Source organism: Grampus griseus (assembly GCF_964374135.1).
Source record: "Grampus griseus genome assembly, chromosome: 19".
NCBI classification, from domain to species: domain Eukaryota; kingdom Metazoa; phylum Chordata; class Mammalia; order Artiodactyla; family Delphinidae; genus Grampus; species Grampus griseus.
Genome location: NC_139013.1, coordinates 1,283,335 through 1,355,423, shown reverse-complemented (window position 1 = coordinate 1,355,423; position 72,089 = coordinate 1,283,335). Strand labels below are relative to the sequence as shown.

The following is a 72,089-nucleotide window of genomic DNA, read 5'->3' as shown; positions in this document are numbered from 1 at the left end:
TTCTCCAACCATTAGTTATATTGAGCATCTTTTCATGTATCTGTTTGCCTTTTGCATGTCTTCTATGGAAAAAGCCTATTCAAATCTAACAGATAACACTGTTCAAAATAACACTAGCAACAGTGTACTCCATTGTGCGTTTTTATACACACACACAGTATGTATTTTTCTGTAAAAGTGAAATGAATGACAACAATGATACAATGGAGGAAAGTAATGAGGATTTTTTAAAATTAGAAGGTACTCAAATTACCTGTCAAGCCATACAGTGTTATTCGAAAGTGGACTTCGATTAGCTGTAAAAACATATTGTAAATGCCAGGGCAACTACATAAAAAAAAAAATAAGAAGTACAACTGATATGCTAACAAAGCAGAGAGAATGAAATCATACAAAATACTCGATTAGAATCATAAAAAGAAGAGTGGAAGATTAAAACAGGAACAAAGACAATGAATAGGAAATGGTAACAAATACATTAGATACTTATTCCACTATATCAATAAATTAAACATCAATAGTCTCAGTGCACCAGTTCAAAGAAAGATTACCAGAGTAGATCTAAAAACATGACTCAATTATATTTTGTCTCCAAGAAACCCACTTTAAACCCATAGATGCTTACAGATTATATGTGAATGGATAAAGAAAGATAAGACACAGCTGAGGAAAGAATCTCTGACCTTGATGTTCTCTTAGGAGAAACTTCCAACTTTGGGAAAAAATAAAAAAGAGAAAGGACTAAAAAAAAAAAAAAAATTAAACACAATATCCAAGAACTGTGGGACAACTACAAAAGGTTTAACATATACATATGGAGAGACCTCCCTTGTGGTTCAGTGGATAAGATTCTGTGCTCTCAAAACAGGGGCCTCAGTTAGAGCTCTATTCAGGGAACTAGATCCCACATACCCCAACTAAAGATCCCGCACCTAGCAACTAAGACCCAGCACAGCTACATAAATAAAAATTTTTTAAAAATACACACACACACACACACACACACACACACACACACGGAAACATCACAATGAGAAAGAGACAAAAGAACAGAAGAAATATTTGAAGAAATAATGGTAGAGAATTTGTACCAAATTAATGTCAGACACTAACCCACAGATCCAGGAAGCTCAGAAAACAACAAGCAGGTTTAATGCAAAAAAAAAACAAAAAAACAAAAACCAATAAACTAAACAAAAAAACCCCTACACCTTGGCATATCACATTCAAATGCAGAAAAAAATCCTGAAAGAGCCAGAGGAATAAACCCCTTAACCACAGAAGAGCAACAAAAAGAATTACATTTGAATTCTCCTCAGAACTCACCCAGACAATAAGGGAATTGAGTGAAACATTTGAAATGCAGGGGTGGAGTGAAGATGATACACACACATTACCAACCTAGAATTCAGTATCCAGCAAAATTACCCTTCAAAACTTATGTTCAAATAAAGACTTCCTGTGACACAAAAAAAGTGGGAATTTATAAAAAGAAGTTTTACACAGAGATGAAAAAAGATATAGATCTGAAATTTGGGTTTCATAGAGAATGGGAGAACATCAGAGAATTTAAAGAATTTCATTTTCATACAATTGACATGGAACACTGTATTTGTTTAAGCTGTATAAGGAGATTTGACATGTGTATACATTGTGCAATGATTACTACAATTAGTGAACATAGTTACAATTTTTCTGATGAGAATTTTTAAGATCTACTCTCTTATCGAACTTCAAATATACAACACAGTATTGCTAACTAGAGCCACTATGCTGTGCTTAAATCACCAGGACTTATTCATCTTATTATAAATAGAAGTCTCTCACTTCTGACACACTACACCCATTTTATCCACCCCCTCTTCTTCCCCCACTGTGGCAACCACTAATCTGTTGTCTGTATCTGAGTTTGGCTTTTTGTTTGTTTGTTTTAAAGATTCCACATTTAAGTGTAATCATGTAGTACAGTTGAACCTTGAACAAAATGGGTTAGAACTGTGAGGGTCCACTCACATTTTTCAATAAATACACACAGCAGTAAATGATCTGTAGCTGGATGAATCTGAAAACGCAAAACTTCAGAATCAGAGGCCTGACTATGGGACTTTAGAATCCGCAGATTTCAGTATATTCAGCGGCTCCTGGAACAAACCCTCAGCAGAAACGGAGGGACAACAGTATTTGTCTTTCCCTGTCTGACTTATTTCATTTAGCATAATTTGCTGAAGCTCCATCCATGCTGTTGCAAACGGCAGGATTTCCTTCTTTTTTATGGTTGAAAATATTGAATAGTATTCCATACAAACCACATTTTGGGTAGCCATTCATCCGCCAATGGACACTTAGCTTGTTTCCATGTCCTGGATATTATAAATAATGTTGCAGTAAACACAGAGTCCAGATATCTTTCTGACATAATGATTTTACTCCCTTTGGAGAAGTACACAGAGGTGGAATTGCTAGATCATAATGTAGTTCCTTCTTTAATTTTTTAAAGATTCTCCATACTCTTTTCCATAGTGGTTGCAACAATGTACATTCCCAAGAACAGTGCAAAAGGGGTCACTATTCTTCACATATTCACCAACACTTATTTCTTCTCTTTCTGATAACAGACATTAAAACAGGTGTGAGGTGGTATCTTATTGTGGTTTTCACGTGCACTTCCCTGAAAATTAGTGATAGTCAGCATCTTTTCAAGTATCTTCACAATTTGCATGTCGTCTTTACAAAAATGTCTACACAGATCTAACAGATACCAGTTTGTTCAAAACAACAATAGCAACAGTGCACTCCATTATAAATTTTTATACAACACAGGTAGGTTTATGTACTACTAAAACAAATAATAGGGGTTTCCCTGGTGGCACAGTTGTTGAGAGTCCACCTGCCGATGCAGGGGACACGGGTTCGTGCCCCGGTCCAGGAGGATCCCACATGCCGCGGAGCGGCTGGGCCCGTGAGCCATGGCCGCTGAGCCTGCACATCCGGAGTCTGTGCTCCACAACGGGAGAGGCCACAACAGTGAGAGACCCGTGTACCACCAAAAAAAAAAAAAAAAAAAAGTGGTAGTAACTATATTAATCTCAGAGCAGATTTAAAGGAAGCAAAGTTATCAGAGATAAAGACGTCAATTCACCAGAATCCACAACAATCCTTAACATATCTGTACCTAAAACCAGAATGTCAAAATATGGTGCAAAGCAGAACTACAAGTAGAAAGAGATGAATCTGTTATAATAGTTGGAGACTTCATTTATCATCCCTCTACCAGAAATGAACAGATCCAGCAAACTGAAAATTCATAAGGATTTGTTGAACTCAGGAACACCATCATCAATGCACTGGATAAAATGACACCTACAGACTACTAGGCTACTCCATCCAACAACAGCAGAAGAGACAGTCTTCTCAAGCTGACATAGAACATTCACCAGATAGACCACATCTGGGGCCAAAAGACACACCTTAACAAATTTAACTTAAGAACAGAAATCATTGAGACTTCCCTGGTGGTCCTGTGGTTTAGAATCTGCCTTCCAGTGCAAAGGACGTGGGTTCGATCCATGGTCGGGGTACTAAGATCCCACATGCCGCAAGGTAACTGGGCCCATGAGCTGCAACTACTGAGCCGACACCCTCAACTAGAGAGCTTGAGGGCCGCAAACTACAGAGCCCGTGTGTTCTGGAGCTCACGCACCACAACTAGAGAGAGAAAACTCGCACACCACAACTGGAGAGAATTACGTGTGCAGCAACTAAGACCCAATGCAGTCAAAAATAAAAATAAATAAATAAGTATTGTAAAAAAGAACAGAAATCATACATCTGCTCTCAGACCACAACAGAATTACACTAGAAACCAGTAACAGAAAGATAGTTGGAAAAATTCCAAAATGCTGAGAAATTAAAGAATACACTTACAAATAATACATGGATCAAAGAAGAAATCTCAAGATAAATTTTTAAGTATTTTGAAAGAAACAAACATACCACTTTTCAAAATACGTGGATGAAATGAAAGCAGTGTTTATAGGAAAATTTATAGCATTGAATGCTTATATTAACAAAAAAGAAAAATTTTAAATCAATCACCTGTGCTTCCACCTTACAAAACTAGGAGAAAATTAAATCCAGAGGAAGAAAGAAAGAAATAATTAAAACCAACAGAGAGAAATCAACAAAGCCAAGAAAAGCTGGTTCTTTAAAATGACCAATAAAATCAAAAACATTCTATTATTGTTACTGAAGGAAATGAGGAGAGAGAACACAAATTATTAACATCAAAATGAAAGAAGAAACATCACTACAGATATCATGGACATTAAGAGGACAACAATAAAATATATGACAACAAACAAAACCATAAATTTGATAATTAGATGAAATGGATCAATTGCCTGAAAGATGCAGTCTACCAAAACCCACACAGGAAAAAATAGAAAATCTGAATAGGTCTAAATGTATTTAAGAAATTGAATCAATAAATAATAACCTTCCAAAACAGAATGCAACTGGCTCAGATTGGTTCACTGGTCAATTCTGATGAACATTTAAGGAAGATATTATACAATTCCCTACAATCTCTTTTAGAAGACAGAAACAGAGGGAATACTTCCTAAATCATTCTAAGAGCCCAGTATTATTCTCTTAATACCAAACCAAAGACATTACAAGAAAACTGTAAACCAATACCTCTCATGAACACAGATGCAACAATCCTCACAAAATATTAGGAAATTTATGGAAAAACTATACAGAAAGAATCATACACCATGACCAAGTGGGACTGATGCAAGGTATACAAGCGGGGCTTCACATTTGAAAATTAATATCATCCACGTCCTCGACAGGTTAAAAAACAGCACATGATCTCATCAATAGATAGAGAAAAAGGATCTGACAATATCCCATACCCATTCATGATAAAAATCTCCAACATTTAGTTAACTAAAAAGAGGAAAACTTCAACTTGTTAATCCAAATAAAATCCTATAACTATCATCATACTTACTAGCGAACACCAACAGGCTTTCTTACTAAGATGAAAAACAAGGCAAAAATGTTCCCTCTTACCACTCCTTTTTGCCTTTATTTTGGAAGTCATAACTAATGCAATGAGATGACAAGGTTATAGAGAAGATATACTGCTTGGGAAGGAAGGAATAAAACTGTCTTCATTCTCAGATGATATGATCAGCTATGTAAAAATCCTGAAAAATAGACCAAACAAACAAAATCATGGAACCAAAAAGCAATTATACCAAGGTTTCAGGACACAAGGTTAATATACAAAAGTCAATCACTTTCCTATAAACCAGAAATGAACAAGTGAGTTTGAAATTAAAAACACATTATCATGTACAATAGCACTAAAAAAGAAAAAGAGAGAGAGAGAGACAGAGAGAGAAAGGAAAGAAATATTTAGTTATAACTCTACCAAGACATGTACAAGATCTATGTGAGGGAAACTATAAAACTCTGATGAACAAATTCAAAGGACTAAATAAATGGAAAAATATTTGACATTCTAAAATAGGAAGACTCACTATTCTCAAGATGTCAGTTCTTATGAAACTCATCTATAGATTCAATGCAATCAAAATCAAAATCCCAGTGAGTTATTTTGTGGATATAAATACACAAATCCTAAAGTTCATATAGAGAGGCAAAAGTCCGAATATAGCCAACAGGATACTGCAGAAGAACAAAGCTTGCAGACTGACACTGCTCAACTTCCAGACTTCGTATGTACAGTACTCAAGCCTGTTTGCTATTGTTGAAGGCATAGAAAAACTGATCAATGAACAGTATTGAGAATCCAGAAATATACCCATAGAAATATACTCAAATATTTGAAATATACTCATCTGTTAAATATACTTTAACAGATGAACAAAGGAAATACAATGGAGAAAAAGGAAGTCTTTTTAATAAACAGTACTGGAACAACTGAACATCATATATTCAAAAAAAGAAAAAATCTAAACACAAACCTTACACCCTTCACAAAAAAATTATCTCAAAATGGATCATAGATGTAAATATTAAATACAAAAAAACTAAAACTCAGCAAGTAAACAAAAACTCAAATACAGAATGAGCCAAACACCTTAATAGACAAGCCTCATTAAAAGAAAATGTATGTATGACAATTCAGCGTATACAAAGAGGCAAAGAAATGCAAATTAAACTCAAGAGATACCATTACATACCTATAAGAATGGCCCAAGTTGGGCTTCCCTGGTGACGCAGGGGTTAAGAATCTGCCTGCCAATGCAGGGGAAACGGGTTTGAGCCCCAGTCTGGGAAGATCCCACATGCCTCAGAGCAACTAAGCCCGTGAGCCACAACTACTGGGCCCACGTGTCACAACTACTGAGGCCCATCCGCCTAGAGCCTTTGCACCATAACAAGAGAAGCCACCACAATGAGAAGCCCATGCACTGCAACAAAGAGTAGCCCCCACTCACCACAACTAGAGAAATCCTGCGTGCAGCAACAAAGACCCAATGCAGCCAAAAATAAAATAAATGAAATAAATTTATTAAAAAAAAAAAGAATGGCCCAAATCCAAACACTGACACAAATGCTGCCCAGGGTGTGGAGGAACAGGAATTTCATTCATTGCCCATTGAAATGCTTAATGGTACAGCCCACTTTGAAAGAGAGTTTGGCAGTTTTCTACAAAACTAAACTCTTACACATCATATAGAAATTCTACTCCTTCGTATTATAAAAAAGGAGTTGAAAACTTACATCTACACAAAAACCTTCACACAGATATTCACAGTAGCTGTATTCATAACTGCCAAAACTTAGAAGTAGTCAAGAATTCCTTCAGCAGACAAATGGACAATCAAGATATATCAAGATACCAGGAACATTATTTAGAGCTGAAATGAAATGAGCTATCAAGTCATGAAAAGACATGCAAGGGAGTTCCTTCATGATCCAGAGGTTAGCACTCGGCACTTTCACTGCCATGGCCCGGGTTCTGGAACTAAAATCCTGTAAGGCACGTGGCGGGGGTTAAAAAGAAAAGAAAAACAGAAAACTTAAATGCATGTTACTAAGTGAAGGAAACCAAGATGAAAAGGCTGCATAATGTATGACTCTAATTATATGACACTCTAGAAAAGGGAAAACATATAGAGACAGTTAAAAAAAAAATCAGTGCTTACCAAGGAGTACAGGGGAAGAAAGGATGAACAGGTGGAGCACAAAGGATTGAAACACTGAAAACCATTGAAACCACTCTATAATGGGGAATGAGAATCATTAAACATTTATCAAAGCCCATAGAATGTACAATACCAGAGTCAACTCTAATGTAAACTTCAAATTTTGAGTGATAATAATGTGTCAGTATAGACGCATCAATTTTAACACTTGCTTGGGGGATTCCTGAGTCAATACAATACCTACTAAATTCCCAATGACATATTCAAAAAATAGAAAAACTCTTCCAAAAATTCAAATGGACTCTCAAGGGATTCCATATAGCCAAAGCAATTATGAAAAAGAACAAAGTTGAAGGACTCACACCACCTGATTTCAAACGTTACTACAAAGCTACAGTAAGCAAAATACTATGCTACTGGCATAAATACATATATACACAGCAATGGAATAGAACAGAGAGTAGCCTAAAAGTAAACCCTCATATTTATGATCAAATAACTTTTGACCAAAGGACCATTAGTATTCAATAAGGGCAGCCTTTTCAATAAATGGTGCTGGGAAAACTGGATACCCACATACACAAGAATGAAGTTGGGAACTCACCTAATATCACATAGAAAAATTCACTCAAAATATATCAGAAGTCTTGGGACTTCTCTGGTGGTGCAGTGGTTAACACTCCGCACTCCCAATGCAGGGGGCCTGGGTTCAATCCCTGGTCGAGGAACTAGATCCCACATGCGTGCCACAACTAAAAATTTGTGAGCTGCAACTAAGGAGCCCTCAAGCCACAAGTAAGGAGCCCAGCTGCCATAAATAAGACCCAGTGCAACCAAATGAATAAATGATAAATTTTAAATATATATATATCAAATATAAGAGCTAAAACTGTAAAATTCATAGAAAAAGCAAAGGGGAAAAGCTTCAAAATGTTCGATTCAGTTATGATTTCCTGACTATGACAACAAAGGCACAAGCGACAAAAGAAAAAATACAAAAACTGCACCTAATAAAAATGAACAATTTTTGTTGGATACCTTTAAGTTACACAACATTATGTATCAATTATACCTCAATAAAGCTGGGGGGGGGGAACGGAAAAAGAGACAAACTTTTGTACATCAAAGGACACTATGAACACAGTAAAAGAGCAACCACAGAATGAGAGAAAATAGTTCAAAATCAGGTATACAACAAGGGATTAATATCCAGAATATATGGATAATGCCTTGAACTCAACAACAGCCAAAGAACCAACTTGATTAAAAAATGGAAAAAGGGGGCTTCCCTGGTGGAGCAGTGGTTGAGAGTCCGCCTGCCGATGCAGGGGACACGGGTTCGTGCCCCGGTCCGGGAAGATCCCACATGCAGCGGAGCGGCTGGGCCCGTAAGCCATGGCCGCTGAGCCTGCGCGTCCGGAGCCTGTGCTCCGCAACGGGAGAGAGGCCCGCGTACCACAAAAAAAAAAAAAAAAAAAAAAAAGGAAAAAGGACCTGAATTATTCTAAAGATATACCAATAAACACACCAATAAGCACACCACTATGGAAATGCAATCGAAATGAAAAAGATATACAAGTTCACATCCATTAGGATGGCTATTATGAAAAAAACAAAATAACATATGCTGGTGTGAATACAGAGAAATTGGAAACTTGGAAAAATGTTCATGGTCTGTTTCAGAAGTGACCGAGTCAGTGACAGTTGTACAGTCAGGCACAAATAAATGTCCGGTTCAGGAATGAAGTAAAACTTCGGTACCATGGATTTTGACATTCGCCTGGTCAGAGAGGGCAAGCAAGGAGAGAGCTACCAGGCTGACTGCAACACTACTGACCCTGAAGCATCACCTGCAAGACTTTGGGGCTACAGGTGTCCAGGCACTAAGGAGTAGGGAGGCACTAACCTAGCTGTAGTAACCACAGCACATAACCAAGGAATTTAACAAGGTGTGCCCAGGGTCCAGATGTGAGAAACAGAGCTGTCCTTAGGTAAAAAAACAAAAGCAGAGCCTAGGTCAGAGGAAGGAGGTGGGTGTGAGAGCCTTGCCCAGCACGCTGACAAGTGCAAAGTTCTCCAGCATGACATCAAGGTACAGGTGTATCTGAACCTCGTTAAAAAGACATCATTCCTCCCAGGAGAAGTACACGGCCACATCCTCAAAGGTCACACTGCCCTGGTAAACAGGGACAAATAAAACCATGAACAGTCTCACTCCTGAAAACCCACAATCCATCTTCCCACACATTTCCCCTACTGTCCGACCAGATGGAGACTCTTGGGACCTTGAGAGGAAAACCTCCCTCCTCTAATCTGAAGCTCCCATTGCCTCCAAAATATACAGGCAGACATTTAAAGCAGAAAACCTGCTCTTCTGTGTTATTTCCACTAGAAAAAAAAAGGAGACCTGCACTTACCTAAACCAACTCAGCCTCATCTTGACGCACTTCCACAACTGGTATCGAATCCAGGAGTAACCTTACACAACTCCTTCCATTTAAGGTGGGGAATGGGACCCCCTCCATAGAAACTGGCCTCCCCTCAGGACCCTGAACATGGGGTTCTCCTGGGTTCCCAAACCAAAGGGCTGGGAAAATGACTAGCGAAGAACCCCAAGACCCTTCTCAAATACAGAGAATGTGTGCGTGGGGTCACAACATGTGAGGGGCTGCGACAACCTCTATTTAACGAAGGTGCTTCTCTGGCCCTTGGAATCTGTGGGGAAAGGCAAGCGATGGAGGAAAAGTGACCAGGGCTGTGCTCCAGGGGCACAGGCCTTCCCTGGCCCCCTGGCGGTACCAGAACGAGATAACCTCAGGCTGACTAGCAAACCTCTCCTCTGTGCCTCAGTCCACAGTGATACCGCTTACCAGTTGGGACCCTGGAAAAGCCACAACTTCCCTCTGCCTCACTGTCCTCATCACCCCCCTACATTATGTTCTTCCATTGAGCAGGCTTTGGAGTATTTTTAAAACCCTAACTCAAATCATGTCCTTCCTATGCTCAAAAATTTCCATAGGGACTTCTCTCGTGGTGCAGCGGTTGAGAACCCGCCTGCCAATGCAGGGGATACCCTTCAATCCCTGGTCCGGGAAGATCCCACATGTCGCGGAGCAACGAAACCCGTGCGCCACAACCACTGAGCCTGTGCTCTAGAGCCCACGAGCCACAACTACTGAAGCCCACGTGCCTAGAGCCCGTGGCTCCTCAACAAGAGAAGCCACCGCAATGAGAAGCCCACGCACCGCAAGGAAGAGTAGCCCCGGCTCGCCGCAACTAGAGAAGGCCTCCGCGCAGCAACGAAGACCCAACGCAGCAATCAATCAATCAATGAATAAATAAATAAATGAATGAGTAAACGAATGAATTCATTCATTCATTTATAAAAAAGCAACTCTCCACCGCTCCATGGGCCCAAAGAGAAAGATACAACTCTCACCTACCACTCCAGGTGCAGCCTGGTCTCAAACTTTTTTCCTCCCAGAAACAGGATGGACTCCAAGTTCCAAATGCTCCTCCTTTAGTTGCGTCTACAAGGCTCACCCAGACCACATTACACTGGTGGTCAGAAATAGGGACACGACACCTGAAGGCCTCACTGTCTTGAACCAGACGTAAACAGGCGTCTCTCACGCCGGCCGTTCGTATTTGGGTGGAGAAACGGGCAGGGGAGAACCCGGAGCACGCAGCGTTTACCTTAGCCGGGTCCCTCAGCACGGCCGCCGCCACCGAGTCCCCAAGAGGAGGGGCCCACAGCCCAGTGACCAGGTCGGACTCGGCGTGGATACTGCACGCAGACCGCGGTCTCCCCGGCCCCGAGACCCGCCCCTGTACAGTGCGCACAAGACCTCCTTCTATGCCTTCTTGCCCCATCAACTGACCCCCAACACCACACACCTCGACTTTCTGACGAGCTCCTCAGACTCCACAGCAATCAAAATGTCCTCCAGGAAGACGGCCCTCTCCCGGAAATGCACCCTTTCTGGATTTTCATTGGATCAACGTTGCTGCCTTAAAACAAGTTATCCTGGATAATGTAGTGCAAAGGCCTCAAGGAAGCACGGGGCCCCACACCTGAATCACTTTGAAAACAGCCAAGCAGCCCCCGAGGAGCGCTGGGAAACGACTTCTAGGGCGGGGGTGGGGTGCGGGGTGGAGGGAGGGGGCTCCATTCTTCTTATGAGGGCGGGGGGTGGGGGGTAGGGGGCTCCATTCTTCTTAAGGGGGTGGGGAAACTTTCCGGTGAGTGTTGAGCATTTAAGGCTCTATAATGCTACTGATTGCTGAAGTGTTTGGGTGTTATCTCAGACTCCACGAAACCAACACAAGTTGACATCCACTGGTAACAGGAAGCAAATAAACATTATCCTATTGCTCTTGAAACGCATGCGGTCTGAAGCGTTAGTCATCTTGTAAACTTTGGCAAGGGACAAGAGAAAAGTAAGACAGGACCCTGACCAGGAATATGGAAAAGGAGATATTGGGCAGCCCTGAAGCATCTGGACAAGAGGAAGAGCGCTGGTTCTGGTCACGTCAGAAATGGCTCTCCTGTCTGCATAGTCAATGACTGTGCACAGCTCAGCAAGAGATGGATCAGGCCACCCACCATGGCTGTCCTCTTGCTCTGTACATCCCCTGGTCCAGCAGTCTGATTCACCTGCACCCTACTCACATGGCTGACCTTCCATCTTAAACATAAAGCCTAATCAGCAAACACCTGGGTACCTGCCCAGGCCTCAGCTAGTGATTAATCTTTAGATCAGAGGCTCTCCACTTTGATAGTGTTATCAGAGGGGATGTGAGGAGCATGCTCCTCTGCTGCTTTCCGTGATAACCAATGAGCCAGCACGATGTCAATTCCCGCTAAAGCTGGTAACCTCCTTTTCCAGAAGCTAAAACTGCTGAAACATCCTGCTCACTGCCTGCCTACCAAGATGGGGTGTCTCTCCAGGACCTTGCTTTGGATGACTTAGATCCAATATCCATTAAAACACTGGTGTCTCTCACTCATTTAGCAATACATCTTGCACCTGACAGCACTTTAGGACGATCACTTGTCTACTGAAAAACGGCCCCCTTCCTCCAGGGCCTGCATTATTGTCTCTTGTCTGTATACACCAGAGTCTGGCTCTGAGTAACCAAAGGCCCCTCATTTCCTGCAGGGTCCCTCCTTCAAGGCACAGAAACTGTATGCAGATACCCAGGGGTCCATCTCTGCTGGTCAGGCCGCATTTCTACCTCCTCAGCCTCAGGAAAAAGATCAGTTCCTGTGGCTGACTGAGTGGGGATTGTTGGTGGTGGGGGGCGGGTGTCTTGAGACCAGTGTCAAGGATGCTTCCTGTCCTGGGAGACTGTCTTAAGGCTGTCCAGGTGGGAGTGTGGAAGTGATGGCTCTGAGGCTGAAACCCCGCATCGGGACCTCTTAGGGCAGGGGCATCCTGGAGTGGACCAAGACCCTCGAGTGTGGGCCCAGGGGCCACAAATCTTCTTTTATTTCTTCCTCATCAAAGCGCACGTGGCCTCTGGGCCCTGAAGTAGGATTCAGCCAGGAGGAGGGGGATTGGTCACCACCACTCAGGGGTGCACATCTGTGAGGGAGCCAGGCCACAGTAATGAAAAAGAAGGACTCAGCCTTTGGACAAACATTCTGGATTTTGTGTCTTGGGCTAACCCTGAGGGAGCATGGGGGACACAGCCTATGGGACCAGGGAGGAGTCCTAGCCCAGGGATCTTTCGTATGTCCCACCTTTGTGCGGTGCCACCATCTCCAGGTTTTCCCCATGTCCCCAGGTCACCCTGCCCTCATCTGGGAGTCTGGTTCCCCTATCTCCCACCCTGAAGACCACATAGCTCTCTTCATTTATCACTGACTCCTCTGATAGGTCACCTCAGATCACACGTGGCGCCCCTGGACTTGGTGCACATGGGTCCGCAGAGGAAAAGGCCTCAAAATGTTCCCTCTGGTACACGGGAGCAGGAAGAGACACGAGCGAACCAGCCCTTGTGGGGCGCCCATAGGACCCTCCACCCTGCACTCCTGGGCCTGAGTCCTTCTGAGAAACCCCAGCAAAAACTGGCATGAACTCAGTAACTCCAGAACCCCCAGCGTCTTCCCAATTCAGGGTGTCTGGAAAAGCAACCCCCAGAAGTGGTGAAATCCATGAAGGTAAATAGCTGCTGGAGACCAACAATCAACAATTACAGAATGGGACAGATGAAAATCACTTGGACTAGAGCGCAGAAGGTTAGAACCCCTTACAAGGGAACTGGTTGTGTTTCTGCATTTCCTGTAAGAATAAACCCATAGGGGGGCCTGCTGTGCTACTAAGGAGGTGGGGCGGGGAAGGGGAGTCATTCCCTATTTCCTTTTGATCTTGATAGGTTCAGAGTAAAGTACATCAAAATAGCACACCTTAGCATACAGAATATCTTCTGTAGCTCAAGAAGATTAAGAAAACCACAGAAGTAGAAAGGTCAATATGACCTCCTCCCACCACTGAAGAGAAAATTGCCAACCAAGATTTCTATGTACAGCAAATATGTCCTTCAAGAATGGATGAAACAAAATGATTTGAAATGAGAAAATTAATGCACAATTAACCTGGAAAAATGAACATTAAAAGTTCTATTCAAAAAAAAGTTCTATTCAAGGACAATGAACAATGGATTGTAATTCCAGTTGAAAGATCAGTGATGACAAAAGGAATGATAACTGAAGAGAGAAATGCATGTGTTGATTGACATACATGTCACCAATTGTGTAAAGCATGAGTAATATTTCCTTACAGATTTAGAATGACAGAATCCCTATGCATACCTTGAAAAACTTATATTCCTATGGGAAAAATTAATGTTTTAAACCCCTTATAATACACAGAAAGAAGAAAAAAATGTATTTATAACTTTATGCTCTAATGTGTTAAATAAGTGATTTGGGGCTTAAACAATAAATAGAATAAAGGTATACATTTTCAAAGCTAGAAGTAAAGAAAATTGAATTACAAATAACTAATAAATAGAGGGTTAAAAATTTTTTAAAGGCCAAGATAAAGAACAAAGGGCAAGGTAAGAAATACACAAAATAAAAGGATATATTTCAACCCAAATATATCAACAATTACATTAAATGGCTTGAAATAAATATTCAAAGTAGCTGTCAGTACTTTTGGATGACCCTAAACTTCCTTAACAAGGGATTTAATTTTCATCAAGTGAAGTTCGAGGGCAAGTTTTGAATTTCTATTCAAAGAATAGCTAATGTTCCCTGGCAGGCTCAAACACATACAGCTACAGATATTACAGATAGACACCACCACCACACAAGTCTTCCTATCCAGCCTCATCTAACCCTGGCAGGCCCAAGGAAAGCAAGGCCACACAAAACTCATCTACCCAAATAACTGTCAGGGAGCAGTCCTGCCTATTTTATGTCCCAGGTATTGGAAACTGTGGCTGCAGTTACTCAACATAGCTGACAGCTGATTCAGAAATCTAAGAAAACAAGGTAAGCCTCTCGGGCCCACAAATGCAATGGATCGCTCTTGAGGACTGAAGGGAAAAAAATCATTCTCTGGGACTCACCCCATCATCTCAATTATGCACACGTCCTGCCAACTCTGCCTCCTAATGTGTCCCAGGTCATCCTGTCCTCACCATCTCCAATGCCACCATCCTGGGCTGGTCCATCATCAAAGGGCTCCCAACTACACAAAGGATTCTGTCCTCTCTCCTACATCAGTTCTTCCCTCCTAAGTTCACTCTCCACACAGAAGCCAGAGAGATTTAGAAACAAATAGATGATCACAGTGTCTTGCTACACCCCTTCTTCAGCCTCCCAGAGTAATAGGAACAAAATCCAAAGCATATCACCATAAAGAAGTGATCAAAGGAAACACTGCCAATACTGGGAAAACAGACATCTTGTTTCCTGATATGGTACACTGAAAAGGACAAGGCAGCACTTTTGTATTATCTTGGATGGGAGCAAAACAGCAACAATAAAAACAATAAACCACATAATCTGAATCTATTTATAAGGATATCTTACTGTATACCAAGTGAGGGAAATTTTACAAATTGTCATGTATTGTATAAAAGATACCAAGGGAAAACAACTTGAAGGAAATCAGAGAGATTGTGTCAGAATGGACATTAAAGAGTGGTGAGAAATAAATGTAATTTGTGCGACTTTATATGGTTCTGGACTGAAAAGACTAGATATAAAGGACAAAAATAGGATGCTTGAGATCAGTAGGATGGCAGTTCACTGCCTTACACTGGTATTCCCTAATATGCCAGAGGTCCTCTCTAATACAGAAAAGAAAATGAACATGTAAAAATTGGAAAAGAGGAAAGCAAGCTGTCCTTAACACAGTATTTCCACAACTGTCCACCTTCACTAAAGTCCTACTCTGGACACTCTATTTACTCTTTCAACCCATCCCAAACCCCCGTTTTTCCTCAACTGTAACTTGCTCTTTTTCTCCCTTTTATAGGAACATCTCATTCTAATATTCCATGAAATCTAATTACCTAGGTGCAGTTTCCATCAACTACAATATTGCTTCCATAAGAACTGACTCCTTTTTATGTCTTGGACATGAATATATCCCATTTACTAGAATATGCCTTACTCACAAGATTGCTGCTATATTTCTTGAGACACTGAACACATATGACAATACACGTGTGTTCTTCATTTGCATCACTTCGGATAGTTTTTCTAACTCCATTATGTCTTCTGTCCATTTCACGATTGCTTTGCACAGTATTGTCATTGTAACAATCTTAAGTCTTCCAATGCAAGAGCACAGGATATCTTTCCATTTCTTTATCTTCAATCTTCATCAATGTTTTATAGTTTATTGAATATATGTCTTTCAAGCCCTCAGTTAATTTGCTACTAGGTATTTTATTCTTTCTGATGCAATCTGAAGCAATTTTATTTTTTTACTTTTTCTGATAGTTCATTATTAGTGTATAGAAATGCAACAGATGTCTGTATATTTGTACTATATCCTATAGCTTTACTGAATTCTTTAATTAGTTCTAAAAGTTTTGAGGTGGACACTAGGGTTTTCTATATAAAGTATCATGTTATCTGAAAATACTGTTTTACCTCTTACCTTCCAATTTGGATGCTTTTGCTTGTCTGATTGCTGGGGCTAGGACTTCCAATACTATGTGAGATAGAAGTTTTGGGAGTGGGCATCCTTCTTTTCTTCCTGAATTTAGGAAAAAGCCTTTCAGCTTTCCACCAGTATGATGTTTGCTGTGGGTTTGTCATAAATGGCCTTTATTGAGATATGTTCCCTCTATACCCACCTGTATGGGTTTTCATCATGAATGGATGCTGAATTTTGTCAAATGCTTCTTCTCTGTCTACTGAGATGATCATGTTATTTTTCATCCTTCCTTCTGTTAATGTGGCATTCTATATTGATTAGTCTTCTCTCTCCTGGGACTGAGTCACATCCACATCCCAAGGTAGAGTCTGTTCCTCGAATTTGGCTGCCCCACATCCACTGAAAACCTGTGGTATGGAGTTAGCAGGACCAGATCATTATTGGGTACATAAGTTGGATCATTCATAGGAAAGCCATCAATATTTGTTCCCAGTGAAACGACAGTCCTGTCAAGTCACATGTGGGGAGGAGGGGGTGTCCTAAGCAGGCCTCTTTGTGTCTGTGTGGGGGTGACAAGAGGGTGTCCGAATGGACAAAGTGTTCTTTGAGTCCCCAAAGCAGGGTAGGGAGTGAAAGAGGAGTGCTGTGACGAGACTCCTCATGGCCTGAACCAGTCAACCTAGCACTGTATCCTAAATCCCTGTCCATTGCTGGGAGTTCACAAGCAGATGACACCCCTTCTCTCACCCTGAGTTTCTGCTCTAGAAATTGTCCATCTGTTGCACGATGACTGCACCTGTTCCTCCCATTCTGTTACCATGTCAAACTCCTCCAAACCCCAGTGGCATCCTTATCGGCTGCATTCATAGGGCGTTTTCTCCACGGTGAACTCTCTGATGATGAATTAAGCTGCACTTTTGGATAAAAGATTTACCACATTCTTTGCACTCATGAGGCCTTTCTCCAGTATGGATTTTCCTATGGGTACTGAGGATTTGTCTTTGGCTAAAAGATTTTCCACATTCACTGCACTCATAAGGCCTTTCTCCAGTATGAACACTCTGATGATTTCGGAGGCCAGACCTAGAAGTAAAAGATTTCCTACATTCCATACACTCATAAGGCCTTTCTCCTGTGTGAACTCTCTGATGATTTTGGAGGCCAGATCTCGCAGTAAAAGATTTCCCACATTCCTTACACTCATAAGGCCTTTCTCCCGTGTGAATTCTCTGATGATTTTGGAGGCCAGCTCTCGCAGTGAAAGATTTCCCACATTCATTACACTCATAAGGCCTTTCTCCTGTGTGAACTCTCTGATGTTTAATAAGGCCAGAAATAACAATAAACAATTTCCCACATTCACTGCACTCATAAGGTCTTTCTCCAGTATGAACTCTCTGATGATTTCGGAGGCCAGACCTAGCAGTAAACGATTTCCCACATTGGCTGCACTCATAAGGCCTTTCTCCTGTGTGAACTCTCTGGTGTATAAGAAGTTGACATCTATGAATAAAGGACTTCCCACATTCACTGCACACATAAGGCCTTTCTCCTGTGTGAACTCTCTGGTGTATAAGAAGTTGACATCTATGAATAAAAGATTTCCCACATTCACTGCACACATAAGGCCTTTCTCCTGTGTGAACTCTCTGGTGTATAAGAAGTTGACATCTATGGATAAAGGATTTTCCACATTGGCTGCACTCATAAGGCCTTTCTCCAGTATGAATTCTCTGATGATTTTGGAGGCCAGACCTAGCTGTAAAAGATTTCCCACATTGGCTGCACTCATAAGGCCTTTCTCCTGTGTGAACTCTCTGGTGTATAAGAAGTTGACATCTATGAATAAAGGATTTCCCACATTCACTGCACTCATAAGGCCTTTCTCCTGTGTGAACTCTCTGGTGTATAAGAAGGTGACATCTATGAATAAAGGATTTTCCACATTCACTGCACTCATAAGGCCTTTCTCCTGTGTGAACTCTCTGATGATTTTGGAGGGCAGACCTAGCTGTAAAAGATTTCCCGCATTCATTGCACTCATAAGGTCTTTCTCCTGTGTGAACTCTCTGGTGTATAAGAAGTTGACATCTATGAATAAAGGATTTCCCACATTGGCTGCATTCATAAGGTCTTTCTCCAGTATGAATTCTCTGATGATTTTGGAGGCCAGACCTAGCTGTAAAAGATTTCCCACATTGGCTGCACTCATAAGGCCTTTCCCCTGTGTGAACTCTCTGGTGTATAAGAAGTTGACATCTATGGATAAAGGATTTCCCACATTGGCTGCACTCATAAGGCCTCTCTCCAGTATGAATTCTCTGATGATTTTGGAGGGCAGACCTAGCTGTAAAAGATTTCCCACATTCACTGCACTCATAAGGTCTTTCTCCTGTGTGAACTCTCTGGTGTATAAGAAGTTGACATCTATGGATAAAGGATTTCTCACATTGGCTGCACTCATAAGGCCTCTCTCCAGTATGAATTCTCTGATGATTTTGCAGGACAGACCTAACTGTAAAAGATTTCCCACATTCATTGCACTCATAAGGCCTTTCTCCTGTGTGAACTCTCTGGTGTATAAGAAGTTGACATCTATGAATAAAGGATTTCCCACATTCACTGCACTCATAAGGCCTTTCTCCTGTGTGAACTCTCTGGTGTATAAAAAGTTGACATCTATGGATAAAGGATTTCCCACATTCACTGCACTCATAAGGCCTTTCTCCAGTATGAACTCTCTTATGTTGAAGGAAATTGGACTTTTTGCTAAAAGATTTTCCACATTCACTGCATTCATAATGCTTTTCTCCAGTGTGAACTCTCAGATGTTGAATGAAGCTGGACCTTTGGAGAAAAGATTTAGCACATTTCTTGCATGCATAAGGCTTCTCTCCAGTGTGGATCTTCCTATGCACACTGAGGTGGTGGCTTCGGCTAAAGGATTTTCCACATTCGCTGCACTCATAAGGCTTTTCTCCAGTGTGAACTCTCTGGTGCTGCATAAGATTACAACTTTGGGTGCAGGCTTTCCCACATTTGCTGCACTCACAAAACGCTTCACTAGTGATGACTCTCTCATACATATCTGTGTGGCTGGAGGATTTTCTGCCTTCTCCCCAGCTCCGATGAATTGTTCCACTGTGAAAAACAGCTTCACACTCATGACTGTTGTTTTGTTCCTTCCTGATATTAGTGGCCTGTTGCTGAAGTCCCATGTTGGCTGCTAATTTCTTCCCAATTTCACTGTACACAGAGAGATTCCCTGATGCGTAGACTGTGAAGCTCTTCAGAAATGCAAGTCTCCTCACATCACATCGGAAGGGTTTCTCTCTAATGTGCTGCTTCCGGTGCTGTTGAAGGTTTGCAGTGAAATAGAACTGTTTCCCACATGCCCCACATGTGTATGCTTTCTGGCCCCTATTTGCTCCCTGCTCTTCAGCCAAGTGCAAAATGTCTCTCAAGACTGGGACGCACATCTTACAGGGCTGGGCCTTCTCAGGAGATGAACCTGCCCTGGGGGTCCTAATCTGTGATATTCCCTCCACACATATGTTCTCTTCAGAAGGTGTCTCTTCATCGACTCCACGCCAAGAACCTGAAAACAAAGACGTGATGGTGAAATTCATGTTGATGTTGGATGGGGGTGACACCATCACAACTGTATGTCTGACACATGAAAGAACCAATCCATGGGACTGTGTTCAGTAAATGGAGTTGGGGTCAAATTGAGGATGCAGCTGTTCTGCATTATTGGGACTTAAGGTCACAGAATTGATGCAGCCTCACCAAGCACAGGACATAAGGACTGGATGTGGTCCAAGGGTGAAAGGCATGTTCTACAGTTCACTCTTCTGTCAATGGCTTTCACTAGGACCACATCTGCTGCTGATCTGTGATACTGTGCACAAGTATAAGCCCATGCACCAGAAAATCTTACTGAAACAGTAGCTGGTATTCATGGAACATTAAAGTATACCTGCCTAATGCCATTCAAATATACCTGCACAATGTCATAAAGTACTATAGAGAAAACAATGTGAAGACTACATGAGAGAAGTGGCTTAGAGAGGTGGTAGGGAATAAATCCCAGGCTGCAGTCAGAATAAAAATGAGTCGTCGTAGAAATGACAAGTTGGCAGAGTACCAAGAATGGAGAAAAGACAAAAGAAGTGATTTGGGGCCACTGGCAATGGGGCTAAAACACTAATCACACAAGGTATGTTCCTGATATGACTTAAAACACAGACCTGATATCAAGCCCTCTGCCAGCTGCCATTCATCTTGGCCAGACTACCTGTGAGCTCTTTTTGCTGAGACCAGAGTCATGTCCATCCCATGAAGCCCCAAGGACTCTCCATCCCCAGTTGAACAACTACATGGGACACATATGACACAAAGCCTAATGGAATGTCAGGATGGGTGAGTGGCAAATACGAACCCAGAGGAACTAAGCACACAACAGACAAAGGAATGATATTTAAATACTACAAACAGAAATGTCAGTGGAGCCAGAGGGAAGGATGTACAGTGGATGGAGTACAAAATGCTAGGAAACAAAATGTAAACAAAATGTTAGGTGTTTTTCTCCCCACCTGTAAAACAGGGGATGGGTTAGGAATCCATCTCCCTACCTGAAAAACACTGGATGGAGTAATAGGTGTTAGGAATCCACTCCCAACCTGAACAACAGTGGATGGAGTACAAGGTGTTATGAATCCGTCACCCCACCTGATTTTAAGGCCAGTGTCTCTTTTCCCGCTCTTCATTTTTCTGGTTTTTCACTTTTGGAGAGTGAGATATTTAAGGACTAAGACATTCAAAATCAGCCACTTATATAGAGGAACTTCAAAAGTCATAGTGCACCCCCAAGAAATGCACAGTGAAAACCCCTTAAGTTTACAGCTCATGTTGATGTCCAGGAAAGAATCACCTGAAAACATCAAAAACAAAGAGAAGCCCATACTAGCAAACACTTGTTAAAGTGAATACAGGATCTCCAGCATTACAATATTATAAGACACAAATGCTCAGTTTTCAATGACAAAAACTCACAAGACATACGAAGAAACAGGAACGTATGATGCAAAGGAAAATAACAAATCAACTGCAACTGTAACTTATAAACAGGTACACAAAAAATAGATGGCGAACTAACTAGAAAGACTTAAAAACTGACTAAAGGATGTTCAAATAACTAAAAAAAAAAATAAAAAAAAAAAAACCAAGTGTACAGAAAAAAAAGTGTTGCCTGAACAAAGTAGGAATAACAGTAAAGAGATAGAAAGTATAAGTATTGTAAAAATGGAAATTTGGAAACTGCAAAGTACAATTCCTAAAAAGAAACAGGTGTACAGAAAAAAAGTGTTGCCTGAACAAAGTAGGAATAACAATAAAGAGAAAGAAAGTATAAGTATTGCAAAAAAGGAAATTTGGGAACTGAAAAGTACAATTGCTGAAGTGAAAAGAAAACAAAACACTAGAGGGATTCAGAACAGAAAAACATAGCACACTTATGGATTGATATGAATAGGAACATCCCCAAATCTAAATAAACTCCAAGCAGAATAGACTGTGAGAGCCATACTGCAGCACATTATAATAAAACTGTTGAAATGCAGAGACAAAGAATCTTGAAATCAGCGAGAGAAGTGACTCATTCCAGACAAGGGATCCCCAAGAAGGTTATCAGCACATTTCTAATCAGAAATCTGGCCAGAAAGCAGTGGGTTGATATATTTAAATTGTTGAAGGAAAATAACGTGTCAACCAATAACCCTACATCAGGGAAACATCCTTCAAAAACTAAGGAAAATTAACATATTCCAATGTAAACAAAAGCTAAAGAAGTTCTTTAACACTAGACTTGTCTTGCAGCAAATGCTAAATGAATTCTTTCAGGTGGAAATGAAAAAAACACTAAACGGTAATTCAAAGTTATTTGAAGAAATGATGGTCTCTGATAAAGGTAAGTTCATAGAAAATTATAAAAGCTACTGTGATTGTAAGTTTATAACAGCACTTTTTCGTTTTCTACCTGATTGCAGAGAATAATGCATTTAAAGAAACCATAGTCTCAACTTAAACACACCACATACAAGTATGTAATTTTGTAAAATCAATACTAGAAAATAGTGGGGACAGAGCACTACAGAAGCAGAAATGTTTTTGTAATGTTATTGATGGTAAGCTGGTGTAAATTAAAATTAGTATGCTGGTAGGTTTAGGATATAAAATGTAATCCCCATGGTAACTACAAATAATCATATAATGTACACAAAGGAAATGAAAAGACAATTAAAACATATCACTAAACAAATTTAATACAAAAAGATTAAATATCAAAAATTAAGGAACAACAAGCTCTAAGGCATACAGAAAACAAAGAGCAAAATGACAAAAAATACCTCTTATCAGTAATTGCTCTAAATGTAAATGGATTAAACACTCAAAGCAAAAGACAGACTGACAGATTTTTTAAAATGATCCAACTGTATGCTGTTGACAAAAGTCAATTAAATTGAAAATGAAAGGTTAGAAAAAGATATTTCATGCAAATAGTAACCAAAAGAACACAGGGGTGGCTATTATTCATATCAAACAATAAAGAAGTCTAGGGACTTCCCTGGTGGTGCAGTGGTTGGGAATCTGCCTGCCAATGTAGGGGACATAGGTTCAATCCCTTGTCTGGGAAGATCCCACATGCCGTGGAGCAACTAAGTGCATGTATCACAACTACTGAGCCCACGTGCCATAACTACTCAAGCCCACACGTCTAGAGCCTGTGCTCTGCAATGATAAGCCACTACAATGAAAAGCCTGCATGCCGCAATGAAGACCCAACACAGCCAAAAATAAATACATAAAATAAATAAATTTTTTAAAAGGGCTTTCCTGGTGGCACAGTGGTTGAGAGTCCACCTGCCGATGCAGGGGACATGGGTTCATGCCCCGGTCCGGGAAGATTCCACATGCTGTGGAGCAGCTGGGCCCATGAGCCATGGCCGCTAAGCCTGCATGTCTGGAGCCTGTGCTCCACAATGGGAGAGGCCACAACAGTGAGAGGCCTGCATACCGCAAAAAAAAAAACACAAAAAAAGACCCAACGCAGCCAAACATAAATAAAAAAATTAAAATAAGTATATATATTTACACACCTCATAATAGATAATCAAAAGATATAAAGCAAAACCTGACAGAACTGAAAAGAGAAACAGTTCTACTATAGTATGGGGACACTTCAATGCTCTGCTCTCAGCAATAGACAGGAACAATAGTTTAAATTAGATAAAGATCATACAAACTGTCCTCTCCAACTGAAACAGATTGAAGATAGAGATCAATCACATATGGAAAACAAATATCCACAAATTTCTGGAAATTAAACAACATGCTTTGAAACAACCAATAGGTCCATGAAAAAAAACTCACACAGGAAACTAGAAAATACTTAAGAGACTAAAGAAAACAATAATATAACATACTAAAACTTATAAGATGCCACAAAAGCAGTACTAAGGAGAAAATTTACATCTATAAATGCTTACATATAAACAAAGAAATATCATCAATCAACAACGTACCTTTACAACTTGAGGAACTACAAAACAAACTAAACAAAGCCTTCTAAAAAGAGAAATGAAGATTAGAAAAACAAAATAGCCAGAACATTCTGTTTTTAACAAAGTCTGCCCTCAGTAGAAACTACTTAGCCAGAACCAAACCTACTGTCATTTTATCAGAGCCTAACTTACCTGGGAAAGAGGAAATACCCAACTACAGCCCCCAATACCCATCCTGTCCCAACTAAGGGAGGGAAAATTAAATTGAAAAGAAGTTGTGAAGTTCAGGATCCAGACACACAGGCTCATTAAAAGATTGAAAATTAAATATAATATGAATGCTAACAGCAACATGCATGCTTCCGCTCTCCACATCTTACCAACACACCAATAAAGGTCTATCTACAATGGTTCCTTTTAGGGAATACATCATGCCAGTTACAAAGAAAAAAATTACAGGACCAACTAAAAGGCCTAAAAACAAATTTTGAAAAGGCAAAGGAAGCTTCAAAACTAGAATCAGATATCACAGGGAGGGACTTCTCTAGGGATCCAGTGGTTAAGTCTCCACAGTTCCACTGTAAGGGGCACTGGTTCGATCCCTGGTAATGGAACTAAGATCTTGCATGCTGGGAAGGGAAGGGAGGGGAGGGGAGGAGAGGAAGAAAGGAGGGAGGGAGGGAGGGAGGGATATCACAGGGCCGTTGGAATGATCAAATTGGTAATGTAAAACAATTATGATTAATACGCTAATTAATGCCTGCTAATGGATAAAGCAGACAGCATACAAGACAAGAAAGGCAATGAAAGCAGAGATGAAAATTCTAATAAAGAACCAAAAGGAAATGCTAGAGATCAAAAAGAAGAGAAGAGGAATGAAGAATGAATAGGATGGGCTTATTAAGACTGGACACAACTCAGGAAAGAATCTCTCAGCTTGAGGTTCCTGCAGTAGAAACTTCTAAAACTGAAAAACAAAGAGAAAAAGGACTAAAAAAAAAGAATATCTAAAAACTGTATAACATCTGCAAATGCTTTAACATACATATATAGAAACATCAAAAGAAAAAAAGAATAAGGAATAGAAAAAATATTTGAAGCAATAATCATGGAGAATTTCCACCAAATTAATGTCAGACACCAACCCACAGATCCAGGAAGCTCAGAGAACATCAAGCAGGTTTAATGCCAAAAAACTACACCTAAGCTGGGGCTTCCCTGGTGGCACAGTGATTAAGAACCCACCTGCCTATGCAGGGGACACAGGTTCAAGCCCTGGTCCAGGAAGATCCCACATGCTGTGGAGCAACTAAGCCTGTGTACCACAACTACTGAGCCTGCACTCTAGAGCCCACAAGCCACAACTACTGAACCCACATGTCACAACTACTGAAGCCTGTGAACCTACAGCCCACGCTCCACAAGAGAAGCCATGACAATGAGAAGCCCGCACACCGCAATGAAGAGTAGCCCCCGCTCACCGCAACTAGAGGGAGCCTGCACACAGAAATGAAGACCCAACACAGCCATAAGTAAATAAATAAATAAATTTATTTTAAAAAACAACAACAACAAAACTACACCTAAGCATATCACATTCAAATACAGAAGAAAAAAAATATCCCAAAAGAAACCAGAGGAATAAACACTTTAGTCATGGGGAAGCAACAAAAAGAATAACATCTGAATTTTCAGAAATCATGCAAACAAGAGAAAGGAGTGAAACATTTAAAACTTGGCGGGGGTGGGGTTGGGGGGTGGCCAATGTCAGCCTAGAATTCAGAATGCAATAAAATTACTCTTCAACAGTGATGGTGAAATAAACATGTTCTTAGATGCACAAAAATCATGGGAATTCATTTTTAAAAAGTTCTTTAGAGAGATGGAAAATAATAAAGATCAGAAATTTGGGTTTCAGAGAAAGGAAGAGCACTGTAGAATTTTAAAACTTTCACTGACATATAATTGATGTGAAACATTGTATTTGTTTAAGCTGTACAACATAATTTGATTTGTGTATATGTTGTGCAATGATTACAATAAGTTTAGTTAACACAATACAATTTTTTTCCTCTGATGAGAACTTTTAGGATTTACTCTCTTGGCAAATTTGAAATACAGCATACAGTAAAATTAACTATAATCACTAAGCTATGCATTACATCCCCAGGACTTATTCACGTTACAACTAGAAGTCTGTAGCTTCTGACACCATTCACGCATTTCATCTAACCCTGTTCACCCATCCCCTACTCCGGCAACCACTAATTTCTGTGCTGTCTCTGAGTTTGGGGTGTGTGTGTGTGTTTTTTTTTTTTCTTTAAAGATTCCAGGGACTTCCCCAGTTGTCCAGTGGTAAAGAATGCACCTTCCAATGCAGGGGATGCAGGTTCAATTCCCTGGTCGGGAAACTAAGATCTGACATTCTGCGGGAAAACTAAGCACACACGCCACAACTACTGAGCTCATGCGCCTCAACTAGAGACTGCGTGCCACAACTATAGACCCCACAAACCCTGGAGCCTGCGCACCACATCTAGAGAAGAGAAAAACCTGCACACCACAACTAGAGAGAAGCTTGCACCACAACGAAGAGCCTGAGCATCCCAACGAAAGGTCCCACATGCCTCGATGAAGATCCTGCATGCCGCAACTAAGACTCGTCGCAGCAAAAAGGAAAATATTCCCCATGTATGTGTAATTATGGAGTACAACTGACTCTTGAACAACATGGGTAAGAACTGCATGGGTCCACTTACACATGGTTATGTTTAATTAAATAAACACAGAACCACGTGATCAGTAGTTGAATGAATCCACAAATGCAAAACTTCAGAATCACAGGGCTGACTGTGAAACTTCATCATCTGCAGATTTCAGTATATGCAGGGGCTCCTGGAATCAATCCTCTCTGGAAACTGGCAAACAACTGTATTTGTCTTTCCCTGAACTAAGACTTATTTCACTTAGCATAATGCCCTCAAGGTCCATCCATGTTATTAAAGATGGTAGGATTTCTTTCTTTTTTAATGGTTGAACAATATTGAATAGTGTTCCACATACAGCACATTTGTTACCCATTCATCCATCAATGGACACTTAGGTTCTTTTCATGTCTCAGATAGTGTAAATAATGCTGCAAAAAACAGGGAGTACAGATATCTTGTTGTTTTTTTTAAATAAATTTATTTTTGGCTGCTTTGGGTCTTTGTTGCTGCACGTGGGCTTTCTCTGGTTGTGACGAGCAGGGGCTACTCTTTGTTGTGGTGCCTGGGCTTCTCATTGCAGTGGCTTCTCTTGTTGCAGAGCACGGGCTCTAGAGCACAGGCTCAGTAGTTGTGACACACGGGCTTAGTTGCTCCACAGCATGTGGGATCTTCCCAGACCAGGGCTCGAACCTGTGTCCCCTGCATTGGCAGGTGGATTCTTAACCACTGTGCCACCAGGGAAGTCCCCAGATATCTTTTTGATATGATTTCACACCCTTTGGATAAACACACAGAGGTGAAATTGCTGGATCATACTGTAGTTCCTTATTTAATATTTTAAGGACTTCCCTGTGGTGCAGTGGTTAAGAACCTGCCTGCCAATGCAGGGAACATGGGTTCGATCCCTGCACCGGGAAGATCCCACATGCCGTGGAGCAACTAAGCCCATGCACCGCAACTACTGATCCTGTGCTATAGAGCCTGCACGCTACAACTACTGAAGCTCACAGGCCTAGAACCCATGCTCTGCGATGAGAAGCCACTGCAATGAGAAGCCCATGCACCACAAAGAAGAGTAGCTCTCACTCGGCTCAACTAGAGAAAGCCCACATGCAAAGAAGACCCAATGTAACCATAAATAAATAGATAGATAGATAGACAGACAGATAAATAAATAAATACTGTCGGGTGCAGAAATGGAGCAAACTTTGGGTAGTATGGATCCGTACACTCACTTAGCCCAGGAGAGGGCAAGCAAGGACGGATCTCTAAAGCGGACTGCAACACTGATGAACCTGAATGGTCACCTGCAAGACTTTGGGGCTACAAGTTTCATGGCACTAAGGAGTAGGGATGAACTCTGCCTAGCCATTGTAACTGCAGCACATAACTTTAAGAAGAAAGCAGTGCCCATGGTCCAGATGTGAGAAGGACAGAACTACCCTTGGGGAAAAGGAGAAAGGCAGAGCCTATCTCAGAGGATTGGGATGGGTGTGAGGGCCTTACCCAGCATGCAGACAAGGGCAAAGTTCTCCAGCATGACATCAAGGTACAGGTGTATCTGAACCTCATCAAGAAGACACCATTCCTCGCAGGAGAAGTACACGGCCACATCCTCAAAGGTCACACTGCCCTGGTATAACAGGGACAAATATAACCATGAACAGTCTCATTCCTGAAAATCCACAGTCCATCTTCCCACACATTTCCCCTACCGCCCAACCAGATGGAGCCTCTCAAGACCTGGGGAAGAGAACCTCTCTCCTTTGATCTGAAACTCCCATTGCCTCCAGAATACACAGGCAGTCATTTCAAGTCTAACTCCAGTTCTTCCCTGTTTATTTCCATCAGAAAAAAGGAGACCTGCACTTACCTAAACAAGCTCAGCCTCACCTCAAAACACTGCCACAGGGACTTCCCTCGTGGTCCAGTGGTTAAAGCTACGAGTTTCCACTTCAGGGGGCACAGGTTCAATCCCTGGTGGGAGAACTAAGGATCCCGCATGTCGTGTGGTGGGGCCAAAAATAACATTAAAAAAACACTGCCGGGCTTCCCTGGTGGCGCAGTGGTTGAGAGTCCGCCTGCCGATGCAGGGGACACGGGTTCGTGCCCCGGTCCGGGAAGATCCCACATGCCCCCGAGCGGCTGCGCCCGTAAGCCATGGCCGCTGAGCCTGCGCGTCCGGAGCCTGTTGCTCCGCAATGGGAGAGGCCACAACAGTGAGAGGCCCGCGTACCGCAAAAAGAAAAAAAAAAAAAAATCACTGCCACATACTGGTACCTGTTCCAGGAGTAACCTTCCACACCTCATTTCATCAGTGGTGGGAAACTAGAACCCCCTCCACAAAAGCTGGCCTGCACTCAGAAAACCAAGCATGGGGTTCTCTAGGGTCTCCAAACCAAAGTGCTGGGAGAATGGCAGGTGAAGAACCCTAAGACACTTCAAATACACAGAATGTGTGCGTGGGGGGTGAGAACAAGTGAGGGACTGGGACAACCGCCACTTGCCCAAAGTGCTTCTCCAGCCCATGGAATCTGTGGGAAAAGGAAGGCGATGGAGAAAGTGACGTAAGCAGTGCTTCAGGGGCTCACACTTTCCCTGGACCTGTGCCCAATACAAGAGCCAGGTAAACTCTGGCTGAATCACTAACCTCTCCTCTGTGCCTCCATCCTCATTGCTCCTACTTACCAGTTGTGACCGTGAAAAAAGCCACAACTTCCCTCTGCCTCAGTGTCCTCATCATTCCCCTACACTCTGCTTTCCGTTGAACACTTTGGATTATTTTTAAAAGCCTAGCTCAGATTGTGCCCTTCCTTTATTCAAAACTCTCCACCGCTCCCAGGGCCCTAAGAAGAGAAACACAACCACTCATCTACCACTCCAGGTGCAGCCTGGCCTCAAACTGCGTTCCTCGCAGAAACAAGATGGACTCCGGGTTCCCGAATATTCCTGCTTCAGTTGTATCTCCAAGCCTCACTCAGACCACATTACAACGGTGGTCAGAAATAGGGACACCACCCCTGCAGGCCTCATTCTCCTGGACCAGACGCCTCTCACTCAGGAGTTTCGTATTTGGGTGGGTAAACGGGCAGGGGAGAACCCGGAGCCCGCAGCATTTACCTGAGCCGGGTCCGTCAGCGCAGCCGCCGCCATCGGAGCTCCTGGGAGGAGAGGAGTGGCGACAGTCGAGGGGTCCTGTCGGACTTTGTATCGATGCACCCCGCAGGCGGCGGTGTCCCCAACACTCAGGCCGTCCCTTTGCAGTGTGTACAAAGCCTCCTCCTGCGTCTTCTTGGCCCGTCACCTCGCTCCCATCACCGCACACTCCGACCTTCCGACTAGCTCCACGATCAAAATGGGCGCCACGAGGACGCCGGAAGTTCTTCTCCCGGAGGTTCGCCCTCCCGGAAATGCCCCCTTCCTGGATTTTCATTGGATGAACGTCGCTGCCTTAGCGCAAATTCTTCTGGGTAATGTAGTGCCAAGGACTCAGGGAATGTCACCCCGCACCTGAATCGCCGGGAAAAAGCCAAGCTGCACCACGGAAGCACTGGAAAATGACTTCTAGGGCGGGAAAGGGACTCCTATCTTCTTAAGGGAGCGGGGAAGGTTTGTTGTTCTTTTTCTAATTCTCATAGGTAGTAGTTTAGGGGCTCCAGTCTTCTTAAGGGGGAAGGGAACCTTTGTCGTTCTTCTTTTTCTAATTCTCATAGATAGTAGGTTAGGCTATTTATTTGAGTTGTCTCTTGTTCCTTGAGGCCTGCATTGCTATAGACTTCCCTCCTAGAATTGCTTTTGCTTCATCCCATAAATTTTGGAGTGTTGTGCTTCAGTTTACATTTGTCTTAAGATATTTGCTGCTTTCCCATTTGATCTCTTCACTGACCCATTTGTTTAGTAGCATGTTATTTAGACTCCACATATTTGTTCTTTTCCCGTTTTTCTTATTGTAGTTGATTTCTAGAGAGATCCCTGCTCGTCTTGTAGTTAGGATTCAGCGCTTTCATTGCCGTGGCAGTGTTCCATCCCTGTTCAGGGAACTGAGATCCCACAAGTCATGTTACAGGGCCCCCACAAAAAAATCATAATAATTACTGTAGTTGTGTTTTTGATGTCATATTTTACATCTTTGTGCTTATCCTGTTGTGTGTAGTTCTACTTCCGTCTACATTTTTTAAAAATCTACTTACCAGCTTATTTAAATGATCTTCATTCTTTACTATATATTTGCCTTCCCTAGTGGGATTTTCCCTTTCCTGAAGATTATTATTTATTTTCCATTTAGAGAAGACTCTTCAACATTTCTATTATGGTAGGATTAGTATTGATTAATTCTTTTGGGTTTTGCTGATCTGGGAAGTTCTTTATCTCTCCTTCTTTTCTAAATGATAATCTTGCTGGGTAGAGTATCCTAGGTTGCAGCTTTCTCCCTTTCAGCACTTTGAATATATCCTGCCATTCCCTTCTGGCCTGCAAAATGTCTGCAGAGAAAACAGCTGATAGCATTATTGGGATTCCCTAGTTTATGACTCTTTCTTTTTCTCTTGATGCATTGAGAACTCTATCTTCAACTTTTGCCATTTTCTTATGATATGTCTTGGTGTGGGTCTGTTTGGGTTCATCTTGTTTGGGATCCTGTGTATCAATACTTCCTGTACCTTAATACCAGTTTCCTTCTTCAGGTAAAGGAAATTTTCAGCCATAATGTCTTGAAAAATATTTTTGTTCCCATGCTCCCTCTCTTTTCCTTCTGGAACCCCTATAATTCGAATATTGGAACACAACGTTATCCTAGAGATCGTGTACATTCCTTTCCTTTAAAAAACATAGTTTTTCTGCCTGCTTTCCTGATTCTGTGATTTCCATTATTCTATCTTCCAGACCACTTATGCATTCTCTGTCTCTCTTCCTCTGCTGTTCATTCCTGCTAGCGTGCTTTTTATTTGAGCCATTGAACATTTTTTTTTAGCCACTCCACGCAGCTTGTTGGATCTCAGTTCCCCAACCAGGGATTGATCCCGGGCCACAGCAGTGAAAGCCCAGAATACTAACAACTAGGCCACCAGAGAACTCCCTTGAAGTATTTATTTTTCATTGGGTCTCCTTTTGTTTTCTAGTTCTCTGTTAAAATATCCAGTGTTTAGCTCAATTATTTTTCCTAGTTCAGTTAATATTTTTATTACCAGTGTTTTGAATTATTTACATTGTAACAGTTATTTCTGTTTCATTGTTTATTCTTTCAGGGGTTTTCTCTTTCTCTCAATTGAGAGTATTTCATTAGCAATTTTCATTTTATTTAACTTTCTCTACCTCTATAAACTTAGGTGATACTGTTTCCCTTTGGGGTCTTGAAGGGGTGTCCTTCTGAGGGACTATGACTATGCAGAGTGGGTATACCCAATGCTTTTGGTGGGACGGCTGGATTTGATGTGGGTGCAAGTCACGTCTTTCCTCAGAGCGTGATGGCAGCTATTACCACAATAAGGGCTGAGACTGGAGATTGAGGGACTACAACCAGCACCGGGTGCAAGACCTGATCTCAAGTTGCAGGACCAGAAGCCATGAGGGTCGGGCTGGGGCTGGCTCTGTTCCCATTAATTGTGTATCCTTCCTTCTCCCCACACTGGGACTTTAGCCACAGGAAGGGAGTGTTGAAGCAAGTGGGATTTTCGTGCATACAGGGGTCTGGTATGCTGCCTGTGTAGGCCTCTGTGGCTATGCTCAGATGCAACCTAGGGTCTTTTCCCCAGTTGTGGCTGCCCCAGATCCAGTGCTGCACTGTGGCATGCAGTGGGCTGGAGCATTTTCTTGGCTTGGACAGGGTTAACTGGACTGGGGACCATGATGAGGTGATCATGGTGAACTCAACAGCTGCTAGAGGCCTATCTCTGCCCTGCATTGGAAACAAGATCTCTTGCTCTCTCACAGCTGATCAGTATCTCCACTCTCCCTCACTCCCTCTGTGTTGCAGCACCACTCCATAGGGAGGAGGCAGGCCCCTGTGGTTTCTGTGCATGTATGGTGGGGTGGGTGAGCTGTGGCCAGCCAGCTGCCATCAGAAGACTGGGCTGCTTCTGATATACCTGGGGAGTAAGTGCCAAGAATGGCTACCAAAGCCCCACTCTGACTCTGCACTGGGACCAGGTTGCCTCTGCTTCCAAACGTCGACTCTTTTCCCAGGTCTTGGCGGCCACACATGCAGTCCCGTGCTCTGGCATGGAGTTAGTGAGGCCAGAGCATTTGCTCCACTCTGACTTGGGTGTGCTAAGATCCTGGTCACAAGAAACCTGCAAAAATCTGCTAATGCATACCTCTCTCTGCCTGGCCGCAGGGACAGGCATTTGCTTGCTCACTCCTCCCAAGCAAAGTCCAGGCTCCTCCAGCCTTTCTGTCTGTCCCAGTGGTCCTCCACCCCGTCAAGAAGGCTTGTCTCCACAACATAGACACGAGGACTGGAACACCTAGTCTGTACTTCAAGCCACTCACTCCCCAGGGAGCTCACTGCCCAAGTGATCGCCCTTCCTCTCTGAGTCCCACAACTCCTGACCACATTGCTTTTCTTCCCTTCCTGCCCAATTACATGTATATGTTTCTTACAGCCTTGGTTGAACAGGAGTCCTTCTGCCAGTTTACAGTGAGGATTGTTCCAAAGTAAATGTATTTTTGATGTGTTCGTGGGGGAACGTGAGCTCCATGCCCTCCTACACTGCCACCTTGATTTCCTCTCAGCTGGTCCATAATGAACAAAAACAACCAGATGAGAAATGAACCTATATTGTTTGGAGGACAAGCCTGTTTAGCCCAGTTTTATCAAACCTGAAAAGCCAGTTTAGTAAGAATAACTCCCCCATTGATATCTGATCAAACACCCATTTCCTACCCTTTATATCTGATCTGAATAGCAAGATTCTTATTAAGTCGGTTTAGCAAGAACACCCGTTACCCTGTTTTCTGTTGGTAATTTTCCATCCACTGACTCCTTCACTCTACTTCTTGGCTATAAGTCCTCAGCTGTCTTTACTTAATGTTGAACTCAATCTTTCAGTCTTTGGGGACTCATTTAAAGAACACCTTGCCCATCCTGATACCCTGTGATGCTCCACCCAAGAGTCGTACTCATACCCTACACCCCATGCTGAGGGACAAGAGTATATTTTACTGGGAACCAACATTGATGGCTTTCCTGTGAATGACCCCATTTATCTACCCAATCTACCTAGTGACACCTAGTAATTATTATTACTGCAGTTTGTGAAAGGAGGAGCCTGCAAGTTAGAGAGGTGGAGGGACTTTCACAAAGGTACACAGCTCTCAGGCCCTTGATGAGAGTGATTCCTCTAAGCTGCACCTGTCCAATGGCATCTCTTTGGGCCCCTCCAGCAGGCACTCCATCTGCTGTGTCCCAATCATGAACTATACACACCTGACGTCTGCATCGCCACCAGGGCCTCCAGCTCCACTATCCCCAGTGCACACCACCTCTCTGCAAACAGCCTCCCTATTAGGAAGATTTTCACAGGGACAGCAGCACCACACAGCAACACACACAGGTCTTCAGTTTCACCTCAGTTGTGACAGAGGCCTCCACCACCACATGCAGTGATTTGTTTCCAAGGTCATGTCCATCTTCATGAACCTGCTTCATGATGTGCCTGTGTCCAAATTCTCCCAGTCACTATTCCGAGCACTGTAAAGGACACTGAAGGACTATAAACTGTTCACTGTAGCCCTCTCCAAGTCCCCAAGGCTCTTACTCCTAACTCTAGGACACACTGCTTAACTGCTCCTCCTACCCAACAGAAAAATGTCACCAAATAATGATTGCTAATCATCAAGAACGTGCCCACATCTCCTCGGGACTCATGCTTGACAAACCTAAGTCTAAATGCTATGTGCTGAATGCAGCCTGACACCTCCCATAAAGCCTGTAAAACCCCACCCCAAGTCCTTCTTCTTGCTTGACAAAGCTGCTCACAAGTGTGAATCTCCAGGTTGTAACAAGGTGGTTACCGAGTCCCTGGTCTGAAAACCATCAGTGCATCATCATACTTGCAATGATGTGGGAGAAGTTGTTCTTTCCAAACCAGTCTGCACTCACCTCATCACACATTATCCAGGAAGACTGGGAGATTATGTGTGGCCCACACACCAGAATGTTGGACATCTCTATCACATGTCTGCCCCAAAATCTCGCTGGAGTATTTGTGACTTTTGTAGCCACACCTGCTGTGCTAGGTCAGCACCTCCCACTTTATTTCCCAAACAGGTTCTCACTTCTATCATAAATCCTTTGTGCTGTGGTAGTTTGTAGGTACAGGATGCATCAAAGTGTGTTAGCAATCAAAATCTGTCACACAGTGTCCCCATTTGTGCTGATATGCACTGATATTTAGAATACTTTCGTGTGTAATAAAGTTACTGGAGTTATGAAAGGGCTCTTTTATTTTAGAAACACATTTTAAGAAATTATGTATTCAGGGGCTTCCCTGGTGGTGCAGTGGTTGAGAATCTGCCTGCCAATGCAGGGGACATGAGTTCGATCCCTGGTCTGGGAAGATCTCACGTGCCAAGTGCTGCAACTACTGAAGCCCATGTGACTAGCGCCCGTGCTCCACAACAAGAGAAGCCACCGCAATGAGAAGCCCATGCACTGCAAAGAAAAGTAGCTCCCACTCGCTGCAACTAGAGAAAGCCTGTGTGCAGCAACGAAGACCCACCACAGCCAAAAATAAATAAAATAAATTAAAAAAAATTTATGTATTCAAAGACATACCTGGGATTATAAATTGTAAAAACCACTAAGTAAATCACGATACACAAACACAAAAAATCTACAAAATATAGTAAATGATGTAATATACAGGAAGGTTCCTACACAGTCATTCCATTTATATATACATTTGAAAAAAGTTATTTCAAAAGTAGAATATGCTCTTGCATCAGTATTTTTAATTTTGAGGATGAATTAAAAGTGACAGGAGGAAACTGGTTTCAGGGCTTTACACAAGTATCACAGTGTTAAAATGTACATTTAAGGTACATGTAATTTATTTTCAGTCAACTATACATATATTAAACGATTTTTAAAACAAATATGCAAAACCTGTCACTTTATAATCATTCTACTATGGTTTATTAGCGACATTCTTAAAATTATTTGTGGCTACTGTACCTGTAAGGTAGAAAAAGAATACAATGGTGGGCTCCTGGCAAGGCTTCCCAACTCCATATTCAGTGACATTATGTTGGCAATTTGACATTGGATATGCTGGAAGTATTTACACCAGGGAAATTGGCAAAGACTACAAACCAGGATTTCATTTACTGTGTTACTGAATATCTGGACTTAAGACTGAGGTAGGATATGGGAGTTCCCTGGTGGCCTAGTGATTAGGATTCTGGGCTTTCAGTGCTGGGGCCTGGGTTTGATGTCTGGTCAGGGAACTGAGGTCCCACAAGCTGTGTGGTCTGGGGAAAAATGGGGGGGGGACTGAGAATAAAAAAAGGAAAAAACCTGATGTAGCATATGTTAATAGTGCAGATATATCTTTTATTTTTTTTTGCGGTACGCAGACCTCTCACTGTCGTGGCCTCTCCCGTTGTGGAGCACAGGCTCCAGACGCGCAGGCTCAGCGGCCGTGGCTCACGGGCCCAGCCACTCCGCGGCATGTGGGATCTTCCCGGACCGGGGCACGAACCCGTGTCCCCTGCATTGGCAGGCGGACTCTCAACCACTGCTCCACCAGGGAAGCCCCAGATTTATCTTTAACATATATAATGTATGTGGCCATTACATTATGCATAAGACCAAAATTAAGAAAAAATTGAGAACATATTCTTTCACTATGCCAAATTACAGTTCCATGCAGGAAAGAAGTCACTCACATTGGGTAAATGTGTGAAATCTCACAGATACCTTTGTTGTTTCCCTGATCTCTTACTTGTCAAGGAAAGAGAAAACAGACAAAAACTCACAAAATAAAAGCAGGTAAAAGACAGAAATAGAAATTTATCAAAACAAGACATGCAGGTAAAAAATAGACAGATTAAAAAATAATAATAATAACTCAAACTGAAAAATCCTGAGGGAATCCCCTGGCAGTCCACTAGTTATGGTTCTGCATTTCCACTGCAGGGGGCAGAGGTTCAATCCCTGGTTGGATAACTAAAATCCCACATGCCACAAAGTGCACCCAAAATTAAAAAAAAAAAAGAAACATGAGAAAAAAGCAATTAAAATCATACTGATTTTATACTGCGATTTTACAGTCTTCATCGGAGGGGTCAGCCTGCATTCTGTCTTAGCTTTTAAGCTAGGTTGGTCAAATGTAGGTCTCAAAATGGGAGCAGGAAAGTTCTTGCTGATTAAAAATCATTATTTGTTGACTTACATTTTGGGGAGGGTGGTGGAGGAGGAGCAGTAAGGGGATGGTAATAAGGATTAGGAGGAATAGCCTTGGGGACCAGGTCATGTGAGGGCCACAGTGGACATTCCTAGTCCTTCAGTGTCCTTCACACTGCCCAGAACAGTGAGCATGTCAACTGCATAATGGGGAAACGAAGACATCCTGAAGTGGGTTTATGAAAAAGAAGGAAAGGACCTTGAAAACGAATCACTGCATATGGCAGTGGAGCCAGTGTCACATCTGGGGTGACTCCAATGATCCTCTCTGCAGTGCCTGGCTTAGTGCTGCTGTCACTGTAAGAACGTCCCAAGAGGGAGGGTGTTTGCAGGAAGCAGATGTACACTGGAAAAAATGAAGCTGGAGGTCCAGGTGGAAAACTACTAAGTTGGTAGTTCATCTTTGGGACAAAGAAAATGGGAGTCCCTGCTCAAAGCAGGAGAGGCCATTGGAAGGGTGCAGTGTAGAGGAACCACTCTCATCAAAGACCTGGCAGTAGTGAGGTCTTGTGGAATTCCCTCAATGTCTCTGGGCTGCAAATGCCTTCCTTTACAAATGTGAATAAAAACACTATGAGCACTGTTTTGGTTGGGTAGATGAATGGGAGTCATTTCCAAGAAAGCCATCAATGTTATTTCCCAGAGAAAAGACAGCCCTCTTCATCAGCATGGGGCTGTGGTATCAGCAGGGCTCCTGGGGTGGGGGGCAAAAGTGTCCGGATGGACAACGTGTCTTTGAGTCCTCAACGGGGGAAGGGGGAGAAAAGGACTGAAATGACCAGATTCCCTATGTCCTGAACCAGGCAACCTGACATTGAATCCGGATATCATCTGTTCACAACAGATGATACATTCTCTCTGTGCCACAGTTTGTCCCAAGAAAGGGTACATTTGCTGCACAGTAACTGCAGGGTTTCTTCCCACCCTGTTACAATCTCAAACTCCTTGAACATTAGTCCCATCTATATTCGCTATATTCATAAGGCCATTTTACCAGTGTGAACTGATGTTTAATGAAGTAGCACCTTTCAATAAGATTTATCACATTCCTTTCACTCACAAGGCTTTTCTCCAGTGTGGATTTTCCTATGGATATAGAGGAGCTGTCTTCGGCTAAAGCATTTCCCACATTCAGTACACTCATAAGGCCTTTCTCCAGTGTGAACTCTCTGATGACGACGAAGGCTTGACGTATCAGTAAAACATTTCCCACATTCATTGCACTTATAAGGCCTTTCTCCTGTGTGAATTCTCTGATGAACATAAAGATCAGATATAATACTAAAACATTTCCCACATGCAATGCACTCATAAGGCCTTTCTCCACTGTGAACCCTCTGATGACGATTAAGGCTCGAGCTACCAGTAAAACACTTCCCACATTCACTGCACTCATAAGGCCTTTCTCCACTGTGAACTCTCTGATGATAATAGAGAGCAGAACTAGTAGTAAAAGATTTCCCACATTCACTGCACTCATAAGGCCTTTCTCCACTGTGAACTCTCTGATGATAATAGAGACCAGAACTACTAGTAAAAGATTTCCCACATTCACTGCACTCATAAGGCCTTTCTCCACTGTGAACTCTCTGATGATAATAGAAACCAGAGCTAGTAGTAAAAGATTTCCCACATTGACTACACTCATAAGGCTTTTCTCCACTGTGAATTCGCTGATGGTAATGAAGGCTCGTCTTAGCAGTAAAAAATTTTCCACATTTATTGCATTCATAAGGCTTTTCTCCAGTATGAACTTTCTTATGGGCACTGAGGTGTCCATTTCGGCTAAAGAATTTCCCACATTCACTGCACTCAAAAGGCTTTTCTCCACTGTGAACTCTCTGATGATTACAAAGGATTGACCTATTACTAAAAGATTTCCCACATTCATTGCACTCATAAGGCCTTTCTCCAGTGTGAACTCGCAGATGATAATAGAGGCCAGACCTAGTAGTAAAAGATTTTCCACATTCACTGCACTCATAAGGCCTTTCCCCACTGTGAACTCTCTGATGTGTAAGGAAACTAGATTTGTGGGTAAAAAATTTTCCACATTGGCTGCATTCATAAGGCCTTTCTCCAGTGTGAACCTTCTGGTGCTGACTATGGTTACTTCTTTGGGTGCAGGCTTTCCCACAGTTGCTGCATTCACAAAACCTTTCACAAGTGAGGACTGTCTCAGACTGAACAAGTATTTCTGTGTGGCTGGAGAATTTGTTGCCTTCTCCACAGCTGTGATGACATTTTCCACTGTGAAAAACAGCTTCACACACCTTACTGTTGTTCAGTTTCTTCCTGGTATTAGTAACCTGTTTCTGAAGTCCAATTTTGGCCACATAGTTGTTCCCAATCTCCATGTAGGTAGTGAGATTCCCTGTTGCATGGATTGTGCAGCTTTTGAAAAATGCGGGTCTCCCCATATCACAGCTGAAGGGTTTCTCTCTAATGTGCTGCTTCTGGTGCTCTTGAAGGTTTGCAGTGAAATAGAACTGTTTCCCACATGCCCCACATGTGTATGCTTTCTGCCCCCTATTTGTTCCTTGCTCTTCAGCCAAGTGCAAAATGTCTCTCAAGACTGGGAGGCACATCTTACAGAGCTGGGCCTTCTCAGGAGATGAACCTGCACTGGAAGTCCTGATCTGTGACACTCCTGCAGATACGCTCTGTTCAAAAGGTGTCTCTTCATCCTCGACCCGGTGCCAAGAACCTGAGAACAAAGAAATGATGGTGAAGTTCTTGTTCATGTTATTGGGTGTGAGTGACACCATCACAACTGTATATCTGACACATGAAGAAAGCAGTCCATAGGATTGTGTTCAGGAAATGGAGTTGGGGTCAAATTGGGAAAGAAGGTGCTCTCACCAAGTACAGGACACAGGGACTGGATGTGGCCCAAGAAAAAAGGCAAGTTCGACAATTCACTCCTCTGTCAATGGCTTTTACCAGGATCACATCTACTGGTGACCTATCATACTATGCAGAAGTGTATTTCCAGGCCCCAGAAAATCTGACTGCAACTGGTAGCTGGTGTTCAAGAAATATTAAAGGATATATACATGGTTGAGGACATAAACAATACCAGTAAGTACTAAGGGGGAAACAATGTGAAGACCACATGAGATAAATGGGTTAGAGAGGTGGTAGGGAAATTATCCCAGGCTGGAGTCAGAATAAAAATGGGAAGTAGGTGGCTTCCCTGGTGGCGCAGTGGTTGAGAGTCCACCTGCCGATGCAGGGGACGTGGGTTTGTGCCCTGGTCTGGGAAGATCCCACGTGCCGCAGAGTGGCTAGGCCCGTGAGCCATGGCTGCTGAGCCTGTGCGTCCGGAGCCTGTGCTCCGCAACTGGAGAGGCCACAACAGTGAGAGGCCCACGTACTGCAAAAAAAAAAAAAAAAAAAAAAAGCAGGGGAAGTAGGGAATTCCCTGGTGGTCCAGGGGTTAAGACTTCATGCTTCCAATGCAGGGATCGTGGGTTCAACCCCTGGTTGGGAAACTAGGATCCCACAGGCCATGGGCCATGGTCAAAAGAAAAAAAAAAAGGAAGTAGTAAAAAGCACAAGTTAACAGAATGTCAAGAATGGAGAAAGGACAAGAGAAGTAATTGGGGGCCACTGACAATGGCCCTAAAACACTAGTCAAATAAGATACATTCCAGGTATTATTTCTCAACACAGACCTTATAACAAGCCCTCTCCTAGTGGCCATTCATCTTAACAGGCTATCTTTAAGCTCTTTATACTGAAACTAGAGTCATGTCCATCTCATGAAACCACCAAGGACTCTCCATCTCCAGCTGAAAAACTACATGGGACAGAAATGATGCAAGCCCTAACAGAGTCAGGACAGGTAAGTGGCCAACATGAGCCCAGGGGAACTCAGTACACAATAGACCAAGGAACGATATTTAAATACCACCAAAAGAACATCCAGTGGAGACAGAGTGGGGAAGGATGAACAGTGGATAGAATACAGACTGTTAAGAATCCATCTCCTCACCTAAATGGGAACAATCTAACTGTTGTAACTCTTTTGCAACTATGGAGTCTACTGAAGATTTGCAGTGTCCCACAAAACGAAGTTTGAACACACGAAACTTCAAAACCAGAATCAGATATCACAGGAATGTTGGGATGATCATGCTGGGAATATAAAACAATTATAATCAATATGCTAATTAATGTCTGCGAATGGATAAAGCAGACAGCATACAAGAGCAGAAAGGCAATGTAAGCAAAGAGATGGGAAATCTAACAAAGAATCAAGAAATGCTAGAGAAAAAAAAAAAAGAAGAAATGCTAGAGATCGAGAACACCGTAACAGAAATGAAAAATGACTGTGATAGGCTTATTTATAAACTGGACATAGGTGAGGAAAGAATCTGAGCTTGATGTTCTCTTAGGAAAAACTTCCAAAACTGAAAAAAAAAAAGGACAAGACAAAAAAAAAATCCAATATTGGTGGGACAACTACAAAAGGTTTAACATACACATATGGAAACATTAAAGGAGAAAGAGACAAAGGAACAGAAAAAATATTTGAGGCAATAATGATGGAGAATTTCCACCAAATTACTATCAGACACCAAAGCACAGATCCAGGAAGCTCAGAGAACATCAAGTAGGTTTAATGTGAAAAAACTACACCTAGGAATATCACATTCAAATGTACAAAAAAGTCCTGAAAGAAGCCATAGGAATAAACACCTTACCCACAGAGAAGCAACAAAAACAATTACAGTTGAATTCTCCTCAGAACTCATGCAGACAAGAAGAGAATGAAGTGAAACATTTAAAGTGCTCAGGGTGGGTGTGGGAGGTGACCTTCAGCAACCCAGAATTTGGTATCCAGCAAAAATTACCCTTCAACAGTGATGGTGAAATAAACACTTTCTTACATACAGAAAAATTGTGGGAATATATTAAAAGAAGTTCTTCAGAGAGATGAAGGGATTTCCCTGGCAGTCCAGTGGTTACCATGCATGCTTCCACTGCAGGGGGCATGGGCTTGATCCCTGGTCGAGAAACTAAGATGTCGCATGTGGCACAGCATGGCCAAAAAAAAAAAGACAGATGGTAAATGATATAGATCAGAAGTTTGAGTTTCATAGAGAAAGGAAGAACATCAGAATAAAAAATATTTTACAGACACATAATTGTTGGGGAACATCATATATCTTCAAGCTGTACAACATTACTCTATATATTTACACACTGAAATGACTACCACATAAGTTCAGTTGAATTATGTCTTACAATTTTCTTTCTTCTGATGAGAACTTTTAAGATCTTTCTTAAAAACTTCTAAATATACAATACATTTTTGTTAACTAAAATCACTATGCTGTGAATTACGTCCCCAGGACTTAATCATAACTAGAAGTCTGTAACTTCTGAAACCCTTCACCCATGTCATCTACCCACCTTCCTGTGTTCTGGCAATCACTAATCTGTTGTCTGCATCTGAGTTTGTTGTTGTTGTTATTTTTTCAAAGATTTCCCATGTAAGTATAATCATGTAGTATATTTAAACCTTGAATAACATGGGTTAGAATTGCTTGGGTCCATTTATACAGGGATATTTTCCAATAAATACACAGCACTACATGATCTTTAGTTGGATGAATCCAAAAATGGGAACCTTGGGCTTCCCTGGTGGTGCAGTGGTTGAGAATCCACCTGCCAATGCAGGGGACATGGATTCGAGCTCTGGGCTGGGAAGATCCCACATGCCATGGAGCAACTAAGCCCGTGCACCACAACTACTGAGCCTGCACTCTAGAGCCCACGAGCCACAAATGCTGAAGCCTGCGTGCCACAACTACTGAAGCCTGTGCGCCTAGAGCCCGTGCTCCGCAACAAGCCACTGCAATGAGAAACCCATGCACCACAACGAAGAGTAGCCCCCGCTCGTTGCAACTAGAGAAAGCCCACGAGCAGCAACGAAGACACAACACAGCCAAAATAAATATAATTAATTAATTTATATTTTTAAAACAATGGGAAACTTCAGAATCAGAAGTCTGACTATGGGACTTAAACACCCCCAGATTTCAGTATATGCAGGGGATCCTGGCACCGATCCTCTGTGGAAACATAGGGACAACAGGATTTCTCTCTGACTTATTTCACTTAGCATAATGTCTGTAAAATCCAATCATGTTGCTGTAAATGCAAAACTTCCTTCTTTTTTTAATGGTTGAATAAAACTGAATAGTATTCCATATATATGATGTGTTTGTTATCCACTCATCCATCAACGGACACTGAAGTTGTTTCCATGTCTTGGATATTGTAAATAATGCAGCAATAAACATGGAGTACACATATCTTTTTGAGATGATGATTTCACTCCCCTAGATAAATACACAGAGATGGAACTGCTGGACCATATGGTAGTTCTTTTCTTAATTCTGTAAGGATTCTCTACTCTTTTCCATGTGGTAGAAATAATGTACATTCCCACCAACAGTGCACACAGGGTCCCTTTTCTTCACATCTTCTCCTATACTTATTTATTGTCTTTTTCATAACAGACATTATAACAGCTGTGAGGTGGTATTTCATTGTGGTATTAATTTGCATTTCCTCAACCATTAGTGATTTTGAGCACCTTTTCATGTAGAAGGTCACCATTTGCATATCTTCTTCTGAAAATTGTCTATTTAGATTTAACAGTTTGTACAAAACAACAATAGCAAAAGTGTACTCCATCATGTATTTTTAAACATACCCATATATGTATGTTTATGTAAAATTAAAACAAAAGACAACAATAATACAATGGAGAAGATGGAAAATCAGGATTTTTTAAAATTATGAGCTTTTTAAACTACCCACGAAACCACAGTGTCATTTGAATGTGGACTTGAATTAGTTGTAAATACATACTGGAAACTCTATCGCGACTACATTAAAAAATGAAAAGGAACAAGTATAGATGATATGCTAACAAAGAAGAGAAAAAGGGTCATTCAAAATGCTTCATTAAAACCACAAAAAGAAGGGTGGAAGACTAAACTAGGAACAAAGAAAAAGGGCAATGGAAAGAAAATGGCAACAAATATGTTAGATGTTTACCCAACTGTATCAATATATTAAACATCAATAGTCTCAATGCACCAATTAAAAGAGAGATTATCAGAGTGGATCAAAAAACAAGACTGAATTATATGTTGTCTCCGAGAAACCCACTTTAAATACAAAGATGCACATAGAGGAAGCTCCCTGGTGGTGCAGTGGTTAAGAATCCACTTTCTGGGTTTCCCTGGTGGTGCAGTGGTTGAAAGTCCGCCTGCCAATGCAGGGGATGCGGGTTCGTGCCCCGGTCTTGGAAGATCCCACATGCCGTGGAGTGGCTGGGCCCATGAGCCATGGTCACTGAGCCTGTGCGTCTGGAGCCTGTGCTCTGCAATGGGAGAGGCCACAACAGTGAGAGGCCCGTGTACCCCCCCCCAAAAAAAAAAAAAGAATCCACCTTCTAATGCAGGGGACGTGGGTTTGATCCCTGGTCTGGGAATTAGATCCTACATGCATGCCGCAACTAAGAGTTTGCACACCACAACTAAGGAGCCCATAGGCCACAACTAAGGACCCCACCAGCCACAATTAAGGAGCACACTGCCGCAACTAAGGAGCACATGTGCCACAAATAAAGGAGCAAGTGAGCCACCACTAAGGAGCCTGCGAGCCTCGACTAAGACCCAGCATAACCAAAATTTAAAAAATTTTTTTAAAAGATGCTTAAAGGTCTTCCTTTGTGGTGCAGTGGTTGAGAATCTGCCTGTCGATGCAGGGGACGCAGGTTCGTGCCCTGGTCCAGGAGGATCCTACATGCAGCAGAGCTGCTGGGCCTGTGGGCCGTGTCCGCTAAGCCTGCACGTCCGGAGCGAATGCTCCGCAGTGGGAGAGGCCACGGCAGTCAGAGGCCCACATACCACAAAAAATTTTTAAAAAGATGCTTAAAAAAAAGATGCATATAAATTAAAAGTATGTCAATACAGAAAAAGAGGTCAACACAAATCAAAAGAAAAAAAAGAAAAGTGGTAATAACTATACTGATATCACAGCAGATTTTGCATAAGCAAAGTCATCAGGGATAATGAGAATGACACAATGGTAAAGGGGTCAATACTCCAGAATACACAACAATCCTTAACATGTCTGCATCTAACAACACAATGTCAAAATATGAGGCAAAACAGGCCTACAAGTAAAAAATAGATGAATCTGCTATAACACTTGGAGACTTCATTCAACAAACCTCTCTAAGAAATGAACAGATCCAGAAAAGAAAAAATCTATAAGGATGCTGGTAAACTGAGGATCACCATCATCAGTCAACTGGATGTAACAGTCACCTACAGATTACTAGGCTACTCCATTCAAAAACAGCAGAATATTCTTCTCAAACTGACATAGAACATTCACAAGATGGATTACACCTTGGGCCAGAAAACACACCTTAACAAATTTAAAAGAATAGAAAACATACAAGATCAGTTCTCAGAACAAAGTGGAATTACACCGGCAACCAGTAACAAAAGGATAGCTGTAAAATTGCACAACACTGATAAATTCAACAATACACTTCCAAATAAAACATGGGTCAAAGAATAAATATTAAGATAAATTTTTAAGCATTTTGAAAGAAAGAAACACAGCAGTTGTGAAAACATGCAGATGGGGACTTCCTTGGTGGCAGTTAAGAATCTGCCTGTCAATGCAGGGGACACGGGTTCAAGCCCTGGTCTGGGAACATCCCACATGCTGCAGAGCAACTGATCCCGTGTGCCGCAACTACTAAGCTTGCGCTCTAGAGCCCACACACTGCAACTACTGAAGTCCGCACCCCTAGAGCCCACGCTCTGCAACAAGAGAAGCCACCACAATAAGAAGCCTGTGCACCACAATGAAGAGTAGCCCCCACTCACTGCAACTAGACAAAGCCCACACACAGCAACGAAGACCCAACGCACCGAAAAATAAACTTAAAAAAAATGCCGATGCAGTGAAAGCAGTGTTTATATGGCAATCGGTAGCACTGAATGCATATATTAGATAAGATGAAAAACCTAAAATCAGTCATCTGTGCCTCTATCTTAGGAAACTAGGGGAAAATGAAATACAAAGGAAGAAAAAAAGAAATAATTTTAAAAATCAGTAGAGAAAAATCAACAAAGTCAAAAAAAAAGCTGGTTCTTTAAAATGCCCAATAAAATCAAAAACATGCTAGTCAGCCTAGTCACAAAAACAAGAGAGGACACAAATTACTAATATCAAAGTGAAAAAGGAGGGCTTCCCTGGTGGCACACTGGTTAAGAATCCGCCTGCCGATTCAGGGAACAGGGGTTGGAGCCCTGGTCTGGGAAGATCCCACATGCTGCAGAGCAACTAAGCCCGTGAGCCACCATGACTGAGCCTGAAAGCCACAATTACTGAGCCCGCGCGCCTAGAGTCCATGCTCTACGATAAGAGAAGCAATTGCAATGAGAAGCCCGCGTGCCACAATGAAGAGTAGCCCCTCAATCACTGTAACTAGAGAAAGCCTGTGCGCAGCAACGAAGATCCAATGCAGGAAGGGAGGGAGGGAGGGAGGGACGGAAGGAAGGAAGGAAGGAAGGAAGGAAGGAAGGAAGGAAGGAAGGAAGGAAGGAAGGAAGGAAGGATGGATTATACACCATGACCAACTGAGAATGATCCACGTTATACAATGCTGACTTAACATTAAAAAATCAATTAATATAATCCATGTCATCAACAGGTTAAAAACCAACTCATGATCTCATCAATAGATGCAGAAAAAGGATCTGACAAAATCCAACAGCCACTCATATTCAAAATCTCCATATGATATAACCTAAAAATTGAAAAAATACTTAAACTTGATAAACTAAATAAAACCCTATAGCTACTATCATACTTACTAGAGAAAAACTAGAATTCTCCCACTAAGATGAAGAAGGCAAGGATGTTCCCTTTTACAACTCCCTTTCAACTTTACAGTGGAAGTCAAAACAAAGGCAATGAGATGAGGTTATATAAATGGCATACTGATCAGGAAGGAAGGAATAAAACTGTCTTCATTCTCATATGACATGATCAGCTATGTAAAACACCCAAAAAATAGAGGAAAAAAAAATTCCTGGAACTAAGAAGCAATTATAGCAAGCTTTCAGGACATAAGCTTAATATACAAAAGTCAATTATGTCCTATATACCATCAATGAACAAGTGAATTTGAAATTAAAAACACAATACCATGTAAATTACCACCAGCTCAAAAAAAAAAAAAAAAAGAGAGCAATAGAAAGAAATATTGAGTTACAGATCTACCAAAACATGTACAAGATATACATGAGAGAAACTATAAAACTTAGATAGAGAAATCATGAATTCCATGGTGGTTCAATGGTTAGGACTCCATGCTTTCACTGCCATGAGCCTGAGTTCGATCCCTAGTAGGGGAACTAAAATCCCTCAGGTCTCACAGTGCAGCCAAAAAACAAATAAACGATCAAACATTCTAATAAAGAAATCAAAGAACTAAATAAATGGAAAGATATTTCACGTTCATAAACAGGAAAACCCAGTATCATCAATATGTCCGTTCTTCCCAACTTCATCAATAGATTCAATGCAACCCAAATCAAAATACCAGCAAGTTATTTTGTGGACATAAATACTTTGATCCTAAAATTTATACAAAAAGGCAAAAGTCCGAGAATAGCCAACACAAAACTTAAGAAGAACAAAGCTGGCAGACTGACACTACTCAACTTTAAGACTTAGTATCTAAAGTAATCAAGCCAGTGTGATATTGCTGAAAAGACAGAGAAACTGTTCAGTGAACAGTATTGAAAACCCAGAAATAGACCCATAGAAATACACTCAACTGACCTTTGACAGATGAACAAGTGCAATACAATGGAGAAAAGTTAAGTCTTTTGAATAAATAGTACTGGAACAACCGAACATCACATGCAAAGAAATGAATTCTAGACCCAAACCTTCACAAAAAATTAACTCAAAATGGATCACAGACCTAAATGCTAAATACAAAAAAACTCTTAAAACTTAGTAAGAAAACAAAAACCCAAATACCAAATGAGCAAAGCACCTTAACAAACACCTCATTAAAAGAAGATATACAGGACTTCCCTGGTGGCATAGTGGTTAAGAATCCGCCTGCCAATGCAGGGACACAGGTTCAAGTCCTGGTCCGTGAAAATCCCACATGCCACGGAGCAACTAAGCCCGTGTGCCACAACTACTGAGCCTGCGCTCTAGAGCCTGTGAGCCACAACTACTGAAGACCACGTGCCACAACTACTGAAGCCTGCGTGCCTAGAGGCCATGCTCTGCAACAAGAGAAGCCACTGCAATGAGAAACCCGCGCACCACAATGAAGAGTAGACCCTGTTCATCGCAACTAGAAAAAGCCCACGTGCAACAATGAAGACCCAACGTAGCAAAAAAATTAATAATAATAAGATATACAGATGACAATTTAGCATATACAAAGATGCAAGGAAATGCAAATTAAACTGAAAAGTACACACTATTACATACCTGTAAGAAGGGCCAAAATCCAAACATTCACAACACCAAATGCTATAAGGGTGTGGAGCAACAGGAATTTCATTCATTGCTGACCGGAATGCTTAACAGATGCCAGTGTTGATAAACAGAAATTGGAACCTTGGAAAAAGGTCTTACAGAAACAGCTCCTGGTCTGTTTTAGTAACGACCATGTCAGTGACAACAGTCTGTTGTGAAGTAAGGCACAAAAAAATGTCACGGACAGGAATGGAGCAAAACTTGGGTACCATGGATTTTGACAATCGCCTGGGCAGAGAGGGCGAGCAAGGAGGGATCTATCAGACTGAGTGCAAGACTACTGAACCTAAATCCTCACCTGCAAAACTTTGGAGCTACAGGTGTCCCGGCACTAAGGAATAGGGATACACTCTGCCTAGCCATAGTAACCACAGCACATAACCAAGCAATTGAAGAAGAAAGCAGTGCCTGTGTTCCAGATGTGAGAAGGACAGAACTGCCCTTGGGGAAGAGAAGAAAGGCAGAGCCTAGCTCAGAGGATAGGGGTGGGTGTGAGGGCCTTACCCAGCATGCATACAAGTGCAAAGTTCTCCAGCATGACATCAAGGTACAGGTGTATCTGAACCTCATCAAGAAGACACCATTCCTCCCAGGAGAAGTACACGGCAACATCCTCAAAGGTCACACTGCCCTGGTAAACAGGGACAAATAAAACCATGAACAGTCTCACTCCTGAAAACCCACAATTCATCTTCCTACACATTTCCCCAACTACCCAATCAGATGGAGCTTCTTGAGACCTGGGGAAGAAAACCATCTTCCTTTGATCTGCACCTCCCTTTTCCTCCAGAATACATAGGCAGTCATTTCAAGTCTAAATCTTGCCCTTCCCTGTTTATTTCCACCAGAAAAAAGGAGACCTGCGCTTACCTAAACCAGCTCAGCCTCACCTCACAGCACTTCCACATACTGGTATTGGATTCATGAGTAACCTTCCACGCCTCCTTCCATTGGTGTTGGGAAATGGGAACCCCCTACACAGAACCCGGCCTTCACTCAGGAACCTGAGCATGGGGTTCTCCAGGGTCCCCAAAACAAAGAGGTGGGAGAATGGCAGGTGAAGAGCCCCAGTACACCTCAAATACAGAGAATGTGTGCGTGCGGGGTGAGAACAAGCGAGGGACTGGGACAACCTCCAATTGCTCCAAGTGCTTCTGCAGCCTGGTAACATGTAAGAAAAGGCAAACTATGGACGAAAGAGACGATGGCTGTGTTCCAGAGGCTCATGCACTTGTATGCATGCTGGGTAAAGCCCTCACACCCACCCCTATGCTCTGAGCTAGGCTCTGCCTTTCTCTTTTTCCCAAGGGCATCTCTGTCCTTCTCACAACTGGACCTCTGTCAGGTACCAGAGCCAGGTAACATCGGGATGACTGGCAAACCTCTCCTCCGTGCCTCGGTCCCCGGTGCTACCTCTTACCAGTTGTGACCTTGGAAAAGTCACAACTTCCCTCTGCCTCAATAATCTCATCACCCCCTACAGTCTGTGCTTCCACAGAACAGGCTCTGGAGTATTTTTAAAGGCCTAATTCAGATGGTGTCCTTCCTGTGCTCAAAACTCTCCACCGCTCCGAGGGCTCTCGGAGCCCTTCTCGGAGGGCTTTCCTCTCGGAGAAGAAAGGTACAACCTCTCATCTACCACTCCAGATGCAGCCTGGCCTCAAACTTTCTTCCTTGCAGAAACAAGATGGACTCCAGGTTCCCGGAATGTTCCTGCTTCAGTTGCATCTCCAAGTCTCACGCAGGCAGAAAAAGGGAAAAGACCCCTGGAGGCCTCTCTGTCCTAGACCCTGGGCCTGGGATAAAGCGACGTGAACAGCCACCTCCCACGCGGGCCGTTCGTATCTGGGTGGGGAAACAGGCCGGGGAGAACCCGGAACGCACAGCGTTTACCTGAGCCTGGTCCCTCAGCGCAGGCGCCGCCATCGGAACTTCTGGACGGAAAGGAGTGGCGACAGTCGACCGACCGGGTCCCACTCTGCACGTACACTGCAAGGGTCTGTCCCTGACCCTCAAAACCGCCCCGGTTCAGTGCGCACAGAGCCTCCTCTTGCGCCTCTTAGCCTGTCACCTCGCTCCCAACACCGCACACAGAAGCCCCTGACCATCTACAGAGACTTCACCGTAATTAAAATGGCAGCCACGAAGAAACCGGAAGTCCCTCTGCAGGATGTTCGCCCTCCCGGAAATGCCCCCTTGCTCGATTTTCATTGGATGAAAGTCGCTGCCCCTTAGCACAAATTCTTCTGGGTAATGTAGTGTAAAAGTCTCAAGGAAGGAAGCCCCACACCGGGAAGCACCTGGGAAAAAGCCAAGAAGCACCCGGAGGAGCACTAGGAAATGACCTCTAGGGCTCGGGGTGGGGGGGCTCCAGCCTTATTAATGGGGCGGAGGACCCATGGGGTCGGGGAGTGCATTATCTCAGAATCCTTTAAAACATCCGACGTTTAAACCCACTGGTAACAGGAACAAAAACTAAACATTATCCTATTGCTCCTGATATACATGCAGCCTGAAGAGTTAAAGTGATTTTGTGGGCTTTGTTCAGGGACCAGAAAAAAGTCAGACAAAACACTGACTGGGAATATGGAGAGGAGATTTTGGACAGGCCTGCTCGGCAAGAGGGAGAGCACAGCTTCTCGTCCCCCTAGAAAAGACTCTTCTGACTGCATAGTTAGTGATTGTGCCCAATTCAGTGACAAAAACTGATGATCAGGCCACACACGATAGATGTTCTCTTGCTTTTTGTACTTTCCTTGCTCCACCAGTCTGATTCACCTACACCCTATTCACGTGAATGAACTTCTCTTACTATTGTTATTTTATTTATTTATTTATTTTGGCCGCACTGTGTGGCTTTTGGGATCTTAGTTCTGTAAGGCCAACTGGCCCGAGGCAGGGGAACGCAATCAGACTCACAGGTTGGATCAGCCCGGAACGTTCCACACACCCAGTTCTCGGAATTGACCTGGAGCTCCCACCCACCCAGTTCCAGGAACTGACCTGGGGACTTTCCACCCGGCCCAGCCTTCCCGCCTTTCTAGGGGCGGGACTAACGATCCCAAGACTGATACAACCGGCACCAGATATTGCCACGATACCAGAAGAGACCACCAAATAAGGACTACCCTGCGCCCTCCCGGATTCACCACACCCCTTCCCCTTCTTCCCCTATAAATTCTGTCCAAACCCTCGCCCGGGCGCGATTTCTCTGGCTCCTTTCTCTCGGACCAGTGAACCTCTCCCAGGAGCGCTACCTAATAAAGCTCACTTGAAGCTTTCCTCTGTTTCGCGGTAGCGTTTGTTAAGATCCGACCTTACAAGTTCCCCAACCAGAGATCAAACCCAGGCTCACAGCAGGGAAAGGGTGGAGTCCTAACCACTGGACAGCCAGGGAATTCCCTGACCTTCCCTCTTAATCATAAGGCCTAATCAGTCAATGCGTACCTACTTATCCTGGCCCCAGCTAGTGAATGTGCTAATCTTTAGATAATATTTCACTTTGTATTTCCACATTTTTATCTATTACTGAAAATGGTTTTATCTTATGTACAGAGGCTACCCAGAGGTTTCACTGAAAACTGAGCAGTTTCGTGTGCCACGCACAATTTTCTTAATATAGACTTTACAAAATTATCAATATTGGTGGATTCCTAACCCAAGATAGATTTTTCTGTTTTTTGGAGAAAATATAACTATCAAAAACAATTGAATAACTGGCTGAGCTTAGAAGCACCTGTATATTAGGCAAGATTTACTTTCTCCAGATTACTCAGTGCCCATTTATCTGATACAGCTGAGCAGAAGATACAGCTGAGTAGAAGTAGGTAATACATTTATGTTTATCTTTCTACCATTTCTTTGTCTCAAATTAAAATCAATATCTCCTAGATATGAAAGTGATGGGCATGCCAACTTGGAAATAGGGATTATGTTCCTCACTCACACTGGAGCTGGGGTCCTAGAAAACTCCTCCTGCCTTTGTCTTCATAACTTCACCTTGCTCACCAGTTACAAGTTGAGACCCACTGATCAGACTGACAACAAACTGATCTTGGCCAACAACTGTTTTGCCAAAAGCCTGCTTTCAGTTTTAAGGTTCGTTGGATTCGCTGGCAAAATAACCACTTGTCTCACACGAATAAACAGCTTCAATCAAATCTTTAATAGAAAGTGATTTAACTTAACTTCAATATACAATCATTAGAAAGAAAGAAATAAGAATATTAACAGACTATATAAATTTCAATATACAATCATTAGAGGGAGAGCAATAATATTAACAGGGTATATAACAGAGCATACATCACCGAATTGGGCCGACACCTACTTCCAGATCCAAGTGGCAGCTAGGAATTCCCTTGAACAGCAATCTGGAGTCCCAGTTGGAAAGGTCCCGGGCGGTGAGTCCACCTCACGGGTGGGACTACAGAGTGCTGCCCAAAGGAGTCCTGCTTTTAACGCCAAGCCGCAAGCTGATAGTCATCAGCTTGCGTGCAAGTACGCAGCTCTGACTATTAACGCAAATATTTTGATACTTTAGTTGTAAGTCTCAGAATGTTCGCTGAATTCCAGGAACTGGCCAGATTCCCAAGTCCCAGGAAGCTTTGTGACTTACTCCCTTCTTTATCTGTTGGATCCCAAGACTGACTAGCACCGTTTCTGCTGACCTGCATGTAGTCTAGCAGCTTGATGTGTAGCTCTTTCAGAGTCTTTGTTTAGTCAAAAGCCTATTGTTGTCTCTGAAGCCTGAACAAGACTATTTTATTAGCCTCCCCAACAACTTGGCTCTTAGCTCCAGAGGGATCCCACAGACAATGACAGCTTTTGGATTGAAACACTTCCTCTATGATCTTGGGTATACATTTGTCTTGTATTTACAGAGTGGCCACGGGGGTTTCTCTCGGCACTACCTGCCTTCTGAATGGCTTCCTGGCCATTAAGTTTTGCCCCAGAACCTCTTAGTGGATAGACTTCAGAATTCAATCTCCCCAAATGCATTGGCTTCTTTACTTTCCTTTTCTGGTTCCTTCAGCTGTTGGTAAATGTCTATATTCCTATGAATGTGATTGGTCCTAGAAACAGCACAAATGTGTGAAAAAAATTTTTACATACGGTTTCTCAGCCACGTCAGACAGAAATCTCGGCTTATTACATGCATTTATATTTTATCCCCTGGATGTTATTTGGGCTTCAAGATCTGGACTAGTGGGTGCATGATATTTGTCCTGCACAGATACAAGCAGCGAGCTCAATACATCCACAGCAACAGACTTTACCCCAGACCTCCCCACGTGGCCAAAGCCACATGCACCATCCTTATCCTGGTGAGTTTCTTCATCTCTTTTTACTGCCTCTCTTCCATTTTGAGTCTTTGTGTTACTGTAATTGTAAATCCAGACCAGTGGCTGATGGAAACATCTCTGCTACTAGTTCCGGATTTCCCAGCTTTCAGCCCCTTTGTTCTCATCAGCAGTGATTTTTCTATGATTTCTGCTCCAAAAAAATTATTTTCCTAATATTGTTAAACACTTGTCTTCTTATTTCTGCAGTGAATCAATTAATTTTTTTAAGGGAAATTTTGGGATCTACTCCTCCCTAGTTCAGCAACGTGAGAGCTCTGGACCTCAATTTGTTTTAAATTTATTTATTTTTTATTTATTTTTCTCTGCATTGGGTCTTCGTTGCTGTGCACAGGCTTTCTCTAGTTGTGGCGAGTGGCGGCTACTCTTCATTGTGGTGCTCGGACTTCTCATTGCGGTGGCTTCTCTTGTTGCAGAGAACAGGCTCTAGACGCATGGGACTCAGTAGTTGTGGTATGCAGGCTCAGTAGTTGTGGCTCGTGGGTTATAGAGCACAGGGTCAGTAGTTGTGGTGCATGGGCTTAATTGCTCCACAGCATGTGGGATCTTCCTGGACCAGGGCTGGAACCCGTATCCCCTGCATTGGCAAGCAGATTCTTAATCACTGCACCAACAAGGAAGTCCCTAATTTTATTTTTTAACTTAGGTGATGGTCAGGTACAAATAATAATACAATGAAAAGGTGATTGACTAAGGGGCTTTCAATTTTCATTCATTAATTGGGATATATTGCTGAATAAGAACAGATAAATTCTTGCATTTCTAGAGTTAATAGAATATGCAGAAAATGAAAATTTTATCTAGTTATACAGAATTTACTTAATCTACTTATACTTTACTACCTAGTAGCAACTCTTCAGAAAGTTTTAATTAAGTAAGTACTATGGAAAGAAACAGGAAATTTAGACATAAAAGTTTGTGTCTTTATGTACTTGTATCTTATATGGTTACTTTAAAAACAAATTTTTAAAGCATATTCAGATCCAGGAGTTCCAAGTAGACGAAAAACACCTCTAGAGCCCCACACATAACTTCACAGAGTTATCAGAGATCTGAAGATATCCACCATGTTTGGAATGCAGAAATAGAGGAGACATATGGTGGGAGGAGAAACAATAAACATATGTAATGGTTGGTACTGATATATATTATAAATCCAGTCCAAAATTCTAATTTTGTCCAAAGAATACTGACAAGGCCATTATGAGGTATAACCAGATGTGCAACATCAACAATTCTACAGTTTTTTTTAAAAATAAATGCTCAATTAAAAAATACATTAGATTAAAAACTTACATTTTTCACAACAAATATATATATCACATATTAGCCATCCAAATGAGTGTAAGGTGGTCTCATGGTCTCAGTTTGTTTTTCTTTTTTTTTTCTTTTTGGCCTTGCCACACAGCATGTAGGATCTTAGTCCCCTGACCAGAGATCGAACCAGTGCACCCTGCATTGGAGTCTTAACCACTGGACCACCAGGGAAGTTCCAGTCTCAGTTTGTTTGTTATTTAATTTATTTATTTAATTTATTTATTTTTGGCTGTGTTGGGTCTTCGTTACTGTGCATGGGCTTTCTCTAGTTGCGGCAAGTGGGGGCAATTCTTCATTGAGGTGTGCAGGCTTCTCACTGTAGTGGTTTCTCTTCATTGAGGTGTGCAGGTTTCTCATTGCCATAGTTTCTCTTGTTGTGGAGCATGGGCTCTAGGCACATGGGCTCCAGTAGTTGTGGCTCGTGGGCTCTAGAGCGCAGGCTCAGTAGTTGTGTTCCCTGCATTGGCAGGTGGACTCTTAACCACTACACCAACAGGGAAGTCCTTGGCAGGCATTTTTGTTTTGTTTTGTTTTGTTTTGTATTTTTCGGTACGCGGACCTCTCACTGTTCTGGCCTCTCCTGTTGCAGAGCACAGGCTCCGGACGCGCAGGCTCAGCAGCCATGGCTCACGGGCCCAGCCGCTCCACGGCATGTGGAATCTTCCCGGACCAGGGCACGAACGTGTGTCCCCTGCATTGGCAGGTGGACTCTCAACTACTGCGCCACCAGGGAAGCCCAGGTGGATTCTTAACCACTGTGCCACCAGGGTAGTCCCAGGGTTCTCTTATTTTAGAAATGCATTCTAAGAAATTATGCATTCAAAGACATGATACCTAGGATTATAAATGTCAGAAACTATTAAGTAAATCATGAAACACAAAAAAGTGTGCATAAACACGATAAATGATGTAAGATACAGGAAGGGGCAAACACAGTCATTCCATTTATATATACATTTGAAAATAGCTATTACAAAAGTAGAGTATGCTCTTGCATCAGTCATTTTAATGTTGAGGATGAATTAACAATGGCAGGAGGAAACTGGTTGGAGGGCTGTACACAAGTATGTCAAAATTTACATTTTAAATAGGCAAAATTTAAGTCAACTATTCATCCAGTGAATGATTTTCAAAACAAAGATGCAAAACCTATCACTTTATAATCATTCTACTATGGTTTATTAGCTACATTCTTAAAATTGCAGCTACTATACCTGTAATGGTGGGAAAAGAATACAATAGTGGGCTACTGGCAATGCTTCCCAAATTAATGTTCAGTGAAATTATGTTGGCAATTTGACCTTGGCTATGGTTGGAATATTTACACACGGAAACCGGCAAACACTACAAACCAGAGATTAATTTACTGTGTAATTGAATGTCTGGACTTAACACTAAGGTAGCATATATTAATAATGCAGATTATTCCTAAACCTGTATAATGTATGTGGTCATTACATTATGCATAGTATAAAACTGAGTAAAAGTTGAGAACATATTCTTTCACTATTCCAAATTACAATTACATTCAGAAAAGAAATCACTCACATTATTGATGAATGAGTGAAATCTAACAGATGTCTTTGTTGTTTACCTGCTCTCTTTTGTCAAAAAAAGAGAAAATAGCCATATCTCACAAAATAAAAGTAAGCAAAAGATAGGAATAGAAATTTAACCAGTCAGGACACACAGGTAAAAAATAGACACATGAAAAACAAAATTCAACATCAACAATCCTAACAAAGGGAATTCCCTGGCAGTCCAGTGGTGAGGACTCCAGGCTTCCACAGCAGGGCACATGGGTTACTTTCCTGGTCAGAACTAAGATCATGCGTGCTGCGTGATAGGGTTAAAAAAATAGAACCTGAAATAAATGCAATTAAAATCACAATTTAAAAAAATACATTTATTTATTTATGTTTGTTTATAGCTACATTGGGTCTTCGCTACTGTGCACGGGCTTTCTCTAGTTGCACGAGTGGGGGCTACTCTTCGTTGTAGTGCATGAGACTCTCATTGCTGTTGCTTCTCTTTGTTGCAGAGCATGGGTTCTAGGCACGCGAGCTTCAGTAGTTGTGGCATACGAGTTTAGTTACACCGTGACATGTAGGAAATTCCCGTCCCAGGACTCTAACCCATGTCCCCTGCATTGGCAGGCAGATTCTTAAGCAATGCACCACCAGGGAAGCCCCTAAAATCATAATCTTTTTATACATTTTTTGTTTGTTTGTTTGTTTTGCGGTACGCAGGCCTCCCACTGTTGTGGCCTCTCCCGTTGTGGAGCACAGGCTACAGACGCGCAGGATCAGCAGCCATGGATCACGGGCCCAGCCTCTCCCCGGCATGTGGGATCCTCCTGGACCGGGGCATGAACCGCCTGCATCGGCAGGCGGACTCTCAACCACTGTGCAACCAGGGAAGCCCTGTACATGAGTTTTTAAGTCTTCATGGGAGGGGTCAGCCTACGTTCAGTCGTAGCTTTTAAGGTAGGTTGATCAAGTGTGGGTCCCAAGGCAGGGAGGGCAAGTTCTTGCTAATTAACAATCATCATTTTGGTGAGTTAACACTTTTTCTCGAGGAATGGGAGGAACAGTGAGGCAATGGATCAAGGGCTTAGGAAGAGGATGCTTGGAGACCAGGTCACGTAGGGCCACACTGGACATTCTTAGTCCTTCCGTGTCCCTCACACTGCCCATAACAGTGAGCAGGTCAACCACATAACAGGGCAACAGGGACATCTTGAGCTGGGTATGTAAAGATGGACAGGACCTTGGAAATGAATCACTGCATATGGCGGTAGAGCCCATGTCAAATCTGGGGTGACACCAATGACCAGTCCAGAGTGCCTGGCTTAGTGCTGCTGTCCCTGTGGAGAACTTCCCAAGCAGGACGGTGTTTCCGGGAGATGTGTACTGGTGAAAATGAAGCTGGAGACCCTGGTAGTGATGCACATGTCAGATGTGGGTAGTTCATGGTCAGGACACAGCTAGTGGAGGCCCTGCTCGGAGGGGCAGGAGAGAAGACAGTGGACGGGTGCAGGGTGTAGAGGAACCACTCTCATCAAAGGCCTGGCATTAGTGAGCCCTTGTGGAAGTCCTTCAACATCTCTGAGCTGGACACCCCTTCTTTCACAAATGCCAATAATAATAACTGAATCACAGCACTGGATTTGTTGGATACATAAATGGAGTCAGTCACAGGAAAGTCATCAATATTGGTTCCCAGAGAAAAGATAATCCTGTCCATCAGCATGGGGCTGGGGTGTGAGCAGGGCTCCTTGTGTGGGTGTCGGGGCACAGAAGTGTCAGGATTGACAAGGTGTTCTTTCAGTCCCCAAACCTGGAGGTGGGGCCAGAGGATGAGTGAAGTGACCAGACTCCCAATATCCTGAACCAGGCAACCTGGCATTGAAGCCCAGATCACTGTCCATTTCTGGGAGATCACAAACAGATGACACATCATCTCTGTGTCTCAGTTTCCTCTCTAGAAAGGGTCCATTAGCTGCACGGGTTCTTCTCACTCTCTTACCACCCGAAACTCCTTCAATACCACTGCCGGCCACGTTTGCAATATTCATAAGGCCCTTTCTTCAGTGTGAACTCTGTGATGTTTAAGCAAGTGGCACCTTTGGGTGAAAGATTTACCACATTCCTTGCACTGAAAAGGCTTTTCTCCAGTGTGGATTTTCCTATGGATGCGGAGGAGCTGTCTTTGCTTAAAGGCTTTCCCACATTCAGTACACCCATAAGGCCTTTCTCCAGTGTGAACTCTGTGATGATCATAGAGAGAGGATCGACTAGTAAATGACTGCCCACATTCACTGCACTCATAAGGCCTTTCTCCATTGTGAACTCTCTCATTATAGTGGAGGCCACCCTTAGCAACAAAAGATTTCCCACATTCACTGCACTCATAAGGCTTTTCTCCAGTGTGAACTCTCTAATGTGCAAGGAAATTGGATTTGCGGGCAAAAGATTTTCCACACTGGGTGCATCGATAAGCTTTTTCTCCAGTGTGAACTCTCTGATGCTCAATTAACATGCATTTTTCAATGAAAGGTTTAGCATATTCCTTGCATTCATAAGCCTTTTCTCCACTGTGGATCTTCCTATGTGCTCTGAGGTACTTCCTTAGGCTAAAGGATCTGCCACATTCACTGCAGTCACAGAGTGTTCTTCCACAGTTAACTCTCTGCTGTCCAAGGGGACCAGATTTGTGGCTAAAATAATTTCCACAATGGCTGCATTAGTAAGGCCTTTCTCCAGTGTGAACTTGCTCAGGCTGAATAAGTTTACATGTTTGGGTGTAGGTTTTCCCACATTTGCTGTACGCACACAACCTTACACTAGTAAGGACTCTTTCATCCTGAACAAGTATTTCTGTGTGGCTGGAGGCTTTCGTGCCTTCTCCCCAGCTGTGATGACATTTTCCACTGTGAAAAACAGCTTCACACTCTTTACTGTTTTTTCATTTCTTCCTGGTAATAGTGGCCTGTGGCTGAACTCCCATGTTGGCCACGAAGTCATTCCCAATCTCCATGTAGGTAGGTAGATTCCCTATTGTGTGGATTGGGCAGCTTTTCCAAAATGAGGGTCTCTGCATACCATATTGTATGGGATTCTCTCTGATGTGCTGCTTCTGGTGCTCTTGAAGGTTTTCAGTGAAATAGAACTGTTTCCCACATGCCCCACATCTGTATGCTTTCTGCTCCCTATTTGTTCCTTGCTCTTCAGCCAAGTGCAAAATGTCTCTCAAGACTGCAATGCCCATTTTACAGGGCTGGGTCTTCTCAGGAGACAAACCTGCCCTGGGGGTCCTCATCTGTGACACTCCTTCTTCAGATACACTCTGTTCAGAAATCATCTCTTCATCCTCAACTCAGGAAAAGAACCTGAAAACAAAGAAGTGATGGTGAAGTTCATGTTGACTTTATTGTGGGGAGTAAGGCCAGCACAATTCTACATTTGGCACGTGAAAGAACGAGTCCATAGGATCGTATTCAGGAAATGAATTTGGGGTCAACTTGAGAAGCAGCTGCTCTCACCAAGTACAGGACACAAGGACTGGATGTGGCCCAAGGCGATAGGCGTCCTCTATAATTCACTCCTCTGTCAATGGCTTTTACCAGGACCCCATCTCCTGGTGACCTGTGATAGTGTACAGAAGTGTATGTCCAGACCTCCAAAAATCTGACTGCAAACATGTCGCTGGCATTCAAGAAATATTAAAGGATTCCTTATGTTGAGAACACAAGCAGTGTCAGTAGGTACTATGGGAAAATCAGTGTAAAGACCACATGAGATAAGTGGTTTAGAGAGGTGTTAGAGAATGAATCCGAGGCCGGAGTCATACTAAAAATGGGAAATAGAAAAGACAAGTTGGCAGAATGTCACGAATGGAGAAAATCGAGAGAAGTGCTTTGCAGCCACCGACAGTGGCACTAAAACATTAGTCACAAGGAATTCATACTTCCTGATATGACTTGAACACAGCCCTGATATCATGGCCTCTCTCAGCTGCCATTCATCGTAATCAGGCTACCTCTGAGGCTTCTTGCTGAAACCAGATTCATGTCCATCCCGTAAAGCCCTAATGACTCTCCATACCAATCTGACCAACTACACGGGAAACAAATAATACAAGTCCTAACATAGTCAGGATGGCTGAATAGCCAACACTGGCCCAGAGGAACTCAGTACACAATACACAACATTTAAATATTACATAAAGAATGTCTGGTGGGCTTCCGTGGCGGCGCAGTGCTTGAGAGTCCGCCTGCCGTTGCAGGGGACACGGGTTCGTGCCCCGGTCCGGGAGGACCCCATATGTCGCGGAGCAGCTGGGCCCGTGAGCCATGGCCACTGAGCCTGCACGTCTGGACCTGTGCTCCGCAACGGGAGAGGTCACAACAGTGAGAGGCCCGTGTACCGACAAAAAAAAAAAAAAAAAAAAAAAGAAAGAAAAAAAGAATGTCTGGTGGAAGGACTTTCCTGGTGGTACAGTGGTTAAAACTCTTTGTTTCTAATGCAGGAGGCACAGCTTTAATTCTTGGTCGGGCATGCCATGCAGTGTGGCCGAAAAAAAAAGAACATCCGGTGGAGCCAGAGGGAAGGATATACAGTGGATGGAGTACAAAATGTTAGGAATGTATCTCCCCACCTAAACAACTATTGTACTGGCAGAACCTAATTGATCTAACTCTTTGCAACCATGGCGTCTTCTGAAAATCTGCAGTGTCCCACAAAACAGTTTGAAAAGACAAAGCTTCAGAAACAAAATCAGATATCACAGGGATGTGTGAACGATCACACTGGGAATATAAAATAATCATGACTAATATGCTAATTAATGTCTACTAATGGATAAAGCAGCCAGCATACAATGCCAGAAGGGAAATGTAAGCTGAGAGATGAAAATTTTAAAAATGGACTAAAAAGAAATGCTAAAGATCAAGTACACTATAACAGAAATTAAGAATGATGTGATGGGCTTATTCATACCCTGCATACAGCTAATGAAAGAACATTTAAGCTTCATGTTCTCTTAGGAGAAACTTCCAAAACTGAAAAGCGAACTGAAAAATGACAAAAAATAAAATAAAATAAAATACCGGAATATACAACACGCGTGTGAGAGCAACAAAAAATTTAACACACACATATGGAAACATCTCAAACAGAATGAAAAAAAGAAACGGAAGAAATAACTGAGGCAATAATGATGGAGAATTTCTAACAAAATGATGTCAGACACCAACAAACAGATCCAGAAAGCTCAGGGAACATGAGGCAGGTTTAATGCCAAAACAACTACATCTTTAGGCTTACCACATTCAAATGCAGAAAACAACAACCTAAAAGAGGCTAAAGGAATCAACACCTTTCCCAAGAGGAGCCAAAAAAAACCAATTACATTTGAATTCTCCTTAGAACTCAGGGAAATAAGAACTGAATGGAGTAAAATATTCAAAGTGGTAAGAGAGAGGGGACATCACCAACCTAGAATTTGGTAACCAGCAACATAAATCTCCAACACTGATGATGAAATAAACACGTTCTTTGTTTTTTGTTTTTTGTTTTTTTTGTTGTTGTTGTTTTGTTTTTGCGATACACGGGCCTCTCACTCTTGTGGCCTCTCCCGTTGCGGAGCACAGGCTCCGGACACGCAGGCTCAGCAGGCACGGCTCACGGGCCCAGCCGCTCCGCGGCATGTGGGATCTTCCCGGACCGGGGCAAGAACCCGTGTCCCCTGCATCGGCAGGCGGACTCTAAACCACTGCACCACCAGAGAAGCCCTAAACACGTTCTTAGACACAGAAAAATTGTGAGACTATGTTAGAAGTAGTTCTTCAGAGAGGAAAAATGATGTAGATCAAAAATTTGGGTTTCATAGAGAAAGGAAGAGCATCAGAGAAGATAAAAACTTTCATTGACCTAAAACTGACATGAGACACTGTATTTCTTTAAGTTGTACCACATGATTTGATTTATGTTTACACTGCTATGACTACCACAATAAGTTTAGTTAACATACATAGGTACATTTTTTTTTCTTGTGATGGGAACTTTTTTTGTGTGTGTGTGATGGGAACTTTTAAGATCTACCCTTCTGGAAACTTCTAAATATACAATACAGTTGTACTAACTAAAGTCACTATGCTGTGCACTACATCCCCAGGACTTACTCATCTTATAACTAGAAGTCTGTAACTTCTGACACCCTTCACTCACTTCATCTAACCACCTGCCCAGTTCTGGCAATCACTAATCCTTTGTCTGTATCTGAGTTTGGTGTTGTTCTTGTTTTAAAGATTCAGCATGTAAGTATACTCATGTAGTACAGTTAAACCTGCTTGGGTCCACTTGTACATGGATATTTTTCAACAAATATACACAGGATCACATGATCTGTAGTTGGATGAATCCACAAATGGGAAAACTTCAGAATCAGAGGGCTGACTATGGGACTTCAGCATCCACAGATTTCAGTATATGCAGGGGCTCCTGGAACCAATCCTCCGTGGAAACAGTGGGACAAGTGGATTTGTCTTTCTCTCTCAGACTTATTTCACTTAGCATAATGTCCTCAAGGTCTATCTATGTTGAGGCAAATGGCAAGATTTCCATCTTTTTTTATGATTGTATAATATATATACCACATGTTTGTTAGATCCACTCATCCATCAATGGACACTTAGGTTGTTTCCATCTCTTGAATATGATAAATAATGCTGCAATAAACGTGAGGCACAGATACCTTTTTGATATGATAATTTCACTCCCTGTGGATAAATACACAGAGGTGGAATTGCTGGACCATACAGAAGTTCCCTTTTTAATTTTTTAAGGATTCTCCGTACTGTTTTCCATAGTAGTTGCAACAATGTATACATTCCCACCAACAGTGCACAAGGGGTCCCTTTTCTCCACAACTTCACCAACACTTATTTCTTCTCTTTCTCATAACAGACATTGTAACACGTGTCAGGTGGTATCTCATTGTGTTGTTTTTTTTTAATTTAAGAAAAAATTTTTAATTTACTTATTATTTATTTTTGGCTGCATTGGGTCTTTGTTGCTGTGCACAGCTTTCTCTAGTTGCGGCGAGCAGAGGATAATCTTCATAGTGGTACATGGGCTTCTCACTGCAGTGACTTCTCTTGTTGCAGAGCTGGGGCTCTAGGTGCATGGGCTTCAGTAGTTGTGGCACACGGGCTCAGGAGTTGTGATTCTCAGGCTCTAGAGTGCAGACTCAGCAGTTGTGGTGCACGGGCTTAGGTGCTCCGCAGCATGTGGGATCTTCCTGGAACAGGGCTCAAATCCATGTCCCCTGCATTGGCACGTGGATTTTTAACCACTGAGCCACTAGGGAAGCCCTATTTTTTAATTTATTTTTGGCTGCATTGGGTCTTTGTTGCTGCGTGTGGGCTTTCTCTAGTTACGGCAAGCAGGGACTACTCTATTGTTGTGGTACGCGGGCTTCTCATTGTGGTGGTTTCTCTTGTGGTGTAGCATGGCCTCTATGCATGCCAGCTTCAGTAGTTGTGGTGCATGGGCTTAATTGCTCCACAGCATGTGGGATCTTCCCGGACCAGTGTTCAAACCCATATCCCCTGCATTGGCAGGTGGATTCTTAACCCCTATGCAATCCAGGGAAGTCCAGAAATCCACTTTAAATACCCACCTGCGGGAATTCCCTGGCAGTCCAGTGGTGAGGACTCGGCACTTTCACTGCTTTAGCCTAGGTTCAATCCCTGGTCAGGGAACTAGGACACTGCAAGCTGTGGTGCAGCCAAAAAAATAATAATAAATAAAAATAAAATCCACCAATCATGATCTCATCAACAGATGTGGGGTGGGGGGGATCTTAGAAAATCCAACACCCATTCATGATCAAAATCTCCATTTCCTAGTAATCTAAAAATAGGTAACAACTTCAACTTTATCTAAATAAAGCTCTACAGCTATCATCATATTTACTAGAGAAAAACTAGAAACATTCTCAGTAAGATGAAGAAAGCAAGGATGTTCCCTCCTACAACTCACTTTCCACTTCACACTATAAGTCATAACTAATGCAATGAGAAGAGAAAGTTGTATTAAAGTTATACTGATCAGGAAGCAAGGAATCAAACTGCCTTCATTCATAGATGATATAACCAGCTATGTAAAAACCAAAATATAGAACAACAACAACAGAAAATCCTGAAACTAGGAAGCAATTATAGCAAAGTTTCAGCATACAAGGATAAGATACAAAAGTCAATCACTTTCCTATACATCAGGAATAAACAAGTGAAATGTGAAATTAAAAACACAAGACCATGTGCATTAATACCCCCACCACCGAACAAATGGAGAGAGAAAGGAAGAAATACTTAGTTATAAATCTACCAAGACAGGTACAAGATCTACATGAGGGAAACTATAAAACTGTGATGAAAAAATCAAAGAACTAAATAAATGGAAAGATATTTCACGTTTATAAATAGGAAGACCCACTACAGTCAAGATGTCAGTTCTTCCCAACTTCACCTATAGTTTCAATGCAGTCCAAATCATAACCCCAGGAAGTAATTTTGTGGTTATAAATAAACTGATCCTAAAGTTTATACACAGAGGCAAAAGTACTAGAATAGCCAACACCATACTGAAGAACGAAGGTTGCAGACTGACACTACTCAACTTCAAGACTTACTATCTTAAAAAAAAAACAAAGAAAGAAAGAAAAAGTAAAATAAGACTTAGTATCTAAAGTAATCAAGCCTGGGAATTCCCTGGTGGTCCCTTGGTTAGGACTCCACGGTTTCACTGCTGAGGGCCAGGGGTTCAATCCGTGGTTGGGGAACTAAGATCCTACAAGAGGCCTAGCAGGCAAAAAAAAAAAAAAAAAAAAGAAGTAATCAAACCAGTGTGGTATTGTTGAAAGGATAGAGAAACTGATCAATGAAGAGTATTGACAGCGCAGAAATAGAGCCACAGAAATATACTCATCAGACCATTGACACATGAGCAAGTGCAATACAATGGAGAAAAATGAAGTTTTTTGAATAAATAGTACTGGAACAACTGAACATCACATGTCAAGAAATGAATTCTAGACACAAACCTTACACCCTTCACAAAAAATTAACTCAAAATGGATAATGGGCCTAAAAGTTAAGTACAAAAACCCCTTAAAATTCAGTATGAAAACAACAACCCAAATACAAAATGAGCAAAACACCTTAACAGACACCTCATTAAAAGAAGACATCCACATGAAAATTTAGCATATACAAAGATGCAAGGAAATACAAATCAAAAGCAGATACCAGGGCTTCCATGGTAGTGCAGTGGTTAAGAATCTGCCTGCCAACGCAGGGGACACGGGTTCAAGCCCTGGTCTGGGAAGATCTCACATGCCGGGTAGCAACTAAGCACCAGGGAGCAACCATGCGCCACAACTACTGAGTCTGCACCCTAGAGGTAAGAGCCACAACTACTGAGCTTGCATGCTGCAACTACTGAAGCCCGTGCACCTAGAGCCCGTACTCCGCAACAAGAGAAGCCACTGTAATGAGAAGCCTGTGCACCACAACAAAGGATAGCCCCTGCTTGCCATAACTAGAGAAACCCCATGCGCAACAACAAAGACTCAGTGCAGCCAAAAATAAAATAAATAAATAATTTAAAAAGGGCAGATACCAATACATACCTATAAAAATGGCCAAAATCCAAACACTGACAACACCATATCCTGGCAACAGTGTGAAGCAACAGGAATTTCATTCATTGCCGACTGGAATGCTTAATGGTACAGTCCACTATGAAAGGCAGTTTGGTACTTTCTTACTGAACTAAACATAATCTTATATCCTCCAGCAATTGTACTCTGTGGTATTTAGACAAAGGATTTGAAAACGGACATCCACACAAAAACCTTCAAACAGATATTTACAGTAGCTTTATCCACAACTTGCAAAACTTGGAAGTAATCAAGAAGTCCTTCAGTAGATGAATGGATAAACATGATACATCCAGAGAACAGCAATATTATTTACAGCTAAACTGCAATGAGTTATCAAGTCATGAAAAAACATGTAGAAAACTTAAATGCGTATTACTGTGTGAAAGAAGCAAAGATGAAAGGGCTACATACTGTATGAGTCCAAAGATATGCCATTCTCAAAAAGGGGAAATTAATGACAGAGTAAAAAAATAATCAGGGGATACAAAGGAGTATGGGGGAGGAAGGGATGAACAGGTGGGACACGGAGAATTTTTAGTTGAAAATGAACACATTTTTTATGATACTATAATGGTAAATACATGTCATTATACATTTATCAAAGCCCACAGAATGTACAACACCACGAGTGAACTCTATCGCAAATTTTAGATTTTGAGTGATAATGATGTGTTCGTGAAAGTTCATCAATTTTAACACTCAGATGGGGGATTTTTTTGATTCACCACAATCCCTATCAAAAACAATGATGCCTTCAAGAAACAGAAGAACTCAGACTCAAAATCACATAGATTCTCAAGGGATTCGATACAGCCAAAGTAATTGTGAAAAACAAAAAGTTGAAGGATTCACAACACATGAATTCAAACTGTCTTATACAGCTACAGTAAGCAAAACAGCATAAAGTGCTACTGGCCTAATGACAGATATATACTCCAATGGAATAGAACAGAGACTAGAGTGTCTAAAAATCAGCCGTCAAATATATGATGCAATAATTACTAAGAAGAGTATGGTTTCCACTGAATAAGGACAGCCTTTTCAACAAATGGTGCTGGGAAAACCAGATACCCACATGCACAACAATGCAATTAGAACCTTACTTAACACCATACACAAAAACTCAAAGGCCTAAACGTAATATATATATCAAAGGCCTAAACTATAGGACTAAACAAAGGCCTCAAAATATATAAAAGGCCTAAACATAAGAACTAACACTAAAAAATTCTAAGAAAAAAAAACAAGAAAAGCTTCAGAATGTTGGATTCAGCCATGATTTCTTGCCTTTGATAACAAAGGCAAAAGCAACAAAACGAAAACTACACAAACCGGACCTCATAAAGATGAACAATTTTTGTCTCATACCTTAATTTACACAATCTTATTTGTCATTTATAACTCAAGAAAGCTGGGGGGGGGGGAAACGGAAAAAAATGAAAAACTTTTTAACATCAAAGGACACTATAAACACAGTAAGAAAGAAACCACAGATTGGGAGAAAACATTTCCAAAACACGTATACAAAAAGGGATTAAGGGCTTCCCTGGTGGCACAGTGGTTAAGAATCTGCCTGCCAATGCAAGGCACATGGGTTCGAGCCCTCGTCCAGGAATATCCCACGTGCCATGGAGCAACTAAACCCGCATGCCACAACTACTAAGCCTGCACTCTTGAGTCCGTGAGCCACAACTACTGAAGCCTGCGTGCCTAGAGCCTGTGCTCCACAACAAGAGAAGCCACCGCAATAAGAAGCCCTCACACTGCAATGAAGAGGAGCCCCCGCTCGCTGCAACTAGAGAAAGCCCGCGCGCAGCAGCAGAAGACCCAACGCAGCCAATCAATCAATAAAATAAAAAAGAATAGCTCAACCCCTAAAAAAAAAAAAAAAAAAAAAGGGGGATTAATATCCAGAATCTATGGATAAATCTGTAATTCAACAACAACCAAAAAACCAACCTGATTAATTAATAAAAAAAGGACTAGAACAGATATTTTTCTAAAGATATACAAATGGCCAATAAGCACACCAAAAGGGATGTAATTGAAATGGGAAAGATATACCATTTCACACCCATTAGGATGGCTATGATCAAAAGAACAGAAAATAACAGGGACTTCCCTGGTGGTCCAGTGGTTAAGACTGCATGCTGTCACTGCAGGGGGTGCAGGTTCGATCCCTGGTAATCACTTCTTGGGGAACCAAGATTCTGCATGCCCCTCAGTGAGGGCAAAACAAAACAAAACAAAACAAAAAACAGAAAATAACAGATTCTGGGACTTCCCGGGTGGCACAGTGGTTAAGACTCCATGCTCCCAATGCACGGGGCTGGGGTTCGATCCCTGGTTAGGGAACTAGATCCCACATGCATGCCACAACTAAGAGTTTGCATGCCACAACTAAGTAGCCTGTGTGGTGCAACTAAGAAGCCTACAAGAAGTAACTAAGGAGCCCATAAGCCACAACTAGGGAGCCCGCCTGTGACAACTAAGACCCGGCACAACAAAAATAAATTAATTAATTAATAAATAAGAAAGAAAGAAAGAAAGAAAGAAAATAACAGACACTGGTGTGGATACAGTGAAACTGGAACCTTGAAAAAGTGTCTTGCAGCCATACTTCATGGTCTGTTGTAGTAGTGACCACATCAGTGACAATACTGTCACACAGTCACACAAAAAAATGTCAGGTACCAAAATGGAGCAAAACCTGAGTACCATTAATTTGGACAGTCACTTGGCCATAGAAAGGGCAAACAAGGAAGGATCTACAACCAGGCAGGGGGAAGACTACTGACCCTAAAAAGGCGACAGGAATAATAGCAAAAATAAACAAATGGGACGTAATCAAACTTATAATCTCTGGCAGAGCAAAGTAAATCATAAGCCAAACAAAAAGATAACCTATTGCCAAATAATGTAACTGAAAAGGGCTTAATTTTCCAAAATATCTAAGCAGCCATACAACTCAGTAACAGAAAACAAACAACCCAGAAGACCTAAATAGACATTTCTCCAAAGCAAAAACGCAGATGGGCAATAGGCACATGAAAAGATGCTCATTATTGCTAATTATCAGAGAAATGCAAATCAAAACTATTGAATACAATGAGGTATCACCTCACACCAGTCAGAATGGCCATCATTAAAAAATCTACAAATAACAAGTGTTGGAGAGGGTGTGGAGAAAAAGGAAACCTCTTACACTGCTGCTGGGACTGTAAATTGGTACAGCCACTGTGGAGAACAGTATGGAGCTTCCTCAAAAACCGAAAAATAGAGTTACCATATATTCCAGCAATCCCATTCCTCGTGGTATATCCAGAGAAAAACATGGTTTGAAAGGATACATGCACCCCAATGTTCAATGCAGCACTGTTTACAATATCCAAGACATGGAAGCAACCTAAATGTCCGCAGACAGTTGAATGGATAAAGAAAATGTGGTGTTTATATACCACAGAAAATTACTCAGCCACTGAAACGAATGAAATAATGCCATTCACAGCAACATGGATGAACCTAGAGATTGTCATACTGAGTGAAGTAAGTCACAAAGACAAATAACGTATGTTATCGATTATATGTGGAATCTAAAAAGAATTGATACATATAAACTTGTTTAGAAAACAGAAACAGATTCACAGACATAGAGAATGAACTTGTGGTTGCCAAGGGGGAAGGGGGAAGGGGATGGATAGTTAGGGAGTTTGGAATTGACATGTAAACACTGCTGTATTTTAAACGGAAAACCACAGACCTACTGTACAGCAGAAATTAAAACAAAATTGTAAATCAACAATACTTCATTAAAATTAAAAACAATCAACAAAAAAAACTACTGACCCTGAATCCTTAGCTGCAACTTCGGGGCTGCTGGTGTTCGGGCACTAAGGATTAGGGATGCACTCTGCCTAGCCATAGTAACCACAGCACATAACCAAGGAATTTAAGAAGAAAGCAGTGCCTATGTTCCAGATGTGAGGACAGAGCTGCCCTTGAGGAAGAGAAGAAAGGAAGAACCTAGCTCAGAGGATAGGGGTGGGTGTGAGGGCCTTACCCAGCATGCATACAACAGCAAAGTTCTCGAGCATGACATCAAGGTACAGGTGTATCTGAACCTCATCAAGAAGACACCATTCCTCCCAGGAGAAGTACACGGCCACATCCTCAAAGGTCACACTGCCCTGGTATAAGAGGAACAAATGAAACCATGAACGGTCTCACCCCTGAAAACCCACAATCCATCTTCCCACACATTTCCCCTACTGCCCAAAAAGATGGAGCCATTTGAGACCTGGGGTAGAAAACCTCCCTCCTCTGATCTGAATCTCCCAATACCTCCAGAACACAAGGCAGTCATTTGAAGCCGAAATCCTGCTTTTCTGTGCTGTTTATTCCCACCAGAAAATAAAGGAGACCTGCACTTACCTAAACCAACTCAACCTCACCTAAAAGTACTTCCACATATTGGTGTGGGTTCTGGAGTAACCTTCCATACTCCCTCCATAGAACGTCTGGGCCTGCACTCAGTACCCAGAGCATGAGGTTCTCCAAGGTCCCCCAACCAAAAAGCTAGTAGAATGGCAGATGAAGAGCCCTAAGACACTTCAAATACAGAGAATGCGTGCCTGGGGGTCAAAACAAGTGAGGGATTGGGACAACCTCCATTCACTGAAAGTGCTTCTGCAGCCCTGGGAATCTGTGGGAACAAGCAGGCCATAGAAGAAAGTGACCATGGTGGTACTCCAGGGGATCAGACCTTCCCTGGTCCCATGGCGGAACCAGAGCCAGATAATCTCGGGCTGACTGGCTAATCTCCCCTCCCTGCCTCCGTCCCCAGTGCTGCCGTTTATCAGTTGTGACCTTGGAAATTCCACAACTTCCCTCTGCCTCAAAGTCCTCATCGCCCACCTAGAGTCTTTTCTTCCACTGAACAGGCTTTGGAGAATTTTTAAAAGCCTAACTCAGATTGTGTCCTTCCTTTGTTCAAAACTCTCCACCGCTCCGAGAGCCCTAAGAAGAAAGGTACAACCTCTCAGCTACCACTGCAGATGCAGCCTGGCCTCAAACTTGATTCCTCGCAGAAACAAGACGGAATACACGTCTCCGGAATGTTCCTGCTTCGGTTGCATCTCCAAGCCTCACTCACACCGCATACACTGGTGGTCAGAAATAGATAAAACACCCCTGAAGCCCTCACTGTCCTGGACCAGACGTGACCAGGCGCCGCTCACTCGGGGCGTTTGTATTTCGGTGGGGAAACGGGCAGGCGAGAACCCGGAGACCGCAGCGGGTCCCTCAGTGCAGGAGCCGCCATCGGAGCCTTTGCGCGGAGCGGAGCGTCGACAGTCCAGCGACCGGGTCGGAGTCGGCACGGTTACTCCCCGCAAGCGGCGTCGTCGTCTCCGTCCCTAAGACCCGTCCCTGTGTAGTGCGCATAAACCCTCCACTTTCGCCTCCTAGACCCCTCACCTCTTTCTCAACACCGTACAGCGGAGCTATTGACCAGGTCCACAGCCTCATCAACAATCAAGACGTCTGCCACGAAGACACCGGAAGTCCCCCTCCCTGATGTTCCCC

The 72,089-nt window shown here is 42.4% G+C and overlaps 1 protein-coding gene and 1 long non-coding RNA gene across 3 annotated transcripts; both read right to left on the bottom strand.

Annotated features, from left to right (window-relative positions):
- Nucleotides 1-19,850: 19,850 nt before the first annotated feature.
- LOC309837102 lies at nt 19,851-29,915 on the bottom strand. The gene is made up of 3 exons (XR_014298214.1): nt 29,700-29,915; nt 28,086-28,212; nt 19,851-19,907 (listed from the first exon to the last, which is right to left on the bottom strand). It is a non-coding gene; the product is annotated as an uncharacterized lncRNA (long non-coding RNA).
- A 5,548-nt stretch (nt 29,916-35,463) lies between these two features.
- On the bottom strand, nt 35,464-50,729 carry LOC309837083 (uncharacterized protein). 2 transcript variants are annotated; one of them, XM_082677423.1, is made up of 3 exons: nt 50,491-50,729; nt 49,102-49,228; nt 35,464-39,688 (listed from the first exon to the last, which is right to left on the bottom strand). In XM_082677423.1, the coding sequence occupies exons 1-3, from the start codon at nt 50,521-50,523 to the stop codon at nt 38,034-38,036; spliced, it is 1,815 nt and encodes a 604-aa protein (XP_082533549.1). In that variant the 5' UTR covers nt 50,524-50,729; the 3' UTR covers nt 35,464-38,033. The 2 variants fall into 2 exon arrangements, with proteins under 2 accessions (XP_082533549.1, XP_082533550.1); XM_082677424.1 differs by lacking the exon at nt 49,102-49,228.
- Nucleotides 50,730-72,089: the final 21,360 nt, after the last annotated feature.

Bases quoted from the DNA above. Each gene is read 5' to 3' on its own strand.
- LOC309837083 (XM_082677423.1), bottom strand. From the start codon at position 50,523: ATGGCGGCGCCTGCGCTGAGGGACCAGGCTCAG. The intron at 49,229-50,490 runs GTAAACGCTGTG...CCTGTTTACCAG, and splicing joins CGCTGAGGGACCAGGCTCAG to GGCAGTGTGACCTTTGAGGA. The intron at 39,689-49,101 runs GTAAGGCCCTCA...CTTTGTTCTCAG, and splicing joins TGCACTTGTATGCATGCTGG to GTTCTTGGCACCGGGTCGAG.